Source organism: Vulpes lagopus, chromosome 8, assembly GCF_018345385.1.
Source record: "Vulpes lagopus strain Blue_001 chromosome 8, ASM1834538v1, whole genome shotgun sequence".
NCBI lineage: Eukaryota > Metazoa > Chordata > Mammalia > Carnivora > Canidae > Vulpes > Vulpes lagopus.
The window spans coordinates 121,320,424-121,390,705 of record NC_054831.1 but is presented as its reverse complement, the minus strand read 5'-3'; the positions used below and the strand labels follow the sequence as shown (position 1 = coordinate 121,390,705).

Genomic DNA, 70,282 nt, shown 5'->3' with positions numbered 1-70,282 from the left:
TTTATCCCCTACTTACACTATCGCTCAAACAGACATGGAGGTACATCTGTTAGGAAAGAAGGAGAGTGAAATGATATTGGGTAAGCAACTAGCCTCCTTTAGACAGGACACGATCCTACCCTACTGGTCCCAGTCCCAGTCCCAGTCACCTCACTCCTAGTCTGCTCAGTTAATCACCTGCTATTCCCTGAAGGCATTGGAGCTTTCAACATATGAATATAAGATTCAGGGTTAGAAAATATGAAAAAAAAAAACCCTGCTAGTTATCTTCCATTACCCATGATTTCCTTCTTGTAATAACAAAATAACCCTCATCTCAAGATATCGAGGGGCATATGGCTGCCTAGCTCTAGCCCACTTTTCCCAAACCCCCTTGCAGCCAGCTGGGCGTGACCATTCGAGGACTCACCATTGGAAAGTAAATAGAATTGGTATGAACCTCATTTCTCCTACATCATTTCTTAAAAGGAAATTGTTAGGCATCTACTTATTTTCCCCCCTCCCCCAAGTTGGGGCCATTGGTATAGTTAGTGGTGGAGAGCTTGCTTTAGCAATGTCCTAGGAAATGGCAGAGCAGTAAGAATAGAAGGAACGTGTGTCCCTAAATGCCTGGAGTGGAGCCACTTACTCATCTCTGGACTCACTCTGAGCCACTCATATGCTTAAAGAAATAAAACAAGGGGCACCTGAGTGGCTCAGTTGGTTAAGTGTCTGCCTTTGGCTCAGGTCATGGTCCCGGGGTCCTGGGATCTAGCCCTGCATTGGACTCCTTGCTCAGCATGGAGCCTGCTTCTCCCTCTCCCTCTGTTTTTCCCCCCTGCGTGCTCTCTCTCCTCTCTCTCAAATAAATAAATAAAATCTTTAAAAAAAAAAAAAAAAAAAAAGGGCAGCCCCAGTGGCTTAGCGGTTTGGCGCCACCTTCAGCCGAGGGTATGATCCTGGAGATTCCGGATCGAGTCCCGGGTCCGGCTCCCTGCATGGGGCCTGCTTCTCCCTTTGCCTGTGTTTCTGCCTCTCTTTCTCTGTGTCTCTCATGAATAAATAAATAAAATCTTAAAAAAAAAAAAAAGAAAACAGCAACGACAACTATTAAACAAGAGATTTTTAAAAAGTATTCTGTATTTTTGAATCGCTTTATAAAACAACTTATTCTACTTCCTAACTAATATAGAAAACAAACTGCTTTATGCTAACAATTGTTGTTAATAGTTTAAAAGGGGGTTAGGGGACGCCTGCGTTGGTCAGTGGTTGAACATCTGTCTTTGGCTCAGGGTGTGATCCCGAATGCGGGATCAAGTCCCACATCGGGCTCCCTGTGAGGAGCCTGCTTCTCCCTCTGCCTATGTCTCTGCCTTCTCTCTGTGTCTTTCATGAATAAATACATTTTAAAAAATATCTTTAAAAAATAAAAGGGGGTTGGGAGGAAAGATGAGAAAAGAGAGGAGACAAATAAATGTAGGCATAGGTGTTTTTATAAAGAAGTGGGAGAGACAACCAAACTATTAACAGGCAGGACATTGATTGTAGTTGGTCACAAGACCTGATGGGGGAAAAAAAAAAGACCTGATGGGGGAGGTACCTGGGTGGCTCAGTGGTTGAGTGTCTGCCTTCCACTCAGGTGGTGATCCTGGGGTCCTGAGATGGAGTCCTGCATCAGGCTTCCCGCAAGGAGCCTGCTTCTCCTTCTGCTCCCTCCTTCTCCCTCTCCCTCTGTCTCTGACTCTCTCTTTCTCTCTCTGTCTCTCATGAATAAATAAATTAAAAAAGGAGGAGGAGGAGGAGACCTGATGGGTCTACTTTGGTTTGGAATGGAGTTAACATGTTTTAGCTGAAGCTAAATATGAGGACCAAGGTGAGACTGAACCAGTGCAGCCTGTCTATGGGATGAAGGCCCATGGTTCAAAAAGGGTCTGTGAGCTATGAATTAGACGACAGGACCATTAATCAGGGTCTTAGGTTGCAAGCAATAGAGAGCACGTCTGACTCTTTCAAATAAAACAAACCCCACAAGGAATTTATTGGAAGGACACTGAGGAGTTCAAAGAATCTAAGGAAGATCTCAACAGCCAAGTCCCAGGAAAGGACAAGATCCAGCTAAGCTCTAAGAATCCCACTAGCAGAAACTTCCAGTTTCTCTAGAGCAAAATAATCTGGAGGGTTTATTAAAACACAGATTACTGGGGCATCTGGTTGGCTCAGTTGGAAGAGGATGAAACTCTGGATCTTGGAGTTCTAAATTTGAGCCCCACGATGGGTGTAGAGATTACTTTAAAAAAATCAATAAACTTAGAACAGACCAAAACAAACAACAACAACAACAACAACAACAACAAAAAAACAGACTCCTGGGGCCTACCCTAGAATTTCTCATTCAGTAGGTGTGATATAGGGCCTGGGAATTTGTATTTCTAACAGGTTCCCAGATGCTGATGCTGTTGGTCCAAGGACCACAGAGGAGAACTACTGCTTTATGGTAAACATATCACATGACTCAGCTCTGACCAGCTTCCATCCTTGCATGTCTCCAACTTCAAGTTTCCAACTAGACTAGAGAAAGTCTAGTTGACTCAGAGTTGGGTCATGCCTGTGGTCAGAAAGGTAGAGTCCTGTGATGGTAGCCCTGCAAGTATCACATGGGGTGGAGTGGAATAGAAGTTCCCCAAAGGAAAGAATAGTGAACACACAAAAAATAGTTGTCCTCAAAGTGGCAATTGGCCAAGCTGAATGCACAACTCCATCTGGAGTGAGATCTGGGCAGCAACTTCTCCTCTTCGAGGCAGAAAATTCCAGAAGAGAGAATAAAATGATAATGATGATAATAATAATAATAATAATGGGAGAAAGCGGACTCCTGTGTACCATTATTTCTATTCAAATCTCATTCTATTTTCCTAACAAAGGAGATCCCTAAAAAATAAAATAAAATAAAATAAAATAAAATAAAATAAAATAAAATAAAATAAATAAATAAAAGGAGACTCCTGCCCCCAAGAGGCCAATGATCAATTCCACCAACTCCTTGATGACTGATTGGATCCATGAGGTGGCTTTAGACTTCACAGTGAAGTGCATTTTGACCAATTATGCCACCACCCAAGACAACAATCATCCTGCATACTGTAGCTTTTCTCAGACTCAGAGAGACTGACACTAAAGATAGTTCCTAAAAAGCCTAAGCATCCCATTTTTGCATTATATTTTGTAGGCTCACAATGAATTTTCTCCTTTAGGAAAACTTCACAGAGGGAAAAAAAAGTCTGTTAACCTAAGTAACCAAGCCTATATAAGTATAAATTGTCATCTATCAGATTTTCTTAAAATGAGGCCCACTCGAGCTTATAAACCAAGGTGATGATTAAACACAGCAACACGGAATGTGTTAAAAACACCACATTAATATTACACAGCACTCAATGGGATATACCATATTAATAGAATAAAGGACAAAAATATGATTGTCTCAATACAGGCTTATTTCATTTTATTGCTCTTCACTTAATGGCACTTCACAGATAAATTGAAGGTTTTTTTGTTTTTTTTTTAAATTTTTTATTTATTTATGATAGTCACAGAGAGAGAGAGAGAGGCAGAGACACAGGCGGAGGGAGAAGCAGGCTCCATGCACCGGGAGCCTGATGTGGGATTCGATCCCGGGTCTCCAGGATCCAGCCCTGGGCCAAAGGCAGGCGCCAAACCGCTGCGCCACCCAGGGATCCCAATAAATTGAAGGTTTTGTGGCAACTCTGTGTCAAGCAAGTCTGTCGACGTCATTTTTCCAACAGCATTTGCTCGCTTCGTGTCTCTGTGTCACGTTTTGGTAATTCTCTCAGTATTTCAAACTTTGTCATTATTATTACATACGTTATATGACACCAAAAGCTCAGATGATGGTTAACATCTATTAACAAAAAAGTATTTTTTTAATTGAGGGATGTACATTTTTTGAGACTTAATCCTATTGCACACTTACTAGGCTACAGCATAGCAGGAATATAACTTTTACATGCACTAGGAAACCCCAAAATTCACCTGACTCACTTTATTGTGATATTTGCTTTATTGCAGGGGTCTGGAACCAAAGGCACAATATCTCTGAGGTTCGCCTATAGATGCATAAAAAAGCATTTGACAAAATCCAACCTCTTTTCATGATTAAAAACCCTCAACAAAGTCAAGAGTAGAGGGGAACTCTTTCAGCCTAATAAGGGGGCCTCTATAGAAAACCTACAGCTAACATCACACTCAATAGTTGAAGACTGAATGTTTGCCCTTAAGATCAGTGTAGAGTGGCTGCTAGGAGCTGAGGACAGAGAAATAGGAAGTGACTACTAATGGGTACAGACTTTCTTTTGAGGATGATGAAAATGTTCTGAAATAAGACAGTAGCAATTGTTGCACAACCTTGTGAGTGAATATCCTCAAAACCACTGAGTTGTGTGCTTTAAAATGGTAAGTTTCGTGATATGTGAATTATATCTCAAACAAAATTGTTACTAAAAATGTATATTTACACAGGGGCAACTAGTTAAAGTATAGCTAGAAGGGGGAAAAAACATTCCACAGTCCCTGGCAATTTGTTTGAGACAGGAGAATTATTTCTTGTAATATCCTCTTGAGCTTCCCCAAAACAGGAGGGAAAGAGATCCCAGCCTAAGAATTTAATTTTGTTAGGGGGAAGAAAAACCCTGTAATTTTCAAGTGTGTTTGGTCCTTTGTTTTGAAGCGTTCAGTGAATCAGTGTCAGCCTGGCATTTAGCCTGGCGTCTGGTATGGAGAAGAAAATCCTTTGTGTAATGAAGTATGAGAAGTTCGGAGTAGTTCACAGGAGACTGGAATGGAGCTAGGGAGAGGCTGGAGGAGATGGGGGCGAGTGGATTCCTAAAGGGGGATACAGTCAGAAAGAAATTCCTCTTGGCAGGAATGGCCCATGAAATTTTAGGACAGTGATGTCTTCTAGATCATTTTAAGCTGGTGCCCATACTATGCTGAACTTGTCCTTCTGTTTCCCCCAAATCTCAGTGGAATCTGCAAAGTGCTAGTGATATTTGGATGAAGGGAGGAACCAGGAATGTGTCCAGAAGTGTCTGAGAGCGCCTGCAAGAAAAAACAGCACCAGAGGAGCAAGAGTAACTGTAAGAAATGCTGTTTCTTGGGCTAGCCAAGAGGTGGTCACCCCACAGCCATGTCATCCCTTGCCAACATCACAGAAATTAGGGAGAGACAGCTGGAGACCAACTTAAAGATGGCTTTGGGGGCACCTGGGTGGCTCAGTTGGTGGAGCATGTCACTCTTCTTTTTTTTTTTTTTAAGATTTATTGACTTATTTGAGAGATAGAAAGAGAGCGTGAGAACATGAGCAGGGGGCAGAGAGAGAGAGAGAGAGAGAGAAGCAGATCCCCTGCTGAGTGGAGAGCCTGACTCCGGGCTTGATCGTGGGATTCTGAGATCATAACCTGAGCCCAAGTGAGACACTTAACTGACCACTCAGGTGCCCCAGGAACATGTCAGGCTTGATCTCGAGGTTGTGAGTTCAATTCCCACGTTGGGGGTAGAGTTTACTTAAAGAACAAAAAAGGGATGAGGGTATCTGGGTGGCTCAGTCAGTGGAGAATCCGACTCTTGATTTTGGCTCAGGTCATGATGACAGGGTCCTGGGATCAAGCTTGCAGTAAGGCTCCATGCTCAGCAGGGAGTCTGCTTGAGATTCTCTCTCTCTCTCTCTCTCTCTCTCCTCCACTCCTACTCCTTCATGCTCTCTCAAATAAATAATCTTAAAAGAAATAAAAGGAAGCCTACATGTTATAAAAAGTCAAACTCAAAAAAAAAAAGTCAAACTCCAAAAATAATTAACAAATAAGGATTTTTTTTCATATAACAAGAAGTCCTAAATTGGATGGGTTCTGGAGTTGGTGAATTCAGCAGCTTAATGAAGTGATCAAAGGCCCACTGTTCTTTGACTCTTGCTGCTCTACTATCCACAGTTTGTTGGCTTGTCTTCAGGCCACCAGAGATCCAATTACCCTGTTTATATACTAAAGTGAGCCTATGTTTTCTTGATCAGAATTCTTTTGGCTACAAATGTCAAAAATCCAATTCAGGCCAATTTAAGGAAAATAGGAATCAAATAGGACTTCAGGCATGTCTGGAACCAAGAGGTCATCAAACTCTCTTTTATTTAATTTTTCACATTTATTTGATTCTGTTTGGCTTTGCTCTCAGGCAGCAGGATGACTGCTGGCATACCCAATCTTCAATGCCATATATCTCATGCTTTGTAGTGGGGGAACAGGGAGGGTGCCATGGGGAGGGAGAGAGAGAGGTTCTTTTCCTTCTAGTGTCCATATGACAATTTTTAAAAATATTTTATTTATTTGTTCATGAGAGACACAGAGAGAGAGAGAGGCAGAGACACAAGCAGAGGGAGAAACAGGCTCCATGCAGGGAGCCCGATGTGAGACTCGATCCTGGGTCTCCAGGATCACACCCTGAGCTGAAGGCTGATGCTCAACCACTGAGCCACCCAGGCGTCCCCCATATGACAAATTTCATGAATGGATCCTGACTGACTAAGTCACAGGCCCAACCCTGGACCAATCACTGGCAACAAAAGAACATAGACCTTGGATTGACCAGCCTTGTGTCTTCCACCACTCCTGGGACTTGGGGTCAGGACCACCCAAACCACAAAGACTGAGCTGAATTTGGGGAAGGAAAAATGATTTCCCACAGGAAGACAGGCAGAGCAACAAAAATGTGTCTGGCACCTCCCTGAAGGCTGAGGACAAGAGGACACCAGGATTCCAATGCAAACTGAGGCTAACAGTCACCTTCCAAGAAATCAGAAGGAAAGAGTGAAAGAAACTGGAATTTTGGGAGGGCCTACTATGTACTTTCCCAAGGTCACAGAGCTAGAACATGACAGAGCCTGGAATTAAATCTATGCCTTTTTAGTTCTAGGGGGACTAAGCACAGAGGAGACAAGATAAAGAGGGACTATACTATTGTGAAGAAAATATGTCCAGCAAACACCATAGCAAAGCACTTAGCCCAACCAGGGAAGCCTTTCTGGAGGAGGAAATGCTTGAACTGAGGTTTGAAGGACAATAGGTGTTTGTCAAAAGAGTAAAGGAGAGAAACAGGAAAAAAGGTTGTCTGAGTAGGCGGGGAGATCTCCAAAGGCCAGAGTTTCAACTTTGGAGAGTCACTGTCTCCATGGGGTGGGAGCTTCCTTGTCCTGCCTCCTCTCAGCCCTACCCCATGCCATTGCGCCATGACAAGCCGTCATTTTTCTGAGACACACAGTTATTCCCATGGGGGTTTCCAGAAGCATTCTCACAGTGGTTGAAGCAGTGGCCTTCATTCTACTCTCTGTATGGCCAGCTACTCTCTGTATGACTGTTGGCTATTCACTTCCCTCTTTGGATGGAATTATCCATACAATTAGAGTGGGCAAACGGACTGTGGTGATGGTTGTACATATCTATGACTACACTAGAAACCACCGAATTGTACACTTGAAATAGGTGAAATGTATGGTACGTGAATTACATCTCAATAAAGCTGTTTTTAAAAAAAAAAAAACATTGTGGGCTAGGTGATAGGGCAAGTTGCAGAACTACTGCAGTCAAGGCTTTGCTACTTTGTAGCCAGGTGACCTTGGCACTTTGTTTTGCTTTATCTCTCTGAACCTCATTTTTTTGAACCTCATTTTCCTTGTTTTAGGAAAGGAATTATATCCTTGTCTCATTTAGGTAGTTAAGGAAAAGGTGCAGTAAGGTGTTGCAATGTTAGAATTCTGGCTCTATCACTACGGTCTCTCTGTGCCTCTACTACCCCTTTTTTTTTTTTTAAGATTTTATTTATTTATTCACGAGAGACACAGAGAGAGAGAGAGGCAGAGACACAGGTAGAGGGAGAAGCAGGCTCCATGCAGGGAGCTGAATGTGGGACCCGATCCCAGGTCTCCAGGATCACACCTTGGGCTGAAGGCAGTGCTAAACCGCTGAGCCACCTGGGCTGCCCCTACCCCATCTGTATAATGAGAGTAAGAAGACCTAGTTCATAGTGTTGTTGGGAAGATTGACTTGACACCTATTCAGTTCTTGGAACTATGCCTGGCAAGTGGCTCAATAGTTCAATAAAAATGGTAGATCATTTATTATATCCACTTCATAATCCTAGATTCTATTTAGGATCTTCTCTAAGAGGTTAAACTGCCCACCGAAGTCTCTATTGGTTTCCCTGAGAACTGAGGATTCCCCTGCCCTCAAGGCAGTACACAATTTTTGGGGTGGTCAGCCAACCTGTGCTCTTCTTCTCTAAAATTGCCTTTTCCATATGAGTGGGCTTTGTCAGTTCCCAGCCATGACCAAATGGAGAGGGGCAGACCCCACACCTGAGCTGGAACAGTCAACTTCTTTCTCCCAAAAATTTGGAAATTCGGACACTAGTATGTGTTTACCGGGTGGCGCTGGAGCTGAGACATTTTGTGCCATGGTAATGGAGATATGAAGAAGCCAGGGAGGAGCCCAGAACAGAGCCACAAAGAAGGATAAGAAACCCCTAGCTTCAGAGGGAGAAGGAGAGAGTAGTTCTACCTTGAACCCTGGTACATTCCCACTTAGTCATTTAACAAATGTATTGAACATCTACTATGTTCCACGCCCAGGAATAAAGCAGTGAACAAGAAGGACAGATTCCTACTCTGAGGAATGGAAAACCACTGAAAAGTTCTCTGCAGGGAAACAACATAATCTTACTATATTTTTAAAAAATTGGGGCACCTGGGTGGCTCAGTCAGTTGGGTGTCCGACACTTGGTTTCGGATCAGCTCATGATTTCATGAGTTGTGGGATCAGGCCCCCATATTGGGATCCATGCTTGGCAGGTGGTATAGTTGAATATTTTCTCTCTCTCTCCCTCTGCCCGCCCCCCATGCTCGCTCATGCTCTCTCTAGAGAGAGAGCATGTGCAAGACCGTGTGAACATCAGAAGGGGCAGAGGGAGAGAGAGAATGTCAAGCAGACTTCATGCCCAGCACAGAGCCCTATATGGGGCTGGATCTCACAACCCTGAGATCATGACCTGAGCTGAAACCAAGAGTCAGATGCCCAATCAACTGAGCCACCCAGGTGCCCCCCAAAATAAATCTTTTTTTAAAAGATTTTATGTATTTATTCATGAGAGACACACAAAGAGAGACAGAAACAGACAGAGGGAGGCCTGCTGCGGTACTCGATGCCAGGACCCCGGGATCATGACCTGAGCCAAAGGCAGACACTCAACCACTGAGCCACCCAGGTGCCCCCCAAAAAATAAATCTTGAAAAAAAAATCATTTTGGCTGCTCTGTGAAGAATGAGTTGTAGGGGAACAAGTGGAAAATTGGAGAAAATGTCGCAATGGTCCAGGCAAGAGATGATGATGGCTCAGACTATGGCAGTGCAGAGGAGTGGTGACCAAGAGGGGATCTATTTTGAAGTTTCCAGTTCCTGGTTCTAGTTCCTCATGAGACCTATCTACTTCCTGCCTGTGAGTTCATCCAGATTCCACCCCCCACCTTTCCCTTCTCCAACATGTTTATTATGCTTGGACTAGTGTGTACCACGGATTCTGTTATTAGGAGTTGAACCATCCCTGACTAAGTCACCTTGGTTCTTCAGGCTAGTTTAATTCACCACTAGCCAGAACATGACCAGTTTCATTTTCCCTGCATTAAGGAAAGTGTTTTCTCCTATGAGTCACACATATAGGAATCAACAAGTTTCCAAGGAAATGTTTTCTTCTGGAGAACTTTCAAAGGAAATAGTCAAAGAAGATTTATTTTGTGATATGGAAAAAATGCTTATGATGTATCCTATGCTGTCTCCTATTATATCTACAAGGTCAGATAAGGGGAACAGATAATAGTAACATTTGCTAACATGTTTGGCTATTATGTGCCAGGCCTTTTTCAAAAGCTTTGTATATATTTTTTAAAGATTTATTTAGTTATTTGAGAGAGCACGCACGCATGTGTGCGCAGGGGGAGGAACAGGGGGAGAGCAAGAGGGAGAGCAGACTCCCCGCGGAGCATGGAGCCAGATATAGGGCCCCATCTCATGAATGTGAGATCACGACCTAAGCTGAAATCAAGATTTGGAGGCCAACCCACTGAGGCACCCAGGCATCCCAAAGCTTTGTGTATTTTAATTCATTAAAGCTTCAAGGCAACCCCTCTATGAGGTAGGCTATCATAGTTCTTATTTTACAATTCATTTCATTGCCCTATTTGACAACTGAGAAAGCCAAGGCACAGAGAGGTTTAATAAGTGTCTAAGATGATGAAACCTAAGTGGTAGATCTGTGATTCAACGTGGGCATTCGAGCTTCATGCCCTCAGCCAGTGTTTTTCCACTATGAGTTCTGATGGCATTTTGGGTGGGATGATTCTTATTGTACAGGACTGTCCACCTAACTCATTGTGGTTAATGTAGTTTCCCGGGCTTTACAGACATTAATTCAGTTTAATCCTCTCCCCAACCCTATGAGTTAGGTGTTACTACTTTCATCCCCATTTTACAGAAGAGGAAACTGAGGTTAAATAGCTTGTCCTGAGTTATCCAGCTCATGGAGGGGGGGGGCATTGCAGAGGGTGCCACTAGGGTTTAAACACAAGCAGTCTGGCTCTAGCTGTTGCTTTTAACCATTCTGTCTTCCTGCCTCATTAAGAGGTAAGAGAATAGATGAAGGAGTGGAGCACCCTGGCCAATGGCACCGTTAAGGAGAGTCCAGCAGGCCTTTCAGCGTGGGCTTAGGAGCTCAAGGGAGCTACTCCAGCTGGAAAGGTGAAGACTGGCAGGAACCAGTGACCATTTCTTCATGCGAGACTAACCATCAGGTAAAGGGGAAGGGAGAGGTGGTCAGAAAAACTCTAATCTGCAAAGCATATAGGCCAGGAACTGGGGTTAATCCAGAAGTGGGAATCAGGAATCGACAGCAGAGCAAAGCCAAAGGAATGTCCAGAGCACTGGCCTGCTGGGGGGTGGGAGGGGGGTGCCTTATCTTCCCTGACTTGGGTTTTCCCCAGCTCCTCCTCCTGCACCTCTTCCTTCCCTTAAAGGTATCACGTTGCCTGAGGCATCCTGGGCACTCGTTTCTCTGTAACTCTGCACTTTTATACTCAAGATATGCTCTGCAATTGGCACCAATTTGGGCAAAGCCACTAATAGCTGATGCCAAATCAAATCTGTGACTCTATAATTTGACTCCAAAAATAATTCAGCCAAAGCTGAAGGCTGAAGGCCTGGAGATACTGGTATCTGCCCTCCCAGACTTTCTACTTTTAAGCTGCAGAGTTATATTTTGTTTTTTTAAAGATTTTATTTATTTATTCATGAGAGACACAGAGAGGCAGAGACATAAGCAGAGGGAGAAGTAGGCTCCCTGCAGGGAGCCTGATGCAGGACTCGATCCTGGGACCCCAAGATCACGACCTGAGCCAAAGGCCTGTTTGCCAGTGGGCGAAACCCACTCAAACCAGTGGGTTTCTCCAGAAGAATTTATTATACGAACCCAGGGATCTTACAGAACCCAAGGCAATAATTGCAGCCATGTAATAGGACGTAGAAATGGGGCCTTTCCCTGCTTCTGCTTCTCCAGAGATGCCAGAGCATAGACATCATGTCCCAAAGTGAATGTGAAGTCATCTCCCAAGTAGAAGTTACAAAAGCAAAATGTAGAACCTGTTTTTCTACCTTTGGACGTCTGGGGCAGATCTGTGATATTAAAATGTGGGCAGAATGTAGAAAGAGGAGGGGTTTGATGAAGACATATCTTAGGAGAGAACTTTGTCTGCCCTGTTTTCCCACCATCTCACCCCTGCCCCTAGAATGACGGCAGAGAGGGAGAGAGGCATAGAACACATCGTTTCAAGCCCAGGGCAGTTCTTCAATGACAGGGGAGCCTCTCCACACTGAGGCCCGAGGCTGACTTCTCCCTAATCAATCCTGAAGATAAGAGATGGCTCACCAACTACTTTGACAACTTTTATCAAGAGCTTTATATGTTGGGCAGCCCGGGTGCGTCGGCGGTTTAGCGCCACCTTCCGCCCAGGGCGTGATCCTGGAGACCCAGGATCGAATCCCGAATCCCACGTTGAGCTCCCTGCATGGAGCCTGCTTTCCCCCTCTCTCTCTCTCTCTCTCTCTCTCTCTCTCTCTCTATCTCTATCTCTATCTCTCCCGGATAAATAAATAAAAGCTTTAAAAAAAGAAAAAGAACTTCATATGCTAGATACGATTCTATGTATTAACGCATTTAATCCTCCCCATAATCCTGCATAGTAAATGCTATATATTTCAATATATATATTGACTCTTTCTTTCACCGACATGTTGTAAATATTTTCCCACAATAAATATTCTTTCCCACATCAATAAATATTCACACGGAGTTGATGGCTGCAATCTTCCTTTGCAAAAAAGCATCATAGTTTAGCACATGGACTCTGGAGTCAGATCACCTGGTTCAAATCCAGTCTCTACCAATCATATATGGTTCAGGACCATTTTTATAAAGGAAATTAGTACTTGTAAGCTGAGGTTGGCAACCTGCATGACCCCCTCCCCATCTCCAGCCCTTTGGGGTCACCTTTTACTCCGCTTCTATTTCTCAAACACTGAGCATCTTCCAGAAACTGGAGATGCATCAGTGAATGAAATAGATGTATTCTTTGCTTTCAGAGTTTATATTCTAGGAAGGGAGACACACATTAACCAATAAAAATGCCAAAAAAAGTCATGCAAAATAATACAAATGGATAAATTCAATATAGAAAAAAAGCAAGGGGCTGCTGAGATGGGGAAAACTGTCTTTCTTGGGAAGTTACATAAAACTGGCTTAAACTCCCAGAGCTTGAGAGTTGGATATTCAGAGCCCCTCCCTGCACGTCTAAAGATACACGTGACTGGGGGTGGAGGACAGTGAACTTTCAGCTTCCGGTCTCCCCTGGCTCTAGTTCCCTTCTCTTGCATTCTTAACTCCCTGCCTTTCTATAGGTTCCTGGGATGAACTAGCAGGACCCTGAAAACCACGATACTGCTTGGGGTCTTGGTTTACTTCCTCCTCCGCCCAAAATATGTTTGTTTGTTTAGAGAGAGGGAGAGAGCAAGCACCTGCAGGGGTTGGAGGTGGGAGTGGGTTAGAAGGAGAGAGAGAATTTTAAGGAGGCTCCATGCTCAGGGTAGAGCAAGCCACAAGGCTCAGTCTCTGACCCTGACATTAGGACCTGAGCCAAAATCAAGGGTCTGGCACTCAGATGACTGAGTTACCCAGGCACACCCCTCACTTGGGATATGTTTTTTTTACCAACTGAGTCCTTATAGGTCTTGGCAGGCCCGTGAAGCAGCTCCCTTTCAAATGTAGGGCCCTTTGGAGATTACCTCATCCCACCACTCCTCCATCATCAGATGGAGAAACTGAGCTGGTCACCTTCGATAATTTTGTAGAGAAATTTAAGTTTCTCCTGAATCAGAAAATTATTATGATAAAATGCACGTTCAAAGGGACATAGAAATTGATCTGAAGTTTCATCAAAAACTATCAAATCATCATCATCATTCGGGGCATTTCCACATTCCAGATCTAGAATCAAAGCTGAGGGAACTGAACAAGATGCATAGTAATGGATGTTTCAGAAAAGAGAAGTAACGGCAGTCGACAGGAAGAACAACATCCTCAATTTTCAAGATACTTACCGAGTGTGCATATGTTTTTTTTTCCTAAGTTCCCTCTTCAAAGAAAAAGTATTCCTCCTCAGTTCTAATAAACTTTTACTTATTGGCACACCCTGTTTGCCTTTGCTGTTAAAGAGACAAAAACTAAGCAAATTGTGAGAATCCTTCTATAAAACTTTAAAAATTATAAGGGTCAGTGCTGGCAAAGACATAACAAAACAGTTATTTACACAATTTGCTGATGACATTGTAACTGGAATAACCCCCTTTTGAAAGCAATTTGGCAATATATTTTAGGAGACAAAAAGTTCTCCTGGAAGAACACAGGCAACACCCTTTTTGAACTCGGCCACAGTAACTTCTTGCAAGATACATCCATGAAGGCAAAAGAAACAAAAGCAAAAAAGAACTATTGGGACTTCATCAAGATAAGAAGCTTTTGCACAGCAAAGGATACAGTCAACAAAACTAAAAGATAACCTACAGAATGGGAGAAGATATTTGCAAATGACGTATCAGATAAGGGGCTAGTTTCCAAGATCTATAAAGAACTTATTAAACTCAACAGCAAAGAAACAAACAATCCAATCATGAAATGGGCAAAAGACATGAAGAGAAATCTCACAGAGGAAGACATGGACATGGCCAACATGCACATGAGAAAATGCTCTGCATCACTTGCCATCAGGGAAATACAAATCAAGACCACAATGAGATCCCACCTCACACCAGTGAGAATGGGGAAAATTAACAAGGCAGGAAACCACAAATGTTGGAGAGGATGCGGAGAAAGGGGAACCCTCTTGCACTGTTGGTGGGAATATGAAATGGTGCAGCCACTCTGGAAAACTGTGTGGAGGTTCCTCAAAGAGTTAAAAATAGACCTGCCCTACGACCCAGCAATTGCACTGCTGGGGATTTACCCCAAAGATATAGATGCGATAAAACGCCGGGACACCTGCACTCCGATGTTCCTAGCAGCAATGTCCACAATAGCCAAACTGTGGAAGGAGCCTCGGTGTCCATCGAAAGATGAATGGATAAAGAAGATGTGGTTTATGTATACAATGGAATAATATTACTCAGCCATTAGAAACGACAAATACCCACCATTTGCTTCGACGTGGATGGAACTGGAGGGTATTATGCTGAGTGAAATAAGTCAATCGGAGAAGGACAAACATTATATGGTCTCATTCATTTGGGGAATATAAATAAATATGAAAGGGAATATAAGGGAAGGGAGAAGAAATGTGTGGAAAATATCAGAAAGGGAGACAGAACATAAAGACTCCTAACTCTGGGAAACGAACTAGGGGTGGTAGAAGGGGACGAGGGTGGGGGGTGGGGGTGAATGGGTGATGGGCACTGAGGGGGGCACTTGACAGGATGAGCACTGGGTGTTATTCTGTATGTTGGCAAATTGAACACCAATAAAAAATAAATTTATTATTTAAAAAATTAAATTAAATTAAATTAAAAAAAAAGTTCTCCTGGAACTTTCTCCTAATTAAATCAAATAAAGAGGAAATGAGGTAGCAAAAACTTGGAAATGACCTATGTGTCTAAGGTGTTTTGAGTGCTTACTTTGTGGTGAGTCCCATGTTGTACACTTGACACAGATTATCTCATTTAATCTTAAAACACTTCTAAACAATATATGCTAATTTACCCTTCATATAACAAGTGGAAGAACTAAGGCTATAGGAAATACTGTAGTTTGCCGATGGCTCAACAGAGTTAAAGCTGGGATTTGAATCCAGGCAGTTGGCTTCCTGGGCCACATGCCCTACCACTGTGTTTTGCTGTCTCTGCCCAGTCTCTAACGTCAATGACCTGTTGCTCCAGTGCAACTTCCTTTTCCTCTGACCCAACCCTAAACATGATAGTGATATCTTGATCTGATAATGAGTTTAGGAAAAGCTTCAAGCAAGGGATGTTTATAGTAGTCAGGAGTAATGATGATCCAGAACTCCCTTCTGCTCTGCAGTGGTATGTGGAGGAGGGGCAGTGAACAGCCGTTTGTCAAGCCTCCACAACACAATGACTGTGGATAGGTCATTTCATGAAGTCCTCCCGACTCCAAGTGGGGATCATTAGCCTCCTTGACATGTGTGGAAATTGAGACTCAGAAAGAGGAGGTGACCAGCTCAAGGTCATCCAGGTTAGTGAAAATGGTCCCAGGATCCTAGCCCAGAGGATCTGATTCTAGAACCCACACTCCCTCCCCAGGTTGTCACTTTGACAAAGACTCATAATTACTGCAGTCAGCTCAGGCATACGGAATGAGGAGCTGGTGGGGTGGGGAAGATGTTGGCAGACTGATCCAGGGGTGAGCCAGCTCTGGCGACACATCCTAGATAGGAAGTCAGGCAGTCCCAGGTTTGAGATTCGAGAAAAGGGGGGGAGGTTAATATGGCCTTGGCAGATGCTTGACTAGTGCAGCTAAGAAGAAGGTAATACGCAAAGTCTGAAGCTATCTATGTTCATGTGCAACTGGAAAACTAGGTAGGGAAAGTGAAGCAGAATCCCAGTCAAGGACTGGGCCAAGATGGCAACATCTCAGGATCATAGACTTATGGGTCCTCAGAATCTTTTGCTAATACTATTCCATGTCTACAACTGTTTTCCTTACAGGAGATGAGGGGAGGGGAGGGACAATGATACCAGCAAACTCATCTCTGAGGATCACCCTTCTGCCTGTCCAGAAGTAAATGGATGCAGAAGACAAACCTGAATCTAGAACTTGCCATCCAACTTATCCATATCTCCTGCCCTTGCCGGGCTTGGCCCACAGGCCAGGCTGGTTAGGCTTAGAAAAGCGGCCTCAAAAGAAGGAGCTGGGAGGCTGAGGAAGCCAATCCAGAGGATGCAAACCACTCCCCTAGCAACAAGAAGATCTAGAGAGCATCCGGAGATGAAGTCTTCCTGAGGGAAGGCACCTCAGGATCAAGGATTCACTCCTCCGAGTGCAGAATGAGGGCTCGAGATGCATGGTTCTAAGCACTTTTTCAGAGCAGATTAGGTTGACTTTGGAAAGAGGCCAAACCAAGCTTGAGCAAGAGCACCCACGCCAGGAGCACCATCTCCCGCACGCGGTCCTCATCTGGCTAAGGTGAGGGAACCTAGTTGAAGTCTGAGGTAGGAAGGACGGAAAGCATGCAGACACTGAGTACCTACAGTGTGCCAAGAGTTTCGCTTATCTCATTTAACCCTCTCTACCACTCTTAAGAACTCAAATTCTTAACGTTCCCCATTGCACGGGTGAAAAAAGATACTCATGCAGATTCTTTGCATTGGAATCAACAATCCACTGAAGTGAGCTTTCCCAAAAAGGGGGAATTCCCTAAAAAGGCAGGGAATTAATTTTAAGGAACAAAAGGTGTGACTTGAAATCCACAGACATGTATAATAATTAGTGCTTACTTCGTACTCACCATGTATTAGACATTGTTCTATGCACTTTTATCTAATTACTATGGCAATCCAATAAGGAGGTACTACTACCATTCCCACTTAACAGATGACAACCAAGGCACAGAGAGGTTCAAGAACTCAGCTAGGATCACAAAGCTAGTAAGAGTTAGAGCCAGAATCTGAACCAAGGTAGCCTGAAACAAGAGACTAAGCCCCAAACCACTACACCAATGGTTACCTAGCCACCTACCTAGCTAGCTGTCTGACAGGTGGCTGGGCCTAAGAGATAATCTGGAATGAGGACTCTATTCCCTTCTCCTGCCACAGACCAGCTCTAGTCTAGTCCAGTTTCTGTAGTGGAAAATGGCCTAGCCACCCCCCTGAGTTCCTATCTCCTCCATTTAAGAGGCCAGCCAGATTAAAACTAGAATTCCAAATTCCTGTAAAAAAGACTCTGATTGACCCATTTTTTAAAAATTTTTATTTATTTTTGATAGTCACACAGAGAGAGAGAGAGAGAGAGGCAGAGACACAGGCAGAGGGAGAAGCAGGCTCCATGCACCGGGAGCCTGATGTGGGATTCGATCCCAGGTCTCGAGGATTGCGCCCTGGGCCAAAGGCAGGCACCAAACCGCTGCGCCACCCAGGGATCCCTGATTGACCCATTTTTAGGCCAGTTCCATACCCCTAGACCAGTTGAGATAGGGTTGAGGGAGGGGTACAGGGTCACCTAAAACTAGAAGCCTCATCACATTACACATGTGAAGATGGGAGGGAAAATTACCCAGAAATGGAAAAATTGCACTGAGAAGTTACCCCCAAAGATTTCCACTACAGGAAACTGAGACTCAGAAAGAATGGGGAACTTGCCCAACTTTACCAACAGTAAATGATGAAGCTCAGATTCTAACCCATGTTGGTTTGTCTCCAATCTAAGTCCTTTCCTCTGCAGCATGCAAGCTCCTCACGAAAGTAAAAAGTTTTATAAGATGAATAAGGTAATTTCACAGTGTCATTTTCATCCAACCACCTGATAGATAACAGGTGCTGTCATAGGCAATGGGGTTACATGGTGAGCAAAACAAACAAAAATCCCTGCTGTCACAAATCTGACACTCCAATGATATCATCTAATGACAACAAAGGCCCATGGTATGGAAGCTGAGGTTTTTGGGTTTTGGCTGAGGCCCCAGGTGGTGTGGAACATGAGAAGAACTTGAAATTTGATGTCTGCCGTAGACTGGCTCCTTGGAGTGGCACACACCATTCTCTCTGTGGATTGCAAAAATGGCACCAATTCCTCACCTTTCCCTTTGCTGTGAAATTTTCTAGTGCTCTCTCACTCTGATGCCAACCTTAAACTCGCTTTGACCAATAGAATATTAGCAAGTGTAATACAAGCTGGAGTTTAAAAAGCGCTTGTGTGATACGGTTTGCCCCTCTTGTGCCTCTGCCATTACCATGAAAATATACCAGAACTGGCCTACTGGAAGAGCAGAGCCAGAGGTCCTTGTTTTCCCAATCAAGATCAGAGTAGATCAGCCAATAGCCATCCAACCTGGAGACATGTGAGCAAGTCCAACCAAGATCAGCAGAGCTGCCTAGCTGACAACCAGATGTATGAGCTTATTGCTGCGTGCTTTTGAAGCATGTGGTTGTCTACCATGCACCATTATTACAATGATGGATAACAGGCCTATGCCCTCCCTACAGATGTATTAATTTCCTTTGTGGCCTTGATGGAAGAGTAACTCCAAATGACCCATTTCACTAAAGGAGCCATATGCTTCTTGCCCTGGAGGACAGGGCCATAATGGAAACGAATCTCAACAAACTCGTTCTCCTGAAAATTTAAATTTTGAGACAGTGTAATCAAGCTAGGAGATATTATTGGAGGTCATTCATGGTGATGGTGGTAGGAGCACTTGGGCATAAATGTATCTGCAACCTAATCCTGGCTCTCCACCTCTCCTTTGGTTTCTGTATGTCCCCAAACTTGCTTCTCCCACTACTCCTAAATTTTTTGAGCCCTACCCACATCCTTACGATAAATTTTTTTTTGCTAAAAATGGGCAGAGGTGGTTTCTGTTGCTTACAACCAAGAACCTTAACTGCTACCCCACCATCTAGACTCAGATTTAAGTCACAGCTCTGCTACTTAGCAGCTGATCGTTGTCCAGGGACTTGATGGATGGGTGACCTCTTAAGAGGTTGTTTGGCCTTTGTGCCAACCAATAACCATAGGGAAATGAGGGCAACAGTGTCAGGGGCTTTGAATGCCAACTCTCATTCTTTCTTGAAAGGGAACAATTACCTCTCCCCTGCATCCATGCATCTGGAGTATGGCCAGATAACCAACCATGCTTGGTTCATGGGATGCTCCCAAGTGGGTCTTTGAATCTTGAGGGACAGTCTCAGAGACAGAGGGATAGCTGGATTAATCACAGTGGGGACAGTGCCAGTGCCAGTGCCTATGCCCATGATATTGATACCACAAGCTAGTTCCTGGAATGTGGACTTGGCTCCATTAGTTGCCCACCCTCCTGTTTCCTGAGGCTGGTTATCCTGCTTTCCTTTCCGTTCTAGGATCCATCTGATGTCCTTCCAGTAAATTCCATTCTAAAGTCAGTTTCTATTACTTGCATCCAAAAACTCTAACTAGTGTAGTAAGGATAATGCCCACTTTACAGAGGAGGAAACATACTGGGTTAAAATATATTGACTTGACCTAGAGCTCTATCAGACTAGATTTCGAGCACTTTGAGGGGAGAGACTGTGGTTGATTTGTCTCTATGTCACCATCTTTCAGAACAGGGTCTGCCAATGAGCAGGAACTCTGGGCATACTTTAGAAAGTAGGAAGGAAGAAAGGAAAAGAGGGAGGGAGGAAGGAAAGAAAGAAAGAGAAATGTATATGGAAGAAAAGAAAAAGGAGAACTTCCTCCCACCCCTGAAAGGTCAAGCAAATTGTCACTCTTTTCAGATCCCTTTCCAAAGACTTCAGGAATTAGATAAGGTTTGTAGAGCTGCACAATCAGAAGTGATACAATCTTAACCCTTTCCCTATTTCAGAGGATAGGAGAGTGGAAAAGAAAGAAAAGGCAGTTTTCAGAGGCAGATTTGCCGCCCCCCCCCCCTTGCTGCTTGTATAACCCTGGAATGCTGAGCCCTGGTGTCCAGATCTGAAAATGAGCATGTGTATCCATGTTTTTAAGAGACATTAGATGCCTGCAGAACAATGTGCTAGGGATTTAATGGTGAACAGACACATACAAGGACCTTGCTCCCCTTGAGCTCACAAACTAGTAATGGTTGTGCTGGGGAGAACAAGTATTAATCAAATGAGTACGAAAGTAAATGGAAAATTAGAATTGTGTTAGCACTATCTAGGTGAAATATACCATTTATAATGTTTGTGATGGAATACAATGAGAATTTTTATGGAAGAATATGATCTAGTCCAGGAGGTTGAAAAAGGGTCCATGGAGAAATGAGATTTGAGTTACAGGTAATCAGGAGACTGCACAGAATATCTATGATTAAATGATGAAAGAGAACATGGCAAGTTTGAAGAAAAGAAAGAAGGTACAAGAAAAACAGAAAGTTGATGGAAGGGAATCCCCGGGTGGCTCAGCGGTTTAGCACCTGCCTTCAGCCCAGGCGTGATCCTGGAGACCTGGGATGGAGTCGACATCAGGCTCCCTGCAGGGAGCCTGCTTCTCCCTCTGCCTGTGTCTCTGCCTCTCTCTCTCTCTCTCTCTCTCTCTCTGTCTTTCATGAATAAATAAATAAAATCTTAAAAAAAAAAGTTGATGGAAGGCAAGACTAGAAAAATAGAGAGCAGACTCTACAAAGACTTAGACACCATGGGAAGGACTTTGATCTCTCTTCTAAGAGCAATGGGAAGGCAGTGAAGTGTTCTGAGTGGGTGAGTTACACAATCAGATTTGCATTTTGGAAAAATAACCCTGGAAATGGTATGAAGAACCTGGAGGTGAATTAAAATGGACACAAGAGACAAGTTTAAATGGTCAAGGTAAAAGTCCAGGCAAGAAGAATTAATAGCTTAGGGGCACCAGGGTGGCTCAGTCGGTTAAGTAACCAGCTCTTGGTTTCAGCTTAGTTCATGATCTCAGGGTCATGAGATTGAGCCCCAAGTTGGCCTCCATACTCAGGAGGGAATCTGTTGGAGAGTCTCTCTCTCTCTCCCTCTGCCCTTCCTCTCACCCCGCTTGCACACACACTCTCAAATAAAATAAATAAATAAGTAAATAAATAAATAAATAAATAAATATTTTTTTAAAATAAAGAAGAGTTAATAGTTTAGAAAAAAGTGGTAGCTTGGAGTGGAAGATGAGAAAATTGAGAGAAAAATTGACTTAAAATCAAAGAAGTAAAATTGAAAAGACTCAATCAAAGATTGGATTGGGAGGAGGGAAAGAATAGATATTAAGGATGATTGTCTAGGCACCTATCTCCCATAACCAGAGGGATGGTGGTGCCATTAGCTGAATTAGGACTGGATTTAGAGAAAAGTCTGTAGACATCTTAAATTTGGAAGGCCTTTGAGATAGACAAGAGGAGGTGTCAAGTAGGCATTCAGGTACATCAGTCTGGACTCAGAAATGTCTGGGCTGGGGGGATCCCTGGGTGGCTCAGCAGTTTAGTATCTGCCTTTGGCCCAGGGCGCGATCCTGGAGTCCTGGGATCAAGTTCCACATCGGGCTCCTGACATGGAGCCTGCTTATTCCTCTGCCTGTGTCACTGCCTCTCTCTCTATGTCTATCATAAATAAATAAATCTTTAAAAAAAAAAAAAAAGAAATGTCTGGGCCAAAGACGTGAATATGTGACCATAGTTGTTAAATACATCTTGAACTCAACAAGCTTGCCTGGGGAGAGAATATATTGAGTGAGAACAGAGGAAGTCTAGAGTTGAAACTTGAGAAACCCAGGATTTAAAGTCAGATAAAAAAAGATGAGTCATGGGACCCCTGGGTGGCTCAGCGGTTGAGTGTCTGCCTTTGGATCAGGGCATGATCCCGGAGTACCGGTTTCGAGTCCCACATCAGGGTTTCTGCATGGAGCCTGCTTCTCCCTCTGCCTATGTTTCTGTCTCTCTCTCTCTCTCTCTCGAATAAATTAATAAATAAAATCTTAAAAAAAAAGAAAAAGAAGATGAATCTGCAAAAGATACAAAAGAGTAGCCAGAGAGATAAGAGGCAAAGCAGAGATAATAGCCACTAGCCACTTGTTGATTTTGCCATCCAGCATCTGCTCTGAGATAGGCAGCATAACGCCTCCCCTCAACCAAGATATCTATGTTCTAACCCTGAATTCAGTACATATGTAACCTTATAGGATAAGAGGAATTTTGCATATATAATTAGGTCAAAAATCTTAAGGTGGGGAGGTTACTTTGCATCATCCAGATTGGCCCAATGTAACCACAAGCATCCTTACAAAAGAGAAGAAGATTAGAGTCAGAGAAAGAAATAGAACAACAGAATCAGAGGTTAGAATGACGTGATCATGAACCAAGGCATAGCCCCTGCAAGCTGGAAAAAAGAAGGAAACAGATTCTTCCCTAGAATCTCCTGAAAGAACGCAACTCTGCCAACATCTAGATTTTAGCCCCACAAGACCCATTTCAGACTTCTAACCTCCAGAACTGTGTGAGAATAAATTGTGTCATTTGAAGCCACCACATTTGCGGTCATTTGTTACAGCATCAATAAGAAACTAATACGTGCCCTCTCTTCTTTTGATAATAGTACCCCATTTTGCTTCGAGGAAAGCAGCCCTATTCTAGACCTGTATACTCCAATAAAGCTAACTCTAACCTGAGGCTCCAGTGGTGGGCTAGGTGACCTCACCCAAGCCAGTTTGCCCAACCCCCACACACACACATACCCCGCATTGATCAATCAGGATTGGGCCTATGATCTCAGCTAGTGCAAACAGAGCAAATCTCAGGATTTATGCTAGGGCTTTTGGAAAAGGAGACTCGCTCCTTTTTGCTGAACGTGAATGAGGAACAATATAGCTTTGAGAGTCACTGGCAGTCATCTGGCAACCACGAGAGAGAGACAATCTGAAAACGGAGTCAACATGGACTAGCACAACTTGAGAAGTGGAAAAAAAAAAAGAGAGAGAGAGAGAGTAACCAGATCCTAACACAGGGCTATTATTCATCTGGTACACACTGGAGTAGTCAATTGTTGAAATATTTCTGTGGGTAAACAAATGTTGCCCAGAACCCCCTGGGAACAGGAGCAAGTCCCTCACTGCCTCCCAGCCACTCTTCTTCAGGAATCCCTGGACTTCCCCATCACCTGGTAACTAGAGAGTTAATGCCAGGATCTTCAGGGGACTTTCAGGACACTCCTTCTGACATCTACTCTGATGGATCAGTGACAGTGCAATGATAGTTGTTAAATATTTTTAATAGTACTCCTGTCCTAATACTATTGTTTGAACCTATCTATTCACCTGGGCCCAAACATCTACCCTGGACTATTATTGACAATATATTCTTTTGTTGTTTTTTAAGCCAGCATAAGTCAAGATTTCTGTCACTTGATAATCAAGAGAGAGCCCATCATATATATACATATATACAACATAGTTGGACCTAGAGGATATTATGCTAAGTGAAATAAGCCAGATGGAGAAAGACAAATGCCATATGATTCCACTTATCAGAATTTGATTCCACAATGTGTGGAACAAAAATAGCCAATAACTAATGAATAAACAAAAAGCAGAACCAGACCTATAAATCAAGAGAACAAACTGATGTTTGCCGGAGAGGTAAGGGGTAAGCAAAATGGGTTTGGGAGAGTGGAAGATACAGGCTTCCACTTATGGAATGAATAAATCACAGGAATAAAAGGCACAGCATAAGAAATACAATGATAATGTAGGAGCAATGTAACAGGAAAGATGGTAGGCTTGTGGTGAGCACAGCATAATGTATAAACTTGTCAGATCACTAAGTTATACACCTGAAACTTATATAACTGTGTGTCGACTATACTCAAATAAAAGTTTTAAAAAAAAATTTTTTTTAAGGGACTCCACAAACTCCAATTTTTAGTATATGTGCTGCCGAAATGAGCACCAAACTCCACAAATTCCAGGAGAAATGTGAGGTCACAGAAGTCAGGGGATGAGAGAATTTTGAGAAGGGAATGGTCAACAGAGTCCAATGCTTCTGAGAAGTCAAGTGAGAAGACTGAAACTATGTACAAGTATAAAATCATAGGAGCCTATAGCCTATAGGTGCTCAATAAGAGTAGCTCCTCTCCATTTACGTCTTCCGTGCTCCACCAAGAAATATTACTATAGGTTAGATTTAGCTGCATATAAAGAAAACCCCAAAGAACAGAGACTTAAACAAGAGAGAATTTTATTTCTTTCTCACATAAAAGGGGTCCAGAGGTAGGCAATAGGAGCCAGGAATAGTACCCCACCAATACCATGGCTCCAGGCTCTTTAGATCATACTTTCCATCATCACAGCAAATAGTTTCTATTTTGAAGGCCCCTTCAAGGTCAAAGACGGCTGCTGCAGCACCAAATTCCAGGCAAGAAAGGAAAAGGAGGGAAAGGCAGAGGGGATCACTTAGCTAAGTCAACTCTCTTGAAGCAGCATTTCCAGATCTATCAACTCTTTAACATCTCATTGGCCAGGACTTAGTCACAAGGCTACCCCCAGCTGTAAGGAAATGTAGTCTTTAAGCTTGATGTGTTGTGACTCCAAATAAAATAAGAATTCTTCTATTTTGGGAGAGAGAATAGATGTTAGGCAACCAGCAACATTGCTATGTTAGCCCCTCACATCTGATGACGCACGTAATGGTCCTTGACAAATTAGAAATAGTTTTCTGTTACCTCCCCCAATACTTCTAACACATCTGTGCAGTTGTCATTATCTCCATTTTTACAACTAGGGAAACTGAGGCTCAGAGATAGACATTCAGTTGCCAACCAAACAACCAGTGAGGACAGCACTGGAAGGCAAATCTAGATCTAACCCCAAGGCCCACGTTTTTTCCCTATTCCACATCTTGCCTTGCTGACTGAATTTTGGCTGCTACTGTTGCTGAAACTCATTTGTTGTGAAACATCCACAATGTTAGGAGCCACAGGCCATAAGGTCAAATACAAACAATGAAACAATGAACTGTGGAGAGCAATCATTACCCCTTTCCTTTCTTATCTTCCCCTTCCTCTCCCCAGGGCACAGAATAAGTGCCTCTGGAGTTATTTCTGGACTGTTGCTCTCTCTGGAGGACACTCAGCCTGGGGTAACATTGCTGCCAACTGAAGAAATGGGGGAGGCGTATCAGCAGTTATCTGGACTCCCAGTTATACATCTGGGCTCCCAGGAGTTATAGACAGGCTCCCTGTCATCCAAGAACAGCCAACACTGCAGCCCAAGTGTCAAATCATCCTCTTCCGAGGAAAGGGAAGAGAAAGGAACTGGTATTTATTACATCCATTTTACAGATAAAGAAACTGAGACTGGAGAGGGGAAGTGATTTGCCCAAGATCACAGAGCCAGTGACAGAGCTGAGGTTCAAAAGATTTGTGGCATTTGCTAATTTCGGTGGTGTAAATACTCCCGAGAGGACTGAGTTCAAGCTACCAACATGGTAACCGGTCGTAGCTGACCATAATGCTCACTTTCATTTTTAACACAACTGCCACTTGCTAAAGTGTGAAGACAGAGACCTCAATCTTTTTGATTTGTTCTCACCCCCCATGGCAGGGTGCTACCTATCAACAGGCAATCATTAAACATTGGTGAAATGAAGGAAAGACACCCAGGCTGCTGCAGACAGCCACACATGCCAAAGACATCACATGTGTACAGAGTTTTATGGACTAAGCTCTCTTGCACACAGCAGAGTTCATTGAGTCAACAGCAGGCAGCACCACCTTGAACTTTACGGCTCACCATGAAAAAAGACGCTTTGAGAGTTAGAGTTTCTCCCTTCCAGACCCGCTTCTTCCTACCTTGTCCTCCCTTTTTTTTAAATGTTCTTTTGTGTGTGCACTAACATAAAAGTTACCATTTTAGCAGAGCAGATTTTAAGAATACGCTTCAGTGGCATTAAGTATATTCATATTGTTGTAAACCATCCACACCATCTAACTCTAGAACTTTTTCATTTTCCCAAATTAAATCCCAAGTTACTGTAATGCAGTAACTTCCCATTTTTCTCTTCCCCAGCCCAGGCATTCACCATTCCACGTTCTGTCGCTATAAACTTGACTACTCTAAGCATCTCCTATAAGTGGAATCATACAAATATCCGTCCTTTGTGTCTGGCTTATCTCATTTATCATGTCTCCGAGGTTCATTCAGTTTGTAGCAGGTATGAGAATTTCCTTCCCTTCTAAGGCTGAATAATATTCGATTGCATGTACATACTGACTTTTGTTTACCCAATTCATCCCTCATGGATAGTTGAGTTCCTCCCACCTTTGGCTGTTGTGAATATTGCTGCTATGAACCTTAGTGTTAGAGTCCCCGCTTTCAATTCTTTGGGGTAGAGTTGGGTAGAACTGGAACTACTGGGTCATACGGTAATTCTGTGTTTTTGAGGAACTGCATACTGTTTTCCACAGTAGCTGCATCATTTTCTATTCCCCGCAGCAATGAACAAGTTCCATTCCTCTGCAGCTTTGCCAGCTCTTGTTATTTCCTGTTTTCACCTCACTTTGGCTTGATTTGCATTTCCCTAGTGAAGAGTGATTGTGAGCATATTTGCATGTTTGTTGGCCATTGGTATGTCTTCTTTGGGGAAAATGCCTATTTAGTTCTTTGCCCATTTTTTTCATCAAGTTTTAGTTTTTTATTGTTGACTTGTAGGAGCTCTTTATATATTCTGCATATCAATCCCCTATCAGGTATATGGTTTGCAGATAATTTCTCTCATTTGTGGGACACCTGGGTGGCTTGGGGGTTAAGGCATCTGCCTTTGGCTCAGGGTGTGATCCTGGAGTCCTGCAATGGAGTCCCAAATTGGGCTTTCTGCATGGAAACCTGCTTCTCTCTCTGCCTGTGTCTCTGCCTCTCTCTCTATGTCTCTCATGAATAAATAAATAACTTTTTATTTTTTATTTTTTATTATTTTTTTTTAATAAATAACTTTTTAAAAAAATTATCTCATTCAGTTGGGTTGCCTTTTAACTCTGTTAATAGCGTGCTTTGGTGACACATCCTTTCTTTCAAGGAACTGATTCATCATTTTCTTCTAATTGCCAAAATCCCCTTACTCATGTATGTGACAATTCTTCTTTAAACACTCTGAATGTCCTTTAGAATGACCTGGGGAAGTTAAATAAGAAAGACAGACTAGTTACACTTTGTTTTCTCTTTTATGGTTTCACATTTCTGAGGAAAATTCAGGGTTACACAATATGAACTTTATGAGCAGGGGTGAGGAAACAGGGTTATGAGCTGGGATGAACAGAAAGCCTCCAAGGAGAATGATACAATCTATCTGGACAGGACATGACATTTGCCCATACTTACGCCATGCTGAGCACTACTCTAAGAAATTTTAAATCCTCAAAACTACCCTATTATGTCAACCGTAAAATTATTCTCATTTTACAGATGAGGAAATAGAGGCCCAGAAAGGTGAGAATCACAGACCAGGTGAAGCCAGAAATTGAACCCTGGCAACGTGGCCCCAGAGGCCACTTTAATGATCACTATGTGATACTGCGCAGGCTTTGGAGGCAAAATGATATGAATTCAAACTCAACTGGATAATGAGTACATGATTACAAACCCATTAACAATCTGAGAGAAGTTCAAACCAAAAACAATATATTACTTAACACCTACCAGCAATTTGAAAGGGGGACAATGCCAAATGTGGGTGGGGACTTGGAGACATAGAAACTCTCCTTTAACTGCGGATGTGAGTGTAGACTGGTACAACCACTCCAGAAGTGATTTGGCAGTCCTTAAGTTCAATTACGTAGGAGTGAAGCCTCTGATCTAGAAATGTCACACCCGGGTTTACATCCCAGAGAAATTCTCATTGGTCCATAGGGAAGCATCTGGAAGGATCTCTTCATAGCAAGGTTTATAGAAAAGGAAGCAGAAGACAATCTAACTTTTCATCGTCAGAGGAACAGGCAAGTAGAGTGTAGATACACACGATGGAGGGCCAGGCAGATGTTTGCAACAGTGAACCTGATAGGCTCACTTCACCACAGTGAAAGTGTAAAAACAATGCTGAGTGGGACAACTATGAGACACAGAAGGAGGTCCATAGCCCAACTTACATAAATTGTGCCTTTAGTGTGAATTTTAAATGAAGACACCCAGAAGATAACACTACATTTTCCAAGGGTACATACAAAGGCAAGGATACTTCTTGAACGCCCTAGAGCTGTTGTGGGGTGTGAGATCGAAGAAAGATGGTAACAGAAAATAATAGGCATCCAGACAGAAAAATGCACAAGGAAGGGGTCTGGCAAAATGCAGGTGAAAAAAAGCATTGACGCCAACTCAGTCATAAAGAAAAGGATGAAGTCGTGCCACTTGTGACAACATGGGTGGCCCTGGAGGGTATTATGCCAAGTGAAATACGTCAGACTGAGAAAGACATACACCCTATGGTTCCACTCATAAATGGAATCGTAATAAAATGAATAGACAAAGGAAAACCAGAATCAGACCTGTAAATACAGAGAACAAACTGACAGTTGCCAGAGGGATGGGGTGCAGAGTGTTGGGCAAAATGGGTGAAGGAGAGAAGGAGGTACAGGCCTCCAGCTGTGGAAGGAGTAAGTCACAGGAATATGAGGCACAGCATGAGGGATGCAGTCAGTGGTACCTTAATAGGAATGTAATGGGATAGATGGCAGCTACACTTGTGGTGAGCACGGCATAATGTATAAACTTGTCAAATCACTAAGCTGTACACCTGAAGCTGATGTAACATTGTGTGTCCATGATACTCACATTTTTAAAGATATTTTATTTATTTATTCATGAGAGACACAGAGAGAGAGGCAGAGACACAGGCAGAGGGAGAAGCAGGCTCCCTGCGAGGAGTCAGATGTGGGGCTCAATGCCAGCACCTGGGGACCACAACCTGAGCTGAAGGCAAGAGCCTCAGTCACTGAGCCACCAGGTGCCCCACTCACATTTTTTTTTTTTAAGAAAGGATCAGTGAGGTGGGGCCCATGCCAGCTCCTGTTGCCCTCAAGAAATCTCTAACCCAGCACACACCAACACCAGGATGGTGCTTACAGGGACTTGGGCGAGGGTACAGTCATATGGAGGGGAGGAAAGATAGGAAGGGACCCATATTTACTAAGGCAGATCTAGGTTTGGATATTATTCCACCACTTACTAGCTCTTATAAGTCACTGGACCTCTCTGAGCCTCAATTTCCCCCTCTGCAAAATGGACTTGAAGATATCAATTCTGTGTAGAGGCTATAAGGACTCATTAAGACTTGTGAAAGTGGCAAGCAAATGTCTGGGCTCAACAAAAAGTAGGTCCCTTTCCGTTTATACCAAGTACCTAGGAGGCAGCCACTGTCTTAGTCTTTATTTAATTCATTTCTAGGAGGATAAAATCAGCTACGTTTCAGTGGGGCCTGTGAGGTTTCATTAAGACAACAGATAAAAACTATGCTTAGCATAGTTACTGGCCCAAAATAGGTACTCTGTATGTGTTTTTGTCTTTTGTTTTCTGTCGGGGGTTTTTTTTGGATGGATGGATGAATGGATGGATAGATGGATGGATGGATGAGTGACTGGATAGGTAGGAGGATGGCTTGCTGGCAAGTTGTCAAGGGAAACATTATTTGTATGACAGTAATCCTAAGTCTGCACAAAAAAAACAAGTGTTTACAAGAGGGTTTTATTATAACTGCTTGTAGCCTTAAGTCTCAAGCACAAATGTAACATAGATAAGTAAAAACAAGCATAAACATGCCCAGATCTAGTCAACTGTGCCCTACCCTCCCTTACCACTCTTGTGTCTGTGACTCATCTCGATGAGGTGAGGGACCACATCTTGTTTCAATCAACATTCTCCAACTGAGATCACTAGTGTGAAGCTGCGGTCAGGGCAGGATGAGGCCTTCTTGACATGCAAGATGGCTTGGAAATCCTGATTGGTGATGTTTCATCAAAAGAATTACAACATAGCTTTTCCCATAATCCTGTCACCAAGAAGGAAAAGACACAGACGAGCAGCCAGCTTTGTGTTCACTGCAGCTTTGTTATGTGCAATCCTGCAATCACTTCGCCCTTCTGAGTCCCATGTTTCCCTTGGTGATGAAGGGATTGGACCCTCCTAGCTCCACCATGTTCTTTTTTTTTTTTTTCTCCACCATGTTCTGATCTTCTGAAAATCCCTGACATTTCTTTTAAAATATGGACAGAAAACTTTGTAAGAATGTGCATTAAATTCCTTCCCTATGTATCTCTCAAGAGTCTCCTTAAACCCTTTCTCTATTTTTTTTATCTTCTTAAACAAGCATTTAAGTGACCAAAGCGAAAGTACACTTTCAAGGTGGGAGAGTGTACAGGCCTAGAGGTGGTAACTGCCTCCTTAAACCCTGCCACACCAGTGTGTGTATATGTCAGTATATCTGTTGATGCTACACCCAGGGGAAGCAGTAAGCTTTGGAGACAGACAGATCTCAATTCTAGACCTCGTGTGAGAAATTGTGGATACAGAGATGGTTAAGATTCAGATGTCGCCCCCGGGATCTGGGAGATAGACATCGAGGTGGATAAACCTCAATAACCATAGTAATTAAGACATTAAAAAGTTGGCCCCTGGGGCACCTAGATGGCTCAGTCCATTAAGGGTCCAACTTTTGGGTTCCACTCAGGTCATGATCTCAGGGTCTTGGGATCAAGCCCCCATGTCAGATGCCATGCTCAGCACAGAGTCTGCTTGAGGTTCTTTCCCTCTCCTCCCTCCGTTTCTGTTCCTCCCCCTGCTCTCTCTCTCTCTCTCTCTCTCTCTCTCTCTCTCTCACACACACACACACACACACACACACACAGACACGCATGCACACACTGTCTCTCAAATAAATAAATAAAATCTTTAAAAATAAATAAATAATAAATGTTTTACAGAATTAAAAAGTTGGACCCTCCTAGCCCTAAAATGCTGAAAGCAGGAAGGAAGGCTGCCTATAGGAAGTGTTCTGAGTGAAGTTAAAAAGAGAAAGAATCTGAGAAGGTCACGATCAGACAGAGGTCACAGGGGAGTAAAAATGGCTATGTTCAGAGCCGCGCAGAGATCAGCAGCGCTGCAGTATGGGCCACAGCCTAAAACATTCTTCCCACCTTCTTGGGCCCTGGGTGGGAGGGAGACCCTGGCCTGTGTGTTGGGGCAACACTCTGAGCGAAACAAGGGGGCAATCACAAGTTACCACCTCCGAACTGGCTGACTTACTCTTCATTGAGTGCCTACTGAATGCAGACCCTGCGCACTTTATACATCACAGCAGTGTTTGCTAAAGTGTGCCTGCTAGTCACCAGGGCACATGAGGAGACTGAAGACTGAACACTGAGAACTTTTTTATCTTTTTTTTAAAATGGTTTTGGTATCACCATCTTTATTTTCTAAGATTTTATTTGTTTATTTGAGAGATACAGAGGGAGAGAGAGAGTGTTGACAGGGAGGAGAGGCAGAGAGAAAAGCAGAGTCCCTGCTGAGTGGGAAGCACAATGCAGGGTTCGATCCCAGGATCCTGGGATCATGACCTGAGTCAAAGGCAGATTGTTAACCAACTGAGCCACCCAGGAGCCCAAAGAACCTTTTATCTTAATAGTTATGTTTTATATGGGGCATCAGGGTGGCTCAGTGGGTTAAGTATCCAACTCTTGATTTCAGCTCAAGTCATGATCTCAGCATCATGAGATCAAGCCCCGAGTGGGGCTTCATACTCAGCATGGAGTCTGCTTGAGATTCTCTCTCTCTCTCTCTCTCTCTCTCTCTGCCTCTGCCCCTCCTCCAGCTCATGTGACAAGCGCACAGGCTTTCTCTCAAAATAAATAAATATTTTAAAAAATAGTTATGTTTTATGTTTATGTTTATCTTAGCTTTCACTTATAATTTAGTTATTAAGCATCCTTTTAAATAAATAAAGTTTTTTTCTTTTCAACTTTTTATTTAAATTCTAGTTAGTTAACATACAGTGCAGAATTCTGTGATTCATCACTTACGTACAAACCCATCATGATGAAGTGCTCATCATAACATGCGCCCTCCTTAATATCCATCCTCCATCTAGCCCATCCCTCCCTTCACTTCCCCCACCAACCCTCAGTTTATTTTCTATCATTAAGAGTCATTTACAGTTTGTTTCCCTCTCTTTTTTCCCCTCTCATATGTTCATCTGTTTTATTTCACATACGAGTGAAATCATATGGTATTTGTCTTTCTCTGACTGATTTCACTGAGCATCAAAGCCTCTAGCTCCATCCACATCATTGCAAAAGGCAAGACTTCATTGTTTTTGACAATTGGGTCATATTCTATTGTATACATATACCGCATCTTCTTTATCCATTCACCAGCTGATGAACATTTGGGTAAAAAGATTTGTTGTAAAAAGTGACTCAATTTAGAGCAAAATATTTATTAAGTAAACATACAGGTGGTACATGGCTTTTGAAAAATCATGTGTGGGAGGAGTATACACAAATGACTGAAATGCAAGGACCTGCTTTAGCATCTAAAGCATTCATCTCATTCAGAGGTGAGGAGCAGGTCATAGATACTCAAATAGGCTTCAGCAAAATAAGAGAATGCATCCTGACAAGGGACTCTCTCAGGACCCAAAGGAAGGAATGCAAATGTTGGGCTTTGAGAAGGCCTAGCCTGGAGGAAGACAGCAGGCCCCGGAAGCACCGGCCCTCCTCTCTCCAGGCTTCTGGTCTCCCTCTGGTCTCTGCTTTGCTCTGCACACTTCCATCTTCTCTCTGAGCAGGTGACCCACCCTCCCTCACCCCACCTCATACACATAGACAGACACACACATATAGACACACATACACACTCACAGCTCCAGACTTGTTTGTCTTCAGGTTAGTGACCTGCAGACCCTGAAATAGCACCCCTGAATCTGGCTGCTTATTCCTGACAGAGAGAACCTGACTGGCCCAACTAGAGCCAGATGCCCACGTCTCATCTGTTCAGCTCCTTTTGGAGGATTAAGGGGAACGCATTCTCAGAAAAAAAGGATCCTCTGGGATGAGCAATCACCTTGACCAAGGGATATCTGTCTCAGCACTCACCACTCCTAACAACCCTATGAGGTAGGAAATTCAGCTCACAGTCCTTCTGCAGGAGGTGATGGAGCCAAGACTCGAACCTCAGTCTGTGTGACACAAGAGCTCGATTATGCTGCACTCCCCACCTAGTCACCGTCAGCTGAGTTCAGCGCACAGCTACCATCCCAGACCCAAGCAGGTTACAGGCCCAGGGGGAAGCATTGATCAAAATCAGCCCAGGAGACATGAAACAAGGATCTCACTTTACAGGGATTGTGGCCGGAAGGGAGGAAGATGTCACAGAAGGAGCATGGGGCTCTGGAAACCAGGGAAGTCTCCTCCAAGCCCCTGGGTCTGTGGCTGCCAGAGTCACACCACAGGTGCTCAGAGTGAGAGGAGACTCATTTGAATATATTTGCCGAAAATAACAAGGAGGCATCTAGAGATCTTCAAGAGAAGCTACACATTTCTTCTGCATCCAGAAGTCAAAGTGCCTGCTGTCCCTTGGGATTATAACTGCTTCTCTCACCTTTTGAAAGCTAAATTAGGAAGGCTTCCCCCAACCCCCTTCCTCCCACTGCCTCCCCCCCACCCCACCCCACTCCCCCCCTCATCCCCTGCCCCAGAAAGCTAAGTGACAGAGGAGACCTGACAGGCTCCTCCCACTCTGGAGGACCCACCTGCACACAGGTCCTTCTCAGCCTAAGTGCCCTTTCTCATGGAAGCCTCTGAGCAGCGTGGTGCCCTGGATGACCCCAGTTTGGCTTTGAGGGGTCTCTTCCCACCCACAGTGGGTAGATCCCCCCATTAGCATCCACCATCGAGACAGCTGGATGTGGCAGTTGTATCTCTCACACTCCCCCAGAGCTGACCCAAGCCTGAGGCGTGGCCTGTGCAGAAAAACATATTTACCTCAGGAGACAATCTCCCCAGCCTAGCTTTTGACCTGTGCATATCTTCCCTTCTCTGGCACCATTCAAGACAGGTTGTTGGATAAGTGGTAAAAGGTTCCACTGAGTCATGTCCCCTAAGAAGTGTCACAGAGATCTTGTGCCTCTGAATGGAAACAAGGTGGCACTATCCTAGCTCAAGAGTCTTCCCCAGAGATAGCACCACACAACCAGAGGAGTATCCCTTTCCCTAGATCCCTTGTCTGCCTTTATGGTGACAAAGGAGATAGTAGCCCAAAACTTCAGGCCCTACTGGCTCAGGGCAGCTGCCTCGGTAGGCTGAACAGGGTGGCTCAGAGTCTGCCCCCAAGGTCTGCCCGTGGCCCTGACATTCCTCACAGAGCTAGCAGACTCAGCTATTCAGGATGAGGTCACTAGCCAAGGTTATTACGTGTGTGCCCAGAGGTGGCCAGCGGGGCACATTCAAGTTCTGGATTCCTCAGCAGTCTGGCCCTGCCATCACCCCCACCTTAGTGATGTAGCCTCAATACTTAAAGGGCCACTTGTGCCCAGGGAGGAGGTTCCCAGACCACAGCAGAGACCTCTTCCTTCCCCCGGGTCAGTCTGTGATGTCCATGGAGGATAAGCCTCCGGGCCTGGCCCCAACCAGCAGGGGCTATTTTTTGAGGGATTTGACAGGGACTTGGCTGAGTGGCATGACCACCTCGGTGCCTGTCTCTGAGGTAGCCCGGGAGCACTTCCGGCTGCCACGAATGCTATGGAACTTCTCTGTGAGGTGCTTGCGAAACTTCTTGGTGAGGAAACAGTAGATGATGGGGTCTAAGACGCAATTGGTGCTAAGAAGGCAGAGAGTGACCTGATGGGCATCGTTGATACCCTGGTGGAAGCTGCTGCTCTGGAAGCCCAGCTCGGCCAGGGTCCAGGGCAGCTGCACAAGGTGGTGGGGCACGAAGCATACGATGAACACGGCCAAGACGGTGCACACCATCCACAGAGCCCGGCGCTTGACTTCCGCGTTGTGCTGCAGCTGCACCGGCTGCATGAGCAGCCTGCGGATGATGACCAGGTTGCAGAAGAAAATGATGAGGAAGACGAGGAAGAAGCCGAACACAAGGAAGACGTGGACAATGAGGACAGGCACGCTGCCCTTCTCATAATGCTCAAAGCAGCGTGTGATGTTGCCCGAGCCGGACTTGCTGGGCACTACGTTGGTGGAGTCCAGGATGAAGAAATAGGACGCAGCAGCCACAATGGCCACCCAGATGACCAGGGACACCAAGAAACCACGCTTGCGGGTGGTGGCCTGAGCTGTCTTGATGGGCCGGGTCACTGCCTGGAAGCGGTTGTAAGTGATGACAGCCAGGAAGGCCACTGAGCAGTAGGTGTTGATGAAGAAGAAGCAGCCAGCCAAGTTGCAGAGGAAACCGGGGAGAATCCAGTTGCCCTGGTTGTGGTAGTAGATGATCCACAGGGGCAGGGTCACCAAGAAGAGCAGGTCAGCCATGGTGAGGTTCACCATGAAGATCTTTATCTCATTGAGTTTCTTGGAAGGGTACAGGCAGGCAAAGACCCACAGCACATAACTGTTGGCAACTACCCCCAGCACAAAGATGATGCTGTAAACAATCGGGAAGAGGGTATAGCGGAACTCAGAGTCCACGTGAGAGGAATCATTTGCCTCCATCGCCATGCTTGGAAGGGGCAGCTGGTCGTAGAATCCTGCCCAAGCCTGGAAGACCACACAGGTATTCTGGTTAATGAAGGATCAAAAAGGACATATCTCATTTTAATCAGTTCCAAGACCCTCATTTTACACATTTTAAAAATTCTAAGATTGGCAGTATCTTAATTGGCAGTATGCTTTTCCTACATAAAATAATGGTGTGTTTTTTAAATAAACGGCATCTGAGATTCAATGAAATCCATAGAAATTCAGTTTCTTTTTTCTTATTCTATTTTAAAACAGATCTCTTCATTCTTTGGCTAATTTTTGACTTAAGGTTTTACATCATCTATTTCTGATGATAAAACGTGAAATTTTATATTAAAATGTTTAAATTTTCTAACAACTTTTCAATATTTTTCTATTGATGGAATTTGAAATGCAAATTTTGATGGTAAATGTTCTATATTAAAAAATAATTTATGGGGATGTCTATCTGGCTTAGTCAATAAAGCATGTGACTCTTGATCTTGGGGTCAGTGGGTTTGAGCCCCACACTGGGGACAGAATTTACTTAAAATAATAATAATAATTATTATTATATATAAGCATATAATATTTACTTAAAATAATAATAATTTACTTAAAATAATAATTGTTATTATATATAAACATATAATACTTTTTATATTAAATTTAAATTCAATTAAAATTTAAATTTGATATTATAGTTATATATATTAAATTTCAATATTAAATATATATTTATATACAAATAATAATAATAGTTATTATTATTTATGTGCTCATACAAAATCTGGAAAATACAAAGAATTATATTAGGGTGACCCAAAGATGAAATACTAGCCAGTCATTAGAAAGAATGAATTGTATCTGACTGTACTGACATGGAAAGTTATCCCCAGATAATATTGTTAAGTAAAACAAAATTTTAAAAATTGGTGTGCCCATTATATGTGTGTATATGACATCTAGAAAATGATCTAGAAGGATATAATCTAAAGAGTGCACAGTGGTAAGTAACCTTTGGGAAGGTGAGATGGGCTTCATGAGAAGTTACTTATTCTATTCTTCCTTTGTTTTAATTTTTTAGAAGCATTTATTGCTTTAATAATTAAAAGGAAAAAGATTAATGAAAAGTAAAGTATAGGTGCTGGCTCAGTTAGTGGAGCATGTGACTCTTGATCTTAGGTTGTGAGTTTGAGCCCCATGTTGTGTGTAGAGATTACTTAAAAATAAAATCTTTTAAAAAAAAAAGAAAAAGATGAAGATGAAGAAAAGTATACAGTGGAGAAACTCAGATAATACTTTAATCAAATTATTAAGATGCATCCATCATTAGTAGGACATATATCAACATCAGGTACACTTGATAATGGTGCACTGAAAAGAATATAATATCATTTTTGTGGTTTTCTTGCCCAAATCTTGCCCAAATTGCATAATCTCAATTTAATCATGAGAAAACATCAGACAGACCCAAATTGTGGGACATTGTATAAAATGACTGTTCAAAAGTATCAAGGTTGTGAGTAAGGAAACACAGAGGAACTGCCATAGATCAGAGGATATTAAAGAAATGTATGACAACTTAATACCATGTGGGATCCTAGATTGTATCCAAGAACAGAAAAAGATCGTTAGTGGAAAAACTGGTCAATGGGATCCCTGGGTGGCGCAGCGGTTTGGCGCCTGCCTTTGGCCCAGGGTGCGATCCTGGAGACCCGGGATCGAATCCCACGTCGGGCTCCCAGTGCATGGAGCCTGCTTCTCCCTCTGCCTATGTCTCTGCTTCTCTCTCTCTCACTGTGTGCCTATCATAAATAAATAAAATTTAAAAAAAATTTAAAAAAAAAAAAAAGAAAAACTGGTCAAATAAGGTCTATAAGTAAAATAATATCATATCAATGTTCATTTTCTGGTTTCGATCATTGTATTATCATTTGGTAAATTGTTAACATTAGGGAATATGAAGTGAAGCCCACACATGCACTCCTCGTACTATTTTGCAACTTTTTTGAAGGCCTAAAATTATTTCAAAACAAAAAGTCTTTTTAAAAGCATATTAAAGGGGTGCCTGAGTGGCTCAGGTGGTTAAGTGTCTGACTCTTGATTTTGGCTCAGGTCATGATCTCAGGGTTGTGAGATTGAGCCCCAAGTCAGGCTCCGTGCTGGGCGTAGAGCCTGCTTGGGATTCTCTCTCTTTCTCTCTCCCTTTCCTGCTCATGTGCTCCCTCTCTCTCTCAAAATTTAATTAATTAAAAAAAGATTCTCCCTTAAACTATATATAAATGTATATTATAAATATATATTTATATCATATTATAAATATATAAATATATTTTAAGGAAGATGAAATTAACCATAATCCCACCAGCCAAAGTCTGGCCCATTTTCAACAGCATCTTTACCACCATCCACTCTCCATCAGAACCGGTTTGCTCCCTCCTCTCTTGTTCCTTCCACTGTGTTGCCAGCACAGAAGCCTGAAAGCCTCTCTGATGCTTGCATTGCAGGTGGGGTTGGGGAGGGGAGGGCAGGAGACCCAGATGGGGTTAAGCAAGGCCCAAGGCTCATCATACATCACAGAACAATGAAAAGAAAACAGAATTGGGAGTAAGACGCTACTTCGGAGCCAGACACCCTGCTAGATGTTTCCACGTGCACTACCTCATTTGGGTCTCATAAAAGCCCTTTGAGATAGGAAATAAAACCCCATTTTACAGAATAGGAAACTATAGAGGGTGTTTATGTGATTGTTCAAGTCACACAGCTGTTAAGAGATGGAGTCAGAATCTCAAATCCAGCTCTATGTGCATCAGTTCATTCACACATTAAGCCAACAGCAATTTCTGAGCACCAATTGTGTGTCAGGCCCACCACTAAGCACAGGGGATCTGGGGTGACCATGACCGAACAGGCCAGCACACAGGAAGTGACAGCCTCATGAGGCCGATGGACAAAAGCAATGTAAACAAACATAGTTGCAATGTAAAGAAAAGGGAGTGCTGATATGGAGCATACAAAAAGATATCCTTAAAAAAGAAGTGACATATTTCCTCGGAGATCTGAGAGAGGAAGAGTGTTCCAGGCAGAGGGATCTGCATGGGTCCAGGATTGAAGCAAGAAGATCCTCGCCCTGACGTCTAGCTGCCATTTCATACTCATCTGCTATCTTCCCACCAGAGGCCCGTCAAAATGGACCTCCCAGGTGGGTCTCCAAACATGCTCAGACCTTTCCTGCCTCAACCCACAAGCATACATCTGTGCCAATGCTTCGAACCCTCTTTCCTAACCACACCCCACTTCCACCTGGCCATTCTAACTCATGCTTCAGACCTTAACTGAATTTCACTTCTTCAAAGAGGTCTTCACCAGTTCAGGTCAGGTCCCACTTCAAAGCTCCCTGTCCTTTGTAAATCCTAGCACATTTGTGATCCTATTTATGTTTGTATGATTCATAAGACTCTCCCACTTGACTGTGAGCTCCAGGAGAATGAGGGCCTTGTCTGATTATTCAACACTATTCCCAGCACCATGAACCAATAAAGGAATGGGTAATAAGCCTTGTTGATTACAACCATCTCTGGAGTAGAGAAGAAGAAGCCTATAGATACTTACAGGTGAGTTTAAAGAAACAACTGTCTCTCAAAGTGGAAACAGACCCATAAATAAAGAGAACAAGCGATGGTCTGGTTGCCAGAGGGACGGGGGTGGAGGTATGGGCAGTATGGGTGAGGGGGAGTGAGAGGGCCAGGCTTCCAGTCATGGCATGAATAAGTCACAGGGATGAAAGGTACAGCACAGAGAATAGAGTCAAATGGGACTATAATAGCGGTGTATGGTGACAGATAAGTTACACTTATGAGCACAGCATAACACAGTTGTCAAATCTCTATGTTGTACACCCAAAACTAATGTAACATTGTCTATCAATTATACATCAATTCAAAAAAAAAAAAAAGAAAGAAAGAAACTATTGGCTCTAATTTGAATTTTGATGATTGAGAAAATGTGCTTTGCCCCATTTAGTGTGGCTGTGGTTTATTATCTATGCTAAATTAAATACATGTAGGCTTCATTATTCCAATAAATAATGGTGATTCCTTTAAAAACAAAGAACTCAGCCTCAAGTCATATTGTGGATTACATGGCTGATTTGAATTACATAGTTTTATGTTGCTTCCCCGGCAGCAAAATTGCTAACTTCTACTTAGCCAGGATCTTTTCCACTCCTAAATGTGGTCCTGCCATCTGATCTCAAAGCTCTAGAGTAATTATTCTCAAAAGGTGGTCCACAGAGACGAGGGAGGAGAGAGGAATATCTCTGAGAACTTCTAAGGGATCCATGAAGTCAAAACTATTGTTCTAATAATATCAAGACATTATTTGCCCTTTTCACTGTGTTGATATTTGTACTGATGATACGGAGTGAACAAAACGGCTGGCTTAGCACATATCAAGGCAGCAGCACCAAAAGGGAGTAGGAGATTTATTTTTCACAGCTGCGCACTACTTAGTGCAAATAAATAAAGTCAATTTCCTTGATAAAGCAAGGATATTACTGATTTTTATTAAATCTTGAGTACACGCCTTTTTAATATTCTGGGTGTCAAAATTGGAAATATGCACGCAATACTTCTAAACACTGGAGTCAGTGTTTTGTCTTCAGGAAAAGCGCTTAAGCAACTGAGTCGTGAATTGAACTTCTCTGAGGATGATTGTTATCACTTGAAAAAATTACGGACCAGTTATGGTTATTTCAGACTTGGGTGTCATATCTGCTCAAATATGAACAAAGAACCCATCACTTCAAGGAACACAAACAATAGTCTTGGTGGCCAAGCATAAAACTCAAACTTTGGAGAAAAATAGTATCTTCAGAAAAAATTGTATCTGCCAGTCTGAGTTTGACAGCTTCCTATTCCTTAAAGACTTTCCTGATAAGATTGGTGGAGATGAATGTAATTTTTAAAAAATCCTTTAGTGAAAGGTCCGTGTTTAGAAAACCTGCATAACTTAGTGAACCAATATTTTCCAAATGAGGGAAAAATGTTTCAAAATTATGCATAGGTAAAAGAATCAAAGGGTAAGACAGATCAATATATTGCTGAGCAACAGATTACAGAAAGTTCATTGATATGATTCAGGTTCCATATTGCAACTGACTTTTAAGAAACTACCATTTGTGGAGATTTGATATAGTATCAAAGAAGAGCATCATCAATTATCTGAAAAAGACATTAAAATATCCCCCCCACATCGCTCCTCGGCCTTTTGACTAAGATCAAGTGAAAATATCCCTCCCACTACAGATTTTCCTCATATACTTCAATCAAAATAACATATCACGATAGATTAAATGCAGGAGCAGGTATGAGAATCTAGCTGTCTTCTATTAAACCATCATTAAAGAGATTTGCAAAAAAAAAAATGTAAATTAAGGCCACTCTAAATTATTTATGTTTTGAAATTGTTAGCTAATTTTTGCTAAAAATGTTATTTGTGTTAACATGGAATGGGCTTGTTATTGGGTTTTGTATTTAAAAACAAAAGTTTTTCGAAAGTCTTAGTTTTCATTTTGAATATGGAAAATACTGATGGCTATAACCCACATAAACAAAAGTTCTCTGGGGCCCTCAATAATGTTTAAAAATATAAAAGAGTGGTTCTGAGACCAGAAGATTTTAAACCCACTGCTCCACAAGAGGAAGAAAAAAGAGAAAGAGAGACAAACCAAGAGACAGACTCTCAACTGTAGAACACCAGCTGGTGGTTACCAGAGGGGAGGTGGAAAGGAGGCTGGGTGAAATAGGTGATGGGGATTAAGAGTACACTTATCATGATGAGCGCCGAGTAATGTAGAGTTGTTGAGTCACTATATTGTACACCTGAAACAAATATAACACTGGATGTTCACTACAATGGAATTAAAATTAAAATCTTAAATAAAAAATACATAAAATTGCAGCTCCACAATCTCAACCCTCCACCTCACCTTTTGTTTGAGCCCAAGACGCCCCATTCTTCTGGGACTGGCCTTGTTTCTTTCTCCTGCTGGACCCTCATGCCTTGGGGGACCCTGTTCCTGGGACCTCAGACAGGTGGGGAGGCAGCCCACGCTGAGCAGTGTGTCGTGCTCACTCCGGGTCTTTGGAGAGAAGGCACGTCGCACCCATCCCTACCACTCAATCCCACCCCTAAATAAGTCCCTTCCTCTTCTTGGGTGTAGGATCCAGCTTAGTAGGGTGGGGGCAACTCTCCACTGGAAAGTCTTTCTACAGCCAGAGGATTCCACCCAGGTTGTCTCCTTGGGCCCTGTCCTGCTGTGCCATGCCTGTCCAGAGTCTTGAGAGAGTCTTCCCACCAGGACCAGAACTGAGGTAAGGCTTGTGGAGGCATTCACCTAAGTGTAAAATATAAGGGGGTGTTGAAAACCTCAGTAATCAAGATAAATAATATTTTAATGCAGTATCTTTTTTTTTTAAGATTTATTTATTTATTCAGAGAGAGAGAGAGAGAATGAGGCAGAGACACAGGCAGAGGAAGAAGCAGTCTCCATGCAGGAAGCCCGATGTGGGACTCCATCCCAGGTCTCCAGGATCACACCCCAGGCTGCAGGCGGTGCTAAACCGCTGCACCACCAGGGCTGCCCTGCAGTATCTTAAAAACATCAAAATCAGTATTGCAAATTGTTCCTTTTGCCTCAGATTCTAATATGGCTCTGTCTGGCACTATTATGATCCTGTCTTCACTGTGATAATGATATTGTGGTTCTATATTTTTATATGTTTTAATTCATTAGTGAAGTGTTTATAGGTAGATTTACACAGTATCTTGACTTTGCTTTAAAACATTTCAGGGGGCAGCCCCGGTGGCTCAGTGGTTTAGCGCCGCCTACGGCTGGGGACGTGATCCTGGAGACCCAGAATGGAGTCCCATATCGGGCTCCCTGCATGGCGCCTGCTTCTCCCGCTGTCTGTGTCTCAGCCTCTCTCTCTCTCTCTCTCTCTCTCTCTCCTCTCTGTGTATTCTCATGAATAAATAAATACAATCTTTTAAAAAATCCCACTTAAAAAAAAAACATTTCAGGAAAAACATTCCTGCGTGCTAATCTCCGTTTCAGAGTCAGCTTCCTTGTGAACCCAACCTCTAACAATGTGTAATCAGGTCTGCCTGGCCCTGAGACTCTCCTGTCCACATGGCCCCTACAGGAAGCCCAGTGGAGGCCTCTTCCTTCCAAATATAGGGTCAGAATCAGTCTTGGGTGGGACCCCAATCTTTGCCCAAAACCTTGCCCTGGATGCCTCTAGTACCTGTCACTCTGGCTCTTCCTACCTCTGCTGTCTTCTCAGATCCTGGTCTTCATGTGATTCCCACTCCCTTAGCCTTCATCACAAATTTAGCACCCAGTTGTCCCTTTGACACCCAGTGGAACCCTTTGACATCACCCAAAATGTACCCAGCAGAGTCTCTTCTGAGTCTGGGGGCTCAAATCTCCATGCCTTTGTTCATGCTTCCCTTTGCTCTACCTGGCTACCTACTGATCACTCTTTAAGACTGCCCCTGCCTCTTTCCCTACAGCTTGTTCCTCCTAAGCCTCCCTGCCTCTTCCACACCCCGCTTTCTGCCCCTAGACCTGGCTAAGTCCTCATTGTCTGAGTTCGCATAGCTTATAGCTTCTTATACCATGGAAATTGCTTGTGGGTCCTGCCATACTAGATGGTAGCTACTGGAGGGCAGAGAACATATCCATCCATTCACTCTACAGTTATTGATATATACTGCTGGGTGCTGGGCACTTTGTTAGGGATGCTGCAGGAACAAAATAGGCAAGACTCCTGTTCTTGAAGAGCTTACACTCTAGTCAGGGAAAACAGAAACAGAGAGATCAAAGAGCACAATAATTCCAAATTGTGATGAATTCAATAAAAAGAAATAAAAATAGTGACATGACAAAGCTTGGGTAAGGTGCTGCTTTATTTTTTTATTTTTTTTAATTTTTATTTATTTATGATAGTCACAGAGAGAGAGAGAGGCAGAGACATAGGCAGAGGGAGAGAAGCAGGCTCCATGCACCGGGAGCCCGATGTGGGATTCGATCCCGGGTCTCCAGGATCGCGCCCTGGGCCAAAGGCAGGCGCCAAACCGCTGCGCCACCCAGGGATCCCCAGGGTGCTGCTTTAAATAGAGTGACTAGGGAAGGCTTCTCAGAGGAGGTGACTTACAAACAAAACCAGAGGAAGATTTGCCATGAGGCCAATATAGCGTAAGCTTCAAGGCCTCTTCCTAGGTCTTGTATCTAGTTGATCACCCTCCATGGCTCCCCATGGCACAGGATCAAATCCAAGCTCCTTTCACACCTCATCTGCCTTCAGCCTCTTTTACTACTTGCCCTGTATTCCAGCCACACTGAATTTCCTGCTGCTTCTCTAAAAACTCCATTTCGGGAGCACCTGGGTGGTTCAGTCTGTTGAGTAACTACCTTTGGCTCGGGTCATGATTTCAAGGTCCTGGGATTGAGCTCCAGCATCAGGCTCTCTTCTCCTTTTCTCTCTGCCCCTCCCTGCTTGTGTTCTCTCTTACTCACTCACTCTCTCAAATAAGTAAAAAAAAAAAAAAAAAAAAAAAAAAGCCCCCAAAATAAACAATAAACAAATAATAAAAACTCCATTTCTTCTCAGACACATCTGTGCCTTTCCACATGCTGCTGCAACCCTACTGAGAGCCCTTTTGCCTATTGCTTTACCTAGCAAACTCCCAATCTTCCTTTAAGACCCAATATAAAGAATGCTGACTCTAGGATGCCTCCCTGATTGCCTCAGGCAGAATGAGTTGCCTTCTTCTCCGTGTCAGTGTGGTACCGGGGACATTCCCCAGTATAGTACCTGATACAATGTGTTATAAGTATTGATTTCAATGGCCATTTCCTCACCAGCCAGGAGATTCTGGAGGGCAGAGACTAGATCTTTTTCATCTCTTTATCCCCTGTGTCAAATATTGGGGACTGAAGGAATGAATGACCAAGCCCCTGATGACTATTCAGTAGAAACTGGCATGAAGGAAACATGTGCCGTCTCTCGGGAGAGGCACAGTAGGATGGGGAGAACAATCCCTTTCTAGAGTCAGAAAGACCTGGGTTCATACCTGGCTCTGCCATTTACTTGCTGTGTGACCTTGAGCAATAAACTTGTCCACAATCACACAGTTTCTTCATTTGCAAAATTTTACAATTCTAACAGTGATTCCAAAAATAAGCATCCCAAGGGGTCAAAACGGCCAGGCCTCCCTCCCCCATTGGCTCAGCCACATGAAGTCAGCGGAGGTGACTATGGTCACCAACGTCCCAGGGGCTCTAACCCACATACTGACTTCTCTGTCAGCTCCAGACAGAGCCTTAGGCTAATGCCAACAAATATTTCAACAGGTCAGGAAGGGAATGGGCATTTGGAGGGAAAGAAGGCAGCAGCAACTAAGAACAATCAATCTTACATGAGGGCACAATTCTCTGATGCCTCAAGTCTGGGCAGCAGCCCAGGCCCAGCTCTCAAATAGGGGTAGGCGAGGGAAGCCATAAATATCCCTGAAAACAGAAGAATTCTGCTATCTAGATATCTCATCCTTTACCCTGCATAGCATTCAGTCCCAACCCCCTACCATTCCCATACTGTCTGGGAACATCATGCCCCTAGAGAACCTGAATTCTCATCCTGAATAGTCAAAGTGGAGGGACCACCTGAATCTGGGCAAAAGGAAGTATTTGCTGGTTACTTCCCCAGTGCAGGCAGTGGGTTGGGAAGTTGGGTTTACCAGTCAGACTAGCTCCTAGCATTTGTAGGGCCGTTAGGGGTCAAAAGTACAAATGTCAGGGCACTGGAGTAGCTCAGTTGGTTGAGCATCTGATTCTTAATTTTGACTCAGGTCATGATCCGTGGATCATGGGATTGTCCTCCCCATACACCCCCGCCTCCATCCTATAGGGCTCTGAGTCGGCTTCTTTCCCTCTCCTTCTGCCCCTCCTCACACCCACAAGAGCTCTCGTGCATGCTCTCTCTCTCTCTCTCTCTCAAATAAATAAATAAATGCATTTTTTAAAGTACAAATGTCTAAATATTTATAAGCTATAAATCATTCACATACAAGTTCATGCAGATCTCATGCACCAGTAGCTGCTCGCAATTGCTGCAAGCCTGGGGGTACCAGCACAACTCGGGCTAGAAGTGGGGTGTGGGAGGGACACTGGCTCCAAGTGGACATTTACACATGGATCCAAAAACATCCTTGCCTTGTGGGTAGAGCACAACAGGAGGGGAGCTGCAGCCATCCTACCTAAGCTCAGGGTACCGGATTAAATATACAGATACTACTTCCCCATGAATACATTTCGTCCTCAAGGCAGCCTTGTGAGGTGAGTTTTACAAAATGTTCATTTTTTTCCAGAGAAGAAAGTGAGGTTAGAGATGGGAATAGACTTGTCCACAGTCACACAGCTAAGAAGCAGCAGATGGATTTTGAACTCCAAGACCCATCCTATCTCCTAAACCAAGCCATGGCCCTTGCTGGAAGCAAACCACTCATTGGCCAACTTAGCCACACACAGACCTACCTATCCTATGACCCGAGAACAGAAACAATCAGGAAAGGAGGGGAGGGGCTGCTCTGCCTCCATATCTCTCCTACCAGGGAGCCCTGGAGCTGGAATCAAATTCTGGTTCAAACATTAAACTCACCCCATGACTCTGAGTCTCTGTTTCCTCATTGGCAAAATAAAAATCGAAAAATGAGTCAAAGAGGGGTACCTGGGTGGCTCAGACAGTTCAGCGGCTGACTTCAGTTCAGGTCATGATCTCAGGGTCCTGGGATAGAGGCCTGAGTTGGGCTCCGTGCTCAGCAGGGAGTCTGCTTGTCCCTCTGCCCCTCCTCCTGTTCACACTCTCTAATAAATAGATAAAATCTTAAAAAAAAAAAATGGGTCAAAAAAGAAATTAGGAATACAATCCCATTTATAATGGCATCAAAAAGAATAAAATACTGGGACTAAACTTAACCAAGAAGACAAATGATTTGTACACTCTAAACTACAAAGCATTGCTACAAGGAATTACAGAAGACACAGATAAATGGACAGATGTCCTCACTCATGGGCCAGAAAAATTAATGCTGTTACAAGACCCATACTACCCGAAGCCATCTACAGATTCAATGCTCTACCAAAATCACAGTGGCATTTTTTGCAGAAACAGAAAACACAATCTTAAAATTCAGATGGCATCTCATCTCAAAGGACTCCAAAGAGTCCAAACAATCTTGAGAAAGAAAAACAAAGCTGGAGGCCTCATACTTCATGATTTCAAAACATATTACAAAGTACAATAATCAAAACAGGATGGTCTTGACATAAAGAGTGATATATATACCAGTGGAACAGAACAGAGAGCCCAGAAATAAACCCTCACACATATGGTCAAATGATCTTTGACAAGAGTGCCAAGACTACACAATGGGGAAAGGGGAGCCTCTCCCACAAGTGCTGAGGGAAAAACTGGATATGCATACACAAAAGGATGAAGCTGGACCCTCTCTTATACTATACACAAAAATTAACTCAAAATGGATTAAAGATCTAAATAAGAACTGAACATGTAAAACTCCTATAAGGAAACACAGGGGGAAAGCTACATAACACTGGAATGAGCAATAATTTCTTGGATGTGAGACTAGGAATACAAGAAACAAAAGCAAAAATAGATGTATGCGGCTACATCAAACTTTAAAACATCTGTGGCAAAGGAAACAGTCAACAGGGGTAAAGGCACCCTAGACAATGGGAGAGAACATTTGCAAACCATATACTAGATAAGAGGTTACTGGGATCCCTGGGTGGCGCAGCGGTTTGGCGCCTGCCTTTGGCCCAGGGCGCGATCCCGGAGACCCGGGATCGAGTCCCACGTCGGGCTCCCAGTGCATGGAGCCTGCTTTTCCCTCTGCCTGTGTCTCTGCACCCCTCTCTCTCTCTCTCTCTCTCTCTCTGTGACTATCATAAATAAAAAAAAAAATAGATAAGAGGTTACTATCCAGAAGATACGAAGAACTTATAACACAATAACCACCACAACAACAAAATAATAATAATTAATTTTAAAATGGGCAAAAGACTTCAATGGATTTCTCCAAAGAAGATACGCAAATAGCAGGTAAGCACATGAAAAGATGTGCAAGGCCACTTATCATCAGGGAAATGCAAGTCAGAACCACAATGACATAGCACTTCTCAGTCGGTAGGATGGTCACTATCAAAAAGGCAGAAAACATCAAGTATTAGTAAGGATGGAGAGATTATAACCCTTGTGCACCATTGGTGGGAATATAAAATGACACCATCACTGTGGAAAATAGTACAGAATTTCCTTAGAAAATTAAAAATAGAACTACCAGATGATCCAGAAATCTCTCTTCTGGATATACTTCCAAAATAATTGAAAACCGGATCTTGAAGAAATATTTGCACACACATGTTCATAGCAGCACTATTCACAATACCAAGAGGTGGAGGGGTGCCTGAGTGGTTGAGCGTGTACCTTCAACTCAGGTCGGGATCCTGGGGTCCTGGGATCGAGTCCTACCTAGGGATCCCGAACAGGGAGCCTGCTTCGCCCTCTGCCTATGTCTCTGCCTCTCTCTGTGTATCTCTAATGAATCAATAAATAAAATCTAAAAACAAAAAAAAATACCGGGCAGCCCCGGTGGCCAAGCGGTTTAGCACCACCTTCGGCCAAGGGTGTGATCCTGGAGACGGGATCGAGTCCCACGTCAGGCTCCCTGCATGGAGCCTGCTTCTCCCTCTGTCTGTGTCTCTGCCTCCCTCTCTCTGTGTCTGTCATGAATAAATTAATAAAATATTAAAAATAAATAAATAAATAAAAATAAAAAATAAAAAAAATACCAAGAGGTGGAAGCGACCCAAACATCTAACAGCAGGTGAATGGATAAACTACGTGTGGTATGTACGTATAACGGAGTTATACGGCCTTTAAAAGGAAGGAAATCCTGTCATATGCTATAGCATGGATGAAACTTGAAGATATTTGAAGATACCATTAAGTGAAATAAGCCAATTACCAAGAGGTAGAATCTGAATGATTCCATGTATATAAAGTATCTAAAGTAATCAAACTCATAGAAATGGAAAGTAGAATGGTGGTTGCCAGGAAACTGGAGAAGGAGAAACAGAATTGTTGTTCAATGGGTACAGAGTTTCAATCAGGCAAGATGGAAAAGTTCTAGAGACCTGCTGTACAACAACATGCATAGAGTTAACAATACTGTAATGTGTACTTAAAAATTGTTAAGAAGAGGGGCATCTGGGTGGCTCAGTCAGTTAAGCATCTGCCTTTGGTTCAGGTCATGATCCCAGTGTCCTCAGATCGAGCCCCACATTCTGGCCCCCTGCTCGGTGGGGATCCTGCTCCTCCCTCTCACTCTGCCCCTCTCTCTGCTCATGCTATCTCTCAAATAAATAAATGAAATCTTTTTTAAAAAAACTGTTAAGAAGGGAAATTTATATCATGTGTTTTTTACCACATAAAAAATTCTTAATGGGAATTAATCTACCAAGTCATGGTAGATTTGAAAGTACATTGTATGTTCTTAGAATCACAGGGCTCAGCCTTTTAAGACCTACTACTGTGCAACTTTAGTAAAACTGTTGACCCTCTCTGGGGCTCATGTATAAAATGGGGACTATAACACAGGGAGCTTTTGTGAGCATTCAGTGAGATAAAGGATACCAAGTGTTTAGAAAGAATAGTGATTAAGACCACGACTCTGGTCAGACAAACCTGGGTTCAAAATCTGCCTCTGTCCTGTCCTAGCTTGTGACCATTGCCAGGCACATCACTCTCTGAGCCTCAGGTCCTTCTCCTGTGAATGCAGTGAGGGTATTCCAAGCACATATCTTCCCAGAGTGGTATGAATATTCAATGAATAATGTGCATAAAGAGCTTGGCACAATTCAAGGTATTCACAATCAACAGCTTTAAAAAACTGTATCTAGAGGAAATCCAATCTCCTAATTAGATCAGATCAAATGTTTCTCAAAATAGCACCACCATCATTGCAACTGCTCACACTGAGCTCACGCCAGGCTGAAGCCACCTACATTAGGCTTCCAGCTGTATCATGAGCTCTGAAAGTTTCTGGAAACCAGTCACATCTTTTTACGGTAGCTGGTGACAGTTGGCAAAATGCCGTCAGTCAATCCTTACCCAAGATCATTAATTAACCCCCAATGAGCCTCTGTTTATTCATCTATAAAAATAATAATACTGGGACGCCTGGGTGGCTCAGAGGTTGAGCATCTGCTTTGGCTCAGGGCGTGATCCTGGAGTCCCTGAATAGAGTCCCACATCAGGCTTCCTGCATGGAGCCTGCTTCTCTCTCTGCCTCTCTAATAAATAAATAAATAAATAAATAAATAAATAAATAAATAAATAAAATCTTTAAAAGATCTCTTATTTTTTTAAAACTTTATTTTAAACTACCTACTTCATAGGGTTGTTGTAAGGATTAAATAGAAAATGCCTCATCCATAATCAAAGTTCAAGGAATGTTGGCACCTTGTCTGACTTCTCTGAGAGGGAGTCGTGATTTCCATAACACAACACATCACACTGGTTTCTTTTTCCTTTGGGTTGGGAGTTCCCTGGGTTCAAGGCTTCTGGTATTTCACCAGCATGCACAACAGGACCTCCTCCACAGCAAACACTCAGGAAATACTTACTAACAGAGGTGCCTGGATGACTCAGTTGGGTAAGTCTCCAACTGTTGATTTGGGCTCAGGTCATGATCTCAGGGTTGTGGGATCAAACCCCGCAAGGAGCCTGTTTGGGATTCTCCCTCTTCCTGTCTCTCTGCCCCTCCCCTCCCTCATATGCATGCATGCACGTGTGCTCTCTCTCTCTCTCTCTCTCTCTAAAACAAAACAAAAAAAAAAAAGAGAGAAATATTTACTAATAGATAAACACACACACACAGAGTCACACTGTCCCTCATCAGCCTTAGCCACTCCCAGCCCTTAGATTTCCTGAGGCCTCCCAAACATGACAGTTTAATCATTTCTCTTCTGTGAGTCCTATTTTTCCTGTGTATAAAATGAGAATAATATCAACATTGACCTCACAGGATAGCCCTGAGGTTGAAGGCAGGTGAACGTCTAAAGTGCTTGGCATGTAGTAGATGCTCAGTAAATTAGTTACTCCTATTCTGACCTCCCCTACCACTTGACATTTGGGCCCTGGCCTGGCCATGCTGGCCATACTCTTTAAAGATTCCTTTCACTACCATTTCTCCAAGAAGTGGAGACATTTGAGGGGGAAACTGAGGGAGCAAGTATCTTGACCTCTGGGGAGTTCTGCCCTGGGCTCCCCACAGTTTCTAGTTCAGGGAGTCCACACCATGCTGGGTACATTTATGTGTGGATAAATGGAATTCCTTGTCTAGGAGAGGTCGGTGACAAGGCCTTTGAGGTGAGAGTGGCCTGGGTACCAGATTTCCCCAATTTCCCTTCTCACAGAGGGCCCTTCCTGGACTCCAGGAATATATATTGCACTGATGAGACGCGCGGTCTCTGCTCAGGTGATCTAGGACATTCCTGTGGAGGTGGGGGATCCTGAACCTGGTCTGGGTCTTTACTCTTGGCTCCCAAATACCCAGATGGTATCTGTAAATCTTCCTCCCTCCTCCTTGATTCTGGGAAATAGGCCAGGGCAGGGAGGAGGGAGTGGAGAGGCACTTCTTCCTGCTAGCTTCCTAGCATTGGGCATACCCTCTGTTATACCAGGAATCACACCAGAGGACCACGTCTTCCAGACTGGAAACTCCTGTGAACTGCTTGTGTCCCCTGGGTACCCAGAGGCTGACCCAATGGAAAACATAGGGTACAGGGCACAGACCGTGGGGTCATACAGAACATGATCCACATAGAGCTCTGCTCTTCCCTCGCTGCTCTTTGGTTTTTTGTTTTGTTTTTAAAGATTTTATTTATTTATTCATGAGAGATGCAGAAAGAGAGGCAGAGACACACAGCAGAGGGACTCGATCCCTGGGACCTGCAGCTCCCTGCAGGGACTCGATCCTGAGACCCCAGGATCACCACCTGAGCTAAAGGCAGATGCTCAACCACTGAGTCACCCAGGTGCCTCCTTAGCTGCTCTTTGGCTCTCAGGCTTTGGCTCTCAGAAAGGTCTTTAGGCCTTTGGCTCTCAGAAAGCTCTTGGGCTTTCTTCAAGTGCAAAATGGGGATAACAAAACCTTCCTCACCAGGTGGCTGTAAGAGCAGAATTGAAGCAATCTATGCAAGTGGTTATTGCTCAGTAACTGTGAGCTCCTCCTAACCCCTCAGAAAATGTTTGTTGAATGAATGAATGAGTGAGTGAATAAATCAGCCATATACCAAACTAGCTGCAACCAGGGGTAGCTGAAAAGAAATTACAGGACTTGGGATCGGACTGTGATCTCAACCATGCTCCCCACCACTTGGAGCCAGTGAGTCTCTTCCCAGAGTCTGAGGAAGAACCTCACTGAGTGTCTTGTGATCTGTATCAGAAAAATCCGGATGGGGAGTGGGGGGCAGGGTGCCCAGAGGGTAACCTTAAGCATTGCTTTAAAAAGAAAATAAGATGAGTAGGAGTGATAAAGGCTTTGTCAAGAGCAAAGCACTCGGGAAATAGAAATGGACTTTATAAATTATAAAGGGCACTGCACAAATGTTTGACATGCTTCTCCCATCAGCCAACTGAGCTCAGCACCAAAACCAGGCCCTAAGGGTCCCCCTCCTACAGAACTAAAGGGGTGGAAAGGGGCTGTTGAGTGGTGGTCCTTCCCCCCACATATCCTCTCTCTCTCACATATACACTCTCTCTGTCTCTGTCTCTGTCTCTCTCTCTCTCTCTCTCTCTCTCTCTCACACACACACACACACACACACACACACACACAGAGTCTGGCTTTGGATCCTCTTTGGCTGAAGACACAGGGGAAGAAAGGTATACCAACCTCCCAGTGGGTTTGGTTGATGATTCTGCTTCTGGGAACTGCTGGGCTGTACCATACCCTCCTGCAGGTTGATCGTGTTCCAGGCACATGTGACTATAGCTAGAGCCAAAGCCCCAGTACGGCCTACACAACCATGACACACATGCACACACAGATACAGCAGAGGCAATTCTCCCCACCCACCCTGCTGCCAAAGAACCCAATGGTGGCTGGGCAGAGAGGTGGCTGTACTGGGGACCCAGCATTTGCCCTTCTGGGAATGGGCTCCACTCCCAACCCAGACACACTCCCCCAGGACCAGTCAGGGAGTGCTCCCACCCTATAGTTAAGCCGATGCCCCCTACTGGGTCAACCCTTATGGGGATAGGGATGGGGGAGAAAGGAGAGGTTGCCACTGACCAAGAAGAGCCTCCTTCTCAACATGACCTTGTTCACAGGCCTAGGGTGGGGAGGAGGGGTCCCTCTATAAAAATCTCCTGTAAAAGGAGAAACAGACAGGATCTCAGCCTCTCATCACACCTCCTCCCACTCCAATACCAATCAGGAGCAGGACCTCAGTTCTGGAGGCAAATTTTGTCATTAACGCCATAGACGATAATCCCATACCCAAACCTTCATTGGACAGATGGGGAAATGAGGCCCAGGGAAGAGAAAGGATTTGCCCAAGGTGACAACAGGATCGGGGGCAGAACTGGGACCAGATGCTAGGCCTCTGGCTTGCTGTCCATTCTCTTTTAAGTACAACCTGTTACTTTACCATCCATCTATTCAATTCATATTCTAAGATTATACTGCTCACCAAACACTGTGCTAAGGGTAAGGAGAAAAAAATGAATGAGACCAATTCCTCATCTGTAAGGCGTTTACAGTAAGGACTACAGGGCCAGTAGTACACATTGATTCACTCTTGTGCAGCATCTCTCTACTGACAAAGCATTTTCCCACCCAGCCTCTTACTTCATCCTCCCCCACAAACCCAAACGTCAGTACTTTAAACCCTAATCTACAAAGGAGGAAAGTGAGGCTCCTGAGTTGCCAAGGTCCCAGCCTTGAGCTCAAATCAAAATTCTGGGTGTCCAACCTCTGGCCCAGGGCCATTTCCTCATGTCCAGAGTAGACTTCTTTCTTTGGCTGGATTGTCAGTACCTAAAGGCAGGGACATCTCTTTCTCTTGCTCCCCAGCACCTCCCGAACACACACACACACACACACACACACACTCCGAGTACCTAGAACACAGCTGCATATTCACATAGAGCTAAATCAGAGCTGCCCAAATGCTTTTGGAGAGACTCTGCTGGCTTCCTAATCCTTCACGGATTTAGCAAGTGTCTGGACAGCAACCTGGTTCATCTGAAGCTCCAGCCAGCAAAGGAAAGGGGAGACCAGCTTGTGGCCTGTCCCTCACCCCTGGGACCCGCTAGGGGAAACCAGTTATGAGCCAGGCCCTTTGTACCAATAACCTGGTTATCTTCATCATCCCCCAGGAACACCTGCAATCTCATGAGTTCCTAAGGACCCAACTGTGGATCAGACCCCGTACTTCTCCTGACAGTCCCGCTGGGGGAACAGAATTATCCTCATTTGCCAATACAGGAAATTGAGCTGCAGTGAGGGAGCATAACTTGGCCAAGAGACTATGTGCAGCTCGTCAGGCAGATGGCATTCAGCTCTCTGAGATCTAGATCTCATCACCATCATCAGCTCCCAGTAAGGTCTCTGGGGTCACTTTAGCATGGCCTTGGCCTCAGACAACCGAAGAGGGTAGCTGGCTTTCCTGACAAGTGTGGTCACGAGGAATCCTTTCTAAACACAAGACTCTGGGCCTGAGGAAGGTGCCAAAACAGTCCCTTAAGGACAGAACTACCCATTTGCTCAGGTGCAGGCGAAGGGCATGACCATGGTCTCCCGAGGACATTGTCACACGCCACCCCCCGACCCAGCCAGGGCTGGGGGTCCCCCCTTACCTGTATCACGGGAGGCTGGTCAGCCGACCGGCTGCAGCAGCAAGATCAGAGTGTCTGTCTGTGGACACAGCCCCTGAGCTCTCTGGAAATTGCAGAAGTGAGGAAACAAGAGCACACCACTGCCAAGTCACCCCTGGGGAGGAAATGCTGTGACCCTGGGGCTCCTCCAACGGGTGGCACAGGAACCTCCAAGCGGGGTCACCAGGCCCTGACCACGGCTCGCTGGGTTCTCACTGAGCTGGCGGGTGGGGCGTGGGCCGAGGCCAGGGTGCCGGGGAGCTGGGATCAGAGAGGAAGCGGAGTGCGAGCGCCCACTCCGGAGAGAGAGACGCTGAGCAGGAGGGCGAGGCAGAGAGAAGAGCAATGAATGACCGAGAAAGGGAGAATGAGAGGCAGGGGGATGGTCAGGAGAACTGCGAGGGATGGGAGGGGGAAAGACAGCAGGACAGACCGATGTAAACACAGACAGAGCATGAGGGGAATGAGGAGACACGAGGCCAGAGATAGGGGAATCAGCAGAGACCGTGATGAGGCGGTGAGTGTGTGCCTGGTGTGCGTGTGTGTCTGTGTGTCTCCGCGTGGGCCTGGGAGGGGGGAATGAGAGAAAGGGAGAGAGGGACGGGAGGGAGGGCCAGCCCACCTCGAGAAGGATGGGACGGAGGAGGTCAGAAGAGCTGCTGTGGTCAGGGTGTCACTGGTCACCCAGGAGCACCGAGGCCGAGAGCCCTGGGGGACAGCGTGGTGGCGGTGCTGCGGCTGCGGGGCCTGCGGGACACAGCGGGTGTCGGGCCCCCCCCCCCCCCCCCCCGACAAATCTAGCCTTGGAGGAAACTAGGTAAGGGTACTTGTGACCTCTGTGTACTATCTTTTTTTTTTCTTTTAAGTAATCTCTACATCTACCATGGGGCTTGAATTCACGGGAGCGGCCCGTGGGTGTGAGCGAGGGATGGGTGGATGCAGGTGAGTTAGTGACCCGGAGTGAGCACGTGTGAACCTGTGGGTGGGAGAAAGCCACGGGGTGGAAGCTTGATGGGACGTCCAGGTGGCACAGAGGTTTAGCACCACCTGCAGCCCAGGGCCTGATACTGGGGACCTCGGACCCCTGCATGGAGCCTGCTTCTCCCTCTGCCTGTGTCTCTGCCTCTCTTTCTCTCTCTCTGTGTCTCTCATGAATAAATAAATAAAATCTTTAAAAATAATAATTAAAAATATAAAAATAAATAAAATAAAAATAAAAAATAATAAAAATAATAATACTAATTTAAAAAAAAAAAACAGTAGCCGATGGGCAGGAGCTCCCTGCCCCAGCTTCCGGTCCATTTACTCACTCATTCAGTGAGTAAACGTGTATTAAGCACCACGCGCTGTGGTGGTCACTGCCTAGGAAAGCAAGGTGTTCATCTATCGGCCAGTCCAACACCCTTCTACACAGAGAGGGGTGTGGGTCTAGCAGGTCCCAAAGGGAGGTGGGTAGGAAGCAGAGCCAGGGAAGAGTAGAGGCTCCTGACTCCCCGGCTCAGGGTCCACCCTCAGCTCTGCCCTGCATGCCTGGGCTAGCCTCGTCCTGCTGCATGGGACCCCACTACTGCCAAAAATGGATCTCAAAGGGCATATCCCCCCCCCCTTTTTTTTAAGTAGGCTCCATGCCCAGCCTGGAGCCCAACACTGAGCTTGAACTCACACCTCTGAGATCAAGACCTGAGCTGAGATCAAGAGTTAGGTGTCCACCTAACTGAGTGAGCCACCCAGGTGTCCCCGAATCACTTTTAACATGTGCCTCAGCCCTGAAAAACTAGACCAACGTTCTGCTCCTGCCCCAGCTCCACCCTCATCGCACACAGGCAGACATGCTCGCACCTCTTACACAGATGACCTCTGCACGGTCATGTACACTCAGTGCACACTATTATGCAAAGACACTTGCTCACAATCACATCCCTCCACCCATAATCATGTCCCTCCACTCACATGTACACTCACACACTCAGGTGCCCAAATCTATTACCCCTGACTCACATCCACCCCGTCACCTCCTTCCTCCTGCCCATTCACTCTCAGCTTTCCACGCTCACCCACCACACACACTCTCCTCACATCTCAGCTTGTGACCCAGGCCTCCAGTTACAGACTTTGAAGAGGGCCAGACTCGTCATCCCTTCCCAGGTCCCTTAGAGGCATCTTGAGTCTTGAGGGCCCTAGGCACAAACTGAAAAGCTGAGGTCCTAGTTCTGTTCCCTAACTCGGATCCTCTTTCCCTAAATTGGCTTCACCTTCTCAGCCATCCTCCAGCCACCACACTCCATGAGAGCTAACAGCCTGGAGGGATCTCCAGGACCCACTGGTTTCATTTGACCACAAACTCCAAGGACACTTGTCTTAAATCCAGTACTATTCAGCTCAGCCTGTTTTTCAATAGTCCTTTACACATGCTCTCGTAGTAAATGTGTTTCAGTACCTCTTTTAAGAGTATCAATAGGCAGGTTAGGTAGGCAGACATTATCAACATTTTACTCCTCCTTCCTGTCACACCCACATCCATTCTGCTAGCAAATTCAGTCAGTTCTACTTTGAAATATATTTAATCTGAGTCTAAATTGCCAATCAGGACATAATGCTGTCTGGTGGGGTGTGTGTGTGTGTGTGTGTGTGTGTGTGTGTGTGTGTGTGTAATCTAGCCTTGGAGGAAACTAGGTAAGGGTACTTGTGACCTCTGTGTACTATCTTTTTTTTTTCTTTTAAGTAGTCCCTACATCTACCATGGGGCTTGAACTCACAACCCCAGGATCAAGAGTCGCATGCTCCAGGTGTCCCCTCAGTGTACCATTTTTGCAACCTTCCATGAATCTGTGAATATTTCAGAATAAAGGACAAAAAAAAAGTAAAAATTCATACACACAGAAGAACACAGTGGAAAGATACTCAAGAGCGATGCGTGCAAGGAATAATAAAAGTGCTAACTATAATAATCACAATGCTATTGAACACGTGGTGGGCATTTACTGTGTTTCAGTCTGTTGTACCCTATGTAATTGCTTTACATATGCTATAGTCTATATCCTGACAATATTCCTGTAAAGTTGGTGCCTTTATTATTATCTCCAATTTAGAGACAGGAAAATTGAGTTATAGAGAAGCTGAGTAGCTTGCCCAAAGTCACACAGCTTGTATGTGGCAGAGCTCGGATTTGAACCTAGATAATCTGGCTTCATAGCCCACTCTAGATCTTAACCACTGTGCTGAAGTGGGAATAAATGGGAACAAGAAAAATGTTTTTTTTTTTGTTTTGTAAATAAAGGACATATGTATCAGTTAGGGTCCTCAAAAGAGCCGCACACTCAGTGTGAGGACAAAGGACCTATTTAGAGAGGGGAGAGCAGGGCTGGAGAACCACAAGGAATAGTGTAGTACTCCAAGGCTGCCAAGAGTGGGCGTCCTTATCATCTGAACGGCTGGAGAGAAGAAGAGTTACTGGAACCCAAGAGTAGCTATTTAGAGAGGGCTGCCTGGCAGGAGGTGTGACTTTGGGTAGGAAGTTGCAGAAATCCCCCATGACCTGTTGGAGAGGGAACTGGAAAATAAATACCCAAATCTCTTCCTTCTTCCACCCTCTGATATCTTACCAGAACCCCCCCCCCCGCCCCCCACCCTTGGCTGAGTCCAACCAGAAGCAAAGGACACGGGTAATATAGCCCATACAGATCAGCCTCCAGGGGCAAGAGTGGCGTGGAGAAGGGTGGTGAGGGGACCTGGAGGGAAAACAGAAGATTTCCAGCACAGACACGGTTGAGAATTTAATATGGACAGAATTTTAGACGGTTCTAAGGAATTATTGTTAACTGTATGAAGCAATAATAGTGGTGTGGTTATATAAGAAGGTATCCATTTATATGGAAATATTTAGAGATGAAGTTACGAGGAATTCCTTTAAACCACTACAGCAAAATAAGGATAAAGAGAGAAAAGAAAGGGAATGCAAAGAATGGAATGGGGGAAGGAGAGAGGAGAAGGAAGGATGGACAAAAGGAAGGAAGGAACGACGGGAGGGAAACCATGGGGCAAAATACTGAATCTAGGTGATGGTGTTGTGGCAGGCTGAATAATGGCCCACAAAGATATCAGGTCCCAATCCCTGGAGCCTATAGATGTTACTTTATGTGATAAAAGTTTTACAGGTGTGATTAAATTGATGCACCTGAGATGGGGAGATTATCCTAGATAATATGAGTGAGCCTTAATACAATCACAGGTATCTGATTGAGAAGCCGAGCAGTGCCCGGGAGGCTAGGTCGGTTAAGCCTTGGATTCTTGATTTCAGCTTGGGTCATGATCTCAGGGTCATGGGATTGAGTCCTACATCCAGCTGCTGCTGAGCAAGGCATCTGCTTAAAGATTCTCTCCCTCTGCCCCTCCCCCTACTCATGTGCACACTCTCTCTCTCTCTCTCTCTCTCTCTCTCTCTCTCTCTCTCTCTCTCGGATAAATAAATAAATCTTTAAGGAGAGAGAGAGAGAGAAGCCAAGGGAAATTTGCAGACAGAAGACGAGAAGTCAGTGTGGCCACAGAGGCAGACTGACATGGCCACAAGCCAGGAATGCAGTAGCAATAAGACATTGAAAAAGGCGAGGAACAGATTCAGTCCTAGAGCCTCTGCAGGGAGCACAGCCCTGCTGACTCTTTACCTATTGATACTGATGTTGGACTTCTGATCAATAAATAAAACCTTAAAAAAGGTCTGACTCATGAGACAATCCGAAATTTGAACACTTATCAGATACTCAGTATATGAAGGAGTTAATGTTAATTGTTATCTTAAAAAGAATTCTCAGGGGTCCCTGGGTGGCTCAGTGGTTTAGCGCCTGCCTTCAGCCCAGGGTGTGATCTTGGAGACCTGGGATCGAGTCCCACATTGGGCTCCCTGCACGGAGCCTGCTTCGCCCTCTGCCTGTGTCTCTGCCTCTCTCTTTCTGTGTCTCTCATGAATAAATAAATAAAATCTTAAAAAAAAGAAAAAAAAATTCTTATCTTTTAGAGACACATGCAAAATATTTACAGATGAAATTACATATTTGGGGTTTGCTTCAAAATAATGTGGGATGTACCTCAGTGGAAAAGATGCGTTGATCATTGTCAAGGCTGGGTGGTCGTCCACGGGATCCATTACACCAGTAAGTGTCCTCCAGTATGTATTTTCAATCTTTTATAAGGGCGAGGTTTTTTTGTTGTTTGCCTTTTAGAGTGATTCAGCCCTTGTTTAGATTTTAGAGATCCGAACAACAGTGAAAAAGAAAACTGTCCCAGTGTTATATAATGGATAGTTGTGTCTTGATATGTCATTTTTCCTACCATGGCATCTTATTAGGGGATCAGGTGCTGGATCTCATACAACATAGATGGAAGTGAAAATGATGTAACCTGGAAAACTGTGTTAAATGACAGAGAAATGATAAAGATGCCGAATTGAAACAAATTTGTTTCATGCAATTTGAGAGTGTAAAAAAGTAAAATGTATAAAATAATAAATTATTGCACAAAATATTTAAGTAGGTAACTAAAGGGATAAAGTATATACTGTAAGTAGGCATTTGACTATATCAGTGGTTCTTAATCGGGGCTACTTAGCCCTCCAGGTATGACATATGCCAATATCTGAACATAGTTTTGGTTGTCACCACTGGCCGGGGAGGAGGGGACAGAGGTGCTGCTGGTATCTAGGGGGTAGAAGCCAGCAATGCTGCTAACTGTCCTAAGGAGCACAAAACAGTCCCTACAACAAAAATTGATTCGAAATGTTGCTAGTCCTGAGGTTGTAAAACTCTGGACCATTTCATCTACATTCCTAAGAGTTTAAATATTCAAATTGGCATAAAAAAATCTTTGGGGGATCTTATCGGGACGATTAGAGGATTGCTTATTTAAGGAGTTGCCTTATGTTTGGGTTTATAGAATAATTTTTTAATGTAATCTCTACACCCAATGTGGGGCTTGCAAGATCAAGAACTGCACATGGGTTTATAGAATATTTTAAAGTTTCCTTCATCAAATAAATTTATTTTTAATTGTAATTAAATAAATTTACTTTAAACTTTAAATGATAGGGATACCTGGGTGGCTCAGTGGTTGAGCGTCTGCCTTTGGCTCAGGTCGTGATCCTGGGGTCCTGGGATCAAGTCCCACTTTGGAGTCCCTGCATGGAGCCTGCTTCTCCCTCTGCCTATGTCTCTGCCTCCCTCTGTCTCTCATGAATAAATAAATAAAATCTTTAAAAATAAATAAATAAACTTTAAATTATACATAGATGGATGATAGATGATAGATTGATCCAAATTCTGACCACTTTGTCCCAACTTCACTGATACGGCCCTGGTCCAAGCCACCACCCTTCACCTAGATGTGGCCCCTCACTGGTTCACCTTCCACCCATGCACCCCCCTTGAGCCTGTTCTCAACACAGCAGTGCAGTGGAGCCTATTAAACATCGGTCAGACTACATCATTCCTCTACTCAAAACTCTCTAGTGGCTTCCATCACACTTAGAAAAAACTGGGGTGCCTGGGTGGCTCAGTTGGGTCAGTGAGTGACCCACTGGTGATTTTGGCTTAGGTCATGATCTCAAAGCCATGAGATCGAGCCCCATGAGGGGCTCCATGCTCAGCGCCTAGTCAGCTTATCCCTCGTGCTATGCTCCTCCCACTCCTTGCACCCTCTCTCTAAAGAAATAAATAAATATTTTTTAAAAATCCAACCACTAGATTGGAAAATATTAATGTCTGGCAATTCCAAGTATTAGAGAGGATGTAGAACAATGTAAATTGGGGCAGCCCAGGTAGCTCAGCGGTTTAGCGCCCCCTTCAGCCCAGGGCCTGATCCTGGAGACCAGGGATGGAGTCCCACGTCAGGCTCCCTACATGGAGCCTGCTTCTCCCTCTGCCTGTGTCTCTGCCTCTGTGTGTGTGTGTGTGTGTGTGTGTGTCTCATAAATAAATAAATAAATAAATAATTAAAAAAAAGAACAATGGAAATTGTCATTGAGCTACTAAAAAGATGACACAAATGGCACACTACTTTTGAAATTAATTTCATAATAAAATTGAAAATGTGGACATCGTTCCTAGGTACACACTGGAAATATTAGTATTTCCTTGTATATAATGTCATCCTATGCACATATTAAAGTGAACAGAGCCACATGTAATAACATGAACAACAGACATATTGCTAAATGAAGAAAGCAAGTTGCAGAAGGATAAACACAGCATGATACTATTTCTTAAAACTTATTACTGTTGGCAGACACAATACATATGCATCGATATATAAAAACAAATTAAAGATATGATTATCTCTGGGGAGAGCGGGAGGGGGCAGGACTGGTGAGGTACACAGGAGGCTTCTATTACACCTGTATGTTCTGTTTAATTGGCGATGCGTACGCAAGTATTTGTCATATTTAACAAGTCAAAAAACATGCCACATCATATATTGAGATTTTCTGGAAAGTAACAGTAATTAAGACAGATGGTATAAGCACAAGCAGAGAATAGACAAATAGTGCAAATGAACAGACTAAAGAGTCACTGGAGGGGGTGGGATTACCACAAAATTGGAGGCCCCTGAGAACCGAAAAGTAACTTGGGCAGCAGGTTCCTTCTGAGACCCCTCTCTGGGATGCCAGCCCCGAGGCCTGGGAGCCCTGAATCCTCTCTTCCTCTTTACCATAACCTCAGGGGTAACTCCCGACTCTCTCTGGCTCTCTCTCTCTCTCACTCATCCTCCCTCAAACCTTGGGAGTTTGAATCCTCTCTCTGCCACTCAACATCTAGGCAACCTGAACCTCAGACTCTGTATCTGTCAAGTGAGGACACCACCACCAACCTCACAACGAGATGAGGTCTGTAGAGCACAGCGCCTGGCAGCTGGTCCCCATCCTCCTGCATCCTCTCCCTCCCCTGGTCCGGCTGAGTCCTTCTGCCCCCGCCCCATCCCCCAGCCTGGGCCCACCTGCAACAGCACACCTACTCTACTCCCAGCTTGTAATACGGCCACAGCCACATCATCATACACAAAAGGAAGCCTCGGGGATGTGGCCAGGACTATTGAACTTGGAACTTTTAACTTTCTTATTTGCCATGTCTTTAAAAAATTAAAAATTAATTCAAGAGGAGGTGCCTGGGTGGTTCAGTGGGTTAAGCATCTGACTCTTGTTTTCGGCTTGAGTCATGATCTCATGGTTATGAAATCGAATCCCACATTAGGCTCTGCACTAGGCATGGAGCCTGCTTAAGATTCTCTCCTCTGGGCAGCCCGGGTGGCTCAGCGGTTTGGCCCCATCATGGAGCATGATCCAGGGCGTGATCCTTCAGCCCAGGACATGATCCTGGAGACCCAGGATTGAGTCTCACTTTGGGCTCCCTGCGGGGAGCCTGCTTCTCCCTCTGCCTGTAACTCTGCCTCTCTCTCTCTCTCTCTCTCTCTCTCTGTGTATCTCTCATGAATAAATAAATAAAATCTTTAAAAATATATATATTCTCTCCCCTTCTCTCTGCTCCTCTCCCTCCCCCTCTAAAAACAATAATAGGGATCCCTGGGTGGCGCAGCGGTTTGGCGCCTGCCTTTGGCCCAGGGCGCGATCCTGGAGACCCGGAATCGAATCCCACGTCGGGCTCCCGGTGCATGGAGCCTGCTTCTCCCTCTGCCTATGTCTCTGCCTCTCTCTCTCTCTCACTGTGTGCCTATCATAAATAAAAAATAAATAAATAAATAAATAAATAATAAAAATAAAAACAATAATAATAGGGGATCCCTGGGTGGCTCAGTGGTTTGGCGCCTGCCTTTGGCCGAGGGCACGTTCCTGGAGTCCCGGGATCAAGTCTGGCATTGGGCTCCCGGCATGGAGCCTACTTCTCCCTCCTCCAGTGTCTCTGCCTCTCTCTCTCTCTCTATGTCTATCATAAATAAATAAATAAATAAATAAATAAATAAATAAATAAATCTTTAAAAAATAAATAAATAAGTAAAAACAACAATAATAACAAACTAAAGAGAAGTGGATTCTGGGGTCAGATTTACCTATCTATCCATTGCCAACTCCTGGCTATGCTTATTGGGCAAGTTTCTTAACCTCTCTAAGCCTATTATCAAAACATAGCTATAAAATGAGATTAATAGTATCTACTTCATAAAAGTAGTGCATAATTAAATGAAATAATGCTTGTAAAAGCATGGAGCATGATCTTTGACCCACAGTAGCCATGTGATGAATGCTAGCTAGCTTTTTTTATTACCAGCTTAGGCTGAGTCCTGGGGCCATTAGGAAGCAGCAGCACTCAGACAGCTAGGATAGTGGCATCTCCCATCATGCTCCATGATGGGAACAGGACCCCTAGCACTTCTACCCACCCTCACCCCCACTCCAGCACATGAGCAGGACCTGAGGTGGGAAGTGACAAGTTGTGGGGATGGTATTGCTGACTGGGCCCCAGGCCCTGCCCCAGCTGAGCAACAGCACCCAAGGATCTTGCGGACCTGTTTAGGGGTGAGGAGAGCTTTTGTGATCCGTATATATGGTTGCGTGGATGTGTGTGTGTGTGTGTGCGCGCGCGCAGGTGTAGAGTGGATATTTGCGTGTCTGCGTAGAGTAGGTTTGTTTGCAGCAAGTGAGGAGAAGGTCTTTCATGTCTGGGTTGCTGTGTCCTGCAGGGGTTTATGTGTCGTGTCTGCCAATGCTGTTGGACCTGTTGTACGTCTGTAAAGATGTGTGTTTCATCCTGTGGGTCACAACATGCATCACATGAGGGGATAGCGTATCAATTGGGACAGTTTGTAATACTGTGTGTAGTGAAGGGTCATGGGTTCTTTCAGTAGATGTCAAGGGTCTGTTGTGTGTTATGTATTTGTGAAGGGCCATGAACTATATCTATGGGTGACAAGGGTGTGTCTGTGTGATGTGTGTGACTGCTGTCGGTTGTTGTGTGTTAAATGTCTATGAGGAGTAAAAGGATGTGTGCTATGTCTGTGGCGACAAAGAAGAGTTGTGTGTCCATGGGGGTGTGCTGGTGGGAAGAAAGTCAGACATGACCCAGCTCTGTGGACCCCTCCAGAGCCTGAACAGCCTTAAGGGATTCTACGGGGCAGCTAGACAAAGCAGCCAAACCTGACCCTCTCACCCAGGCCACCAGACTCTTACCTGAGAAACAGCAGAAACAGTGGTCTGAGGGGTGACAAAAGGAGGAGGGAGAGATGGGGGCCACGGAGAGCATGTTTCCTGGTCAGCTTCTCAGAGAACTCAAGAAGTGCAGCAGAGAGTAGGAAGGAAGCAGAAGGCAGGCCCAGACCCAGGTGTGTGACTCACTTTACGCTCCAATCCCCATTCAACAGCTGAATAAAGAATTAGGGGAGGCCTGCCTGCAGGCTGTGCTGGGCAGGACGTAAGGCAAGGAAACCAGCTCCTTGGGTGGGGACCCCACCCCGAAGTCACTGGGAATACCCACATCCAGCCAGGGAGTCTCTCTACATGTCCATCAGCCCAGCCAACAACATTGGGCTGGCCCACCTGATGCGGGGCCTCTCTGGGAGTAAGGCTCAGCGTAGGTTGGCAGAGGAACTGGGTCCCTTGTCTGAGGAGGAGATGAGCCCTGACCCGGAGAAGGTCCCACTCCCGTCCAGGAGCCCCCAGTCTAAGGTGGGGAGTAGATGCAGCCCTCTCTTCAGGAGCCTGAGTTTCAGTGCTCACAGCCCCAATTCCAGGGAACCCAGGCTGAACCCAAGCTGGTGAAAAAGACCAAACCTGCTTTCAGAAGATAACCCTAAGGGACCACACAGCCAGCCTTGCCCACAGGCAGCCACAGGACAATGGGTGTGACATAGCCTGCCCACAGATGCCCCCAACCCAGGAGGAGACAGCCGAGCCCTCAGGGATGCCCAGTCTATGGAAAAGGGGAAATTCTCCCTTATGAATCCACTCCTCTGAGGAGGCGACACAGCCACTGCTGCCCTCATCAGCCACCAGTGGGAAGAAGGCGACAGACCCTTCCTCTGAGGAGTCCCTTGTCTGACCAAGGCCAGAGCCCGTTGTTCTGTCAACAGCCTAGAACTGCACCTGGAGCTCTAACCCTGTGGGCTCTCTGCTCAAAGTCACTCCTTATCTCCACCTCACCCTCACCAAAATATCTGATTGCGCTGGGCAGGGAGCAAAAGTGTCAGGGTGCAGATAAAAGCACACTAGGCCACTGCACAGGGGGACACTCTCAAATACCAGCTCAAGAATCCACTAGCCTGGGGTTTGACCACTGCCTCCGGTCTTCAACTCAAGCCCTCTGCTGAGCATCTCCAAGCCTGTTTCCTGGGTAATAGTCACATGTACTCCCTGCATTATAACTAGCATGATGCCTGGCCTCTAACAAGAACTCAGTAAATGAAAATCACTTTACCCAAGTTCCTACCTATGTCCCAGAAGTGGGAGTCAAATCCTTTCTCCACATCAGACTCAGTTGAAGAATGTATTAAAAATGAAGGTTTAGGGATGCCTGGGTGGCTCAGTGGTTGAGCATCTGCCTTTGGCTCAGGTCGTGATCCCGGGGTCCTGGGACCAAGTCCCAAATCAGGCTCCCCACAGGAAGCCTCCGTTCTCCCTCTGCCTGTCTCTCATAAATATATAAAATCTAAAAAATAATAATAATTGGGGATCCCTGGGTGGCTCAGTGGTTTAGCGCCTGCCTTCATCCCAGGGTGTGATCCTGGAGCCCCAGGATCGAGTCCCACATTGGGCTCCCTGCATGGAGCCTGCTTCTCCCTCTGCCTGTGTCTCTGCCTCTTTCTCTCTCTTATGAATAAATAATAAAATAAAATCTTTAAAAAATAATAATAAATAATAATAATAATGGTTTAAACAAAAGCAGCTTCCAGATTCCACTTAAAGAGATTCTGATCCAGTGGTGTTGGTAATGGGGCCCAGGAAATGAATTTTCAACAAGCACGCATTGCTTCCAAGGTAGACAGCCCATTTGGCAAAGCAGGCTTGGGGGTACTACAGAGGAAGTCAGGGACTGGGCAGGGAGTTCCAGTACCCAAAGATGCTTTCTAGCTATGTCTACCTACCACTTACCTCAACTATGGCTGCCCCACCAAGCCACAGGTAGAGGGCCAGGATATTGGCATCTCCAACAGAATGCCAAGTTCCACTCATCCACTACCTCACGATGGACTGGCCGGGTTTTTTGCTTTTTTTTTACTTCTGTGTTTATTTTTTCTTCCACATTTTTAATTTAAATTCCAGTTAGGGGATCCCTGGATGGCTCAGTGGTTGAGTGCCTGCCTTTGGCCCAGGGCGTGATCCTAGAGGCCCGGGATCGAGTCCCACATCGGGCTTCCTGCATGGAGCCTGCTTTTCCCTCTGTCTGTGTCTCTGCCTCTCCCTCACTCTCTCTGTGTGTCTCTCATGAATGAATAAATAAAATCTAAAAATAAATAAATAAATAAATAATTCCAGTTAGTCAACAGAGTGTAATATTAGTTTCAGGTGTAGGATTTAGTGATTCATCACTTACATACAACACCCAGTGCTCATCCTAAGTACCCTCTTGAATGCCCATCACCCACCTTGCTCACCCCCGCCCCCCAGCCACCCTCAGTGTTCCCTATAGCTGAGTCTGTTTTATGGTTTGCCTCTTTTCTTCCCTCCCGTGTACATATGTTGTTTCTTAAATTCCACATAGGAGTGAAATCACATGGTATTTGTCTTTCTCCAGACTCGCTGTCCTTGCCTGACGTTCCTGTGCTGGGACAGTTAACCTGGGAGCTTCTTTTTTATTTTTATTTTTTAAAGATTTTTATTTATTTATTCATGAGAGACACAGAGAGAGACAGAGACACAGGCAAAGGAAGAAGCAGGCTCCATGCAGGGAGCCTAACGTGGGACTCAATCCTGGGACTCCAGGTTCACACGCTGGGCCGAAGGCAGGCGCTAAACCACTGAGCCACCCAGGGATCCCAACCTGGGAGTTTCTTAAAGATCCAGCGGTTCGCCTCCCCAACCCTGATTCCTCAATGGTAATTTCAGGGAGACCAGAGAATGTCTTTTCACCAACTTTCCCAGGTGTCCTCAATTCTCTCCTCTTTCACCCAATCCTTGGTGCAGCCATGCGAGAGGACAGGGCTGGGGACAACCTCTCGCCATGCACCACCGGGTGGCAGGCATTGGTTTCCCTTATCTCCTGAACTCTGCAGACAATGGGTTTAAGAGGAGAGGAAGCAGAGGCGCAGGGAGGTTTGAAGACTATAGTCTGGCGCCAAATGCAGGCTTGTTGCCTCCATTTGCAAGCTTTGTTCTTTTTACAATAAACAGAAACTCATTAGAATTCGTTTAGAACAGGAATGAAGAAAGTATATTTACTCTCATTTTCCCAGAGAGGAGGAAGCTAAAGCCCAGAGAGGGGAAATGATGTGCCAGGATGTACAAAGCTACTGAGTGAAAGACCAGATACTTGGTAATGTGACTCCAGGCCTTTTCCCTGCTCATGCCTCACTACGCTATGTTCCCTGAGTCCATGGGGAGGAGCATGGACAACCCCCAGCTAGGGGGCAGCTGGACCAGATGTGCCAGGATGGCTGGGGGAAGGGACAGGGGAAGACGAGGAAACGGAGAGGCAAATCCTGCTTGGCTTCTGCACTTTGCAACCTCTGGGCAGGCCCAGACTCATCCTCAGCCTCCCACACTTGGGGCCCTCAAGAAGCAAGGTCAGCTACAAGGTGGGGCCTGACCACAAAGAGCCACAGCCACTGGGGAGGGGTGGGGTGGGAGGGTTTAGGGGGCTGGACTGCCAAAGACGATGACTGATGCCTTAGGTAGTCACATCTCTTTTTAAAGGTACCATTCCCACTTTACCCACGAGGAAGTGGAGGCTGGGCTGAACCCCACATTCTAACGCCATCTGGCTCCTTCCCATTCACCTCTGGCCCTGGTGGTCCCACAGGCGGCAGTGCGCTGCACGGCGGGAGATGTGAGGGCCGAGGGCCAGGGCTAGCTGCGCCATTACTCACAGCGAACCACAGGAAGGAGTGAAGGGGCTCACCCAGCCTCATTCTCTCTGGGGCGTGGCACTCCTCCAGGGAGCCCCTTAACCTGCAGGTTACCATGAAAGGTCTGGAGAAGCTGCTATAGCCACAGCCCTGCCCTGGAGGCATCTTGGCTCACCCCAAAGCACTCCCCTCTCCTGGGCGGGTCAACACTGAAACAATTGCTCTGAACAGGTTTATGGGAATGGGCAGGGACCACAGCAGGTCTGTGGCTACAATGTGACAGAAAGGAAATAGGAGGGCTTTAGTCCATCTGGGAACATAGGATGTCGTGGAAAACCCAAATTCCTCAACAGGATTTTCTGCTATCCCTGGTCTCACTTCAGCCCACTTCTATGCTTGTAAGCATCGCAATGGTTACCACTGGATCTCTGCACCCTGTTCTGACTGAAAGGTCACTTCTCAAGTCCCACCCCACCTGTGCCAGACACTCAGTGATCCCTGGCAATCTCCCTTTCTTCCTTCCTTGCCAACAAAACTTCACTGGAAATAGTAGGTGCCCAGCCCCCAGGGGCAAGTCTGGGTCTATGGCCTGCCCATTTTCCCTTGCTGTTTTCCCAAATTTACCACTGGCCATGTGAAACATCTTCTAGAGAATGACATCTTTTGGGGAAAATATGGCTTCCTGATGGCTTCTTCCTGCTTCGCAACTGGTATGAGGTGTGGGGCTGCCACAACCTTCTATGAGATTATGCAACAATAAAATGGCAAGCTCTGCTGAGGATGGAGGGGAATCACAGTAAGAGCCCGGTTCCGTGTAAGTACTGTAGATACTGTGACCAATACCTGAAACTGCCTGCCATCAGACTTATGTGAGCAAAATATTCCCCTATTTGTTTATGCTAGTTATTCCACGCAGCTGGAAACATTCGTAACTGAGGCATCAGAAATGCTACTTCCGGGGCACCTGGGTAGTTCAGCAGTTAAGCATCTGACTTTGGCTCATGTCGTGACCCCGGGGTCCTGGGATAGAGTCCCACATCGAGATCCCTGCAGGGAGCCTGCTTCTCCCTCTGCCTATGTCTCTGCCTCTCTCTCTGTCTCTCTCATGAATAAATATCTTTAAAAAAAAAAAAAAAAGCGTCTGCCTTCAGCTAAGGTCATGGTCCCAGAGATCCCTGTTCAGTGGGTAATCTGCTTCTTCCTCCCCCCTGCTTATTTTCTCTCTCTCTCTCCCCCCACTCTC

General features: G+C 44.7%; 1 protein-coding gene across 3 annotated transcripts; it reads right to left on the bottom strand.

Moving 5' to 3' along the window:
- Positions 1-34,037: 34,037 nt before the first annotated feature.
- On the bottom strand, positions 34,038-65,689 carry PTAFR (platelet activating factor receptor). Of its 3 annotated transcripts, none has more exons than XM_041765170.1 (2): positions 65,210-65,689; positions 34,038-36,052 (listed from the first exon to the last, which is right to left on the bottom strand). In XM_041765170.1, exon 2 carries the CDS (start codon positions 36,011-36,013, stop codon positions 34,979-34,981), a length of 1,035 nt encoding a protein of 344 aa, XP_041621104.1. In that variant the 5' UTR covers positions 36,014-36,052; positions 65,210-65,689; the 3' UTR covers positions 34,038-34,978. The 3 variants fall into 3 exon arrangements, with proteins under 3 accessions (XP_041621104.1, XP_041621101.1, XP_041621103.1); XM_041765167.1 differs by lacking the exon at positions 65,210-65,689 and adding an exon at positions 55,027-55,287; XM_041765169.1 differs by lacking the exon at positions 65,210-65,689 and adding an exon at positions 46,807-46,870.
- Between the last annotated feature and the right edge of the window lie 4,593 nt (positions 65,690-70,282).

What these genes read in the sequence shown, in the direction of transcription:
- PTAFR (XM_041765170.1), bottom strand. Translation starts at nt 36,013, where the DNA reads ATGGCGATGGAGGCAAATGATTCCTCTCACGTGGACTCTGAGTTCCGC.